We start from the raw sequence: 72,089 nt of genomic DNA on the forward strand, positions 1-72,089 counted from the left end.
TAGCGGTAGCTTGACAACTACCGAGCGCGTGAGCTGGGAAAGTACATAAGGTATTTCACCTTGTAAAAAAAAACACACACACACTAATATCGTTTGGTTGACGTATATCGGAATGAAGACAGTGCTACTAGATTTACCACAGGTTGATTAGTATTTAACATGATCTTTCTGGTAATATTCGAAGCCGAATCGATTTATCGATACATAAATATCAACAATATAATAAAACTAATGTGACGGATACCAAAAAAAGTACGGGAGTGTAATGTCAAAGACATAACTGGAAGTCGTGAATACGAATATAACTGAAACGCTTAGTTCTTACTTTCGTATATCAATTAGTTGATCAGCTTTCCCCTTCTTCACTACTAGAATTTGAAACGATGCACCTAAACTGAGTCGGTGCTACACATTTTAGCAGAAAGTTCTTACAACTACGAACTCTAACCGATTGAAAAATAGGACCGCTTCGAAGAATTCAGGGGTTAGGGACAGAACCTGAGTTCAAGAACTAAATTCAGAATTTGGAACAGGCGCAGCATTCAACTTTAATTTAGTTTTTGAACTAGTTCGAAACTGACGTCAGTTCCAGAATCCAGTTGCAACGTACACCTTTTATTTTCTAAACCTATATTCGTGAAACATAATTTTGAAACTAAATTCTCCTCCCGACGATCGAAGTCCAAATGAAAGCATGCCTTGAGCGTTTCACGCTTTATACTTGGTTTGTTCTTACTAATGTTGTTGGGAGAATCTCACCTCAATATCCAGTTCCGTCTGAAGCACTAGAAGAAATTAACAGCGGCCCTTACACGATCATTAAAAGTGTCATTACAAAAAAGTAATGACACTTTTAATGATCGTGTAAGGTCTACGAGTTCAGTAATGACACAAGTAATGATGGAATTTCGGATTTTCCATCATTACCAACATTAGTTCTTATTTTTTTTGTGGAAGTGCTGAATATCTTTTGAACTATACGCGAAAAAATGACAAAGTGTAGATTTAAATTGTTAATATTTCATTAACCTTAACGTTTCAATTGAAAATCAAATTTATTTTCAGCTAAACGAAAATAAAAATATTGCTATTGCTGGAGTAGTTACAAATACTCATCATTAATAATGAACGTGTAATGCTAAAAAGTAATGATGTACAGTAATGCAGTAATGACGAGCGTTTGAGCAGAAGTGTCATTACTTAGTAATGACACTTTTAATGATCGTGTAAGGGCCGCTAACGATTTTCAATCAAAGTTTACCTTTCATACTCGTCTTGTAGATAATCAGAACTGATATGTGCATGATTACCTCAAAACCGTCGTCCGGGTGCGAAAAAGATAAGCAAGCCTGAAGTATTTTTCTCATTGTTTCCAAAAGTTTTAGAAAACTTTGTTTTTCAGTTATTTATTGTTATCTCACGTTGTTTAAAATTGAAGCACTAATTCCTGATCATATTTCCGATAGCTTGTAGAAAACATTATGTTGTTGGTTTAAGTACATCAAGATATATTCGCGATAAAGTTCTGCCCATTCTTGTACAGGGTAAGTTTTGAAAAGGCACTCCATAGTAAGGTAAGTCGTATTCACGCCAAAAATAAAAAAAACTTGTTGATGACAATTTGAAGAAGAAAAAAAACATTTCGGTTTTATAACATTAGGAGTAAACTTGGAAACCTTACGATACTAAATAAGATGAAAACAAAGCGCAATCAAGTGAATTAAGAGAAAAATTTTCATCTCATATTTTTGAAGACTTCTATTGAATGTCGGGTAATTTTAGAAGTTTTTAATCGTTAATTAAACAAGTGGCAAGTGAACATGACTATTTATGAAGTCATCTAACAATCAATAGCGGCCCTTACACGATCATTAAAAGTGTCATTACTAAAAAGTAATGACACTTTTAATGATCGTGTGAGGTCTACGAGTTCAGTAATGACACGAGTAATGATGGAATTCCGGATTTTCCATCATTACCAACATTATTTCTTCTTCTTATTTTTTGTTGAAGTGCTGAATATCTTTAGAACTATACGCGAAAAAATGACAAAGTGTAAATTTAAATTGTTAATATTTCATTAACCTTAACATTTCAATGGCAAATCAAATTTATTTTCATCTAAACGAAAATAAAAATATTGCTATTGCTATTGCTGAAGTAGTTACAAATACTCGTCATTAATAATGAACGTGTAATGCTAAAAAGTAATGATGTACAGTAATGCAGTAATGACGAACGTTTGAGCAGAAGTGTCATTACTTAGTAATGACACTTTTAATGATCGTGTAAGGGCCGCTAATAGTGGTGTAATTATGTGATATAGTGATCATGTTTTGAGACGAATCGATTAGTAAATATTTAGAAACGTGACGAACTGTAAAACTTGAAAAAAAAAATGCTTCGTAAATTGAAAAGTGAGTTTATTTTAAATGAAAAAACGATGCAAAATCAATCTTAAAGCCATTTGATCTTCGAACTTGATCAATTACCCAATAGTGCACACATATCAATACATATACTTGCACATACGTACACGCACAGACATATTCGAGCTGAGTCGAATGGTATATAAAGTTGCTGGTTTCTGATACAAAGTTGGATTTCCAAAAATTCTATATAAACATCATTTGTAATGCCCATCCTAGAATCATAGGATGTTTCTGATAGTGGAATCTCGATGAATTTATGAATTTTATGAATCTAGATACTATATCTAGGGTGTTAAATTTTCTTGTCAGAGTCACCAATTTTGCATTTTTTCGATTATCGCGAAACCAATGAACGTTTTTCTGCCAATTACCGTTCGATATTTTACATTTGAAATTTTCAATGAGAAATCGCAAATACAACTAAAAAAACTACGGAACAGAAGTTGGAAAAGGAGTTATGACGTAATGGCAAAAAGCTTCAATAATGACTAGTCTAGCTTCTCGACGATTTCATCTAAAGAGGAATGATGTGATAATGATGTCACCCAAGGTCATTATCGTTGTGTTTTTGTAAAGACATCGACACACGATGACTTGGCCCTCAGACACATGTCCGTTCATGACACCCCATTGATTGCTTAGGTTCATTCGCTGAGCATTTTACCTGATAAACGATGTCAACAAACCCGTAGGCGGTCTGCCAACATTTGTTTTCTCTTTCACTCATAAACCGCTCTACAGTATAGTGCAATATTGGTAGTAGATGTACCTGTTAAAATCATCTTCTTGTTGAAAACAAAGAATTCCGTTTCGAATCCATCGTTTCAATATTTCTCGTAGAAAGTAAGAGAAGAAGAGAGTTTTATTCATTCCATCGCTGTTACACACGCTTTGTTCTCATTCCATTTTATCTCTGTGAAGGTGTGCGTAGACTGTGTTGTGTAGTTATATTCTCAGTAGCTGCCGCGCGTCGTGGTTAAATCTGACGGCCAAGAAATGTGTGTAAACAAACGCGAATTTCAACATTACAACCATCATCGACATCAGCAGCGTCATCATCACCATTCGTTTGCGTTGGAACTCGCTACGTGTATAGTGTGTCTAACTCAGTCAACGTAGCGACATCGTGTAGTGTAGTTTGTGTTGTGTTCGATAAAAGTAAAACAATTTTTATTTCCACATTTACAGACTACCATCAAGCGAAGTAAGTCGGACGTGTTCAGATGAATGTGCTGAAAGTGCAACTGTTTACAACCAACTGGTCATTGCAGTTAAATACACAGAAAGGCAACAGCATCTGAAGGGAATAATCTTAAGTGTTTGCATTTTAGCAAAGTGTTAAGAGAAAACAGTGAGATTTCGAATTCCGCTACAAAAAAGACAGTGAAAATTAAACCGCTGCTTGCGAGAAGACGATGCTACTCATTTGCTCGAGTGAGGTTCAGAAGTATAGAATAATCAATAAGAACTTGACGACAAGGAAAGCACAGATGTTATTGACCGCGAACTCTACACCGCCTTGGACGTTGACCTCGGATAGTCACCGTCTGAAAGAGCAGTTATCCGAAGCCCTTCCGGTTATAGAAAAAGTAAACAGAAGGCAACTGTTACTGAATCCAAACTCTGTAAGCGACTTCCATGAAAGAAATCAGTCGACATCGAATCGAATGATTCAAAGTGCGCAAAAGAGCCGCCAAAACAGTGCTGACCTCAATTCATGTGAACAAAAAGTGAGAATGAACAAACACAGCAAAAAACCAAATAAATCCAGAGTTGAAATGATTTCATCGCATTCAGCGTCAGCGGGTAAATTAGGTGAGTTAATGATTCTTTTTTTTCACATTCAATGTTTCCATACCTCCTCTTAAACACGTACAATAAGTTGGTCAGAGAACGTACCGCCCGCATTTCCGTCTCGTAAAAGTGATGAAGCGTAGTATTTCGTTCATTTGATTTCTCGAAAGTTGAATATGAGTCAACAGTAGTAAAGACCATCATCGCAAGGCAAATACGATGACGAAACAATGTGGATGCCCCATGAAATAAAACTCGCCCAGACGTCAGTGATGATGGCGCGCGAACATGTCTGCCAGCGAAACTCACACTTACGGCTGCTATCGAAATCGTAGTGTTCGTAAGATGGCACAGAGATTTTGTGGAAGTATAGCCATAACAGAACATGACTAATCAAGTTTAGGAAAAAACAACTCGCTGGAGCGATAAGTTGCATCGTTTGTTGATGACACATATTCGTAGTAAAAGAGCACAGCAGTGAAATTTTCAATTTTTGTTTTTGTTCAGACGGATATTAAATTTGTTGTGCTAGAATAGACCTTGTATAATGATCTATTTATTTTCCTCGTAAGAACCAATTGTATCCGAACTAGTGTTGATTGGCAGTGCTACTTATTACCACAGTCGACATTTTCAAATCTATCATTGGTGTAATTTCCGCTTGTAATTATAATCAATTATAATAATTTGTCCATTACTGGGTATCACATAAATATGTTTTCGTATGTTTCAAACAATGTACGTTATTTGCACAATTAGTCTCCGAAATGTACAACACACAATGAAATTGACAAAACACAATAGGTGCACTAATAACAGAAAAGTTAATACGAATTATTTTATGTAGATGTGTTTGTTATGCATTATTAATCATGAATTATTTCAGTAATTTGTTTCTATTTTTGCCACATGTTGAGCACACATAATAGATATTTTCTTCACACGCATCTATAATGAGCGGTTGGATTCCGAGTTCTACGCGTTTCGCCTTCGGCCCATCAAAGCTTAAAGTACACGCAGAGAAAAATGTAAAACTATCTAAGTTTGGGTTTCAAACAACGAATTATTTTATTGAAATAGTGACAAAGGAAAATCTGGTTGATATAGCAAACATTGCTGCTTGAAACTACAAAACATGAGAATTAATCAATCTCAGTACATTAGTTTTTTTCAATCAATATTTTGATAAAAATAAAAAATATTTTACTTGCGCTTTCCTGCCAGTTTCTTGACAAACAATATCATAGTAAATTCAATTTGAAAATTTTGTTTTAAATGAACTAACTTTAGATCATGTTAATAATAGTAGCGCTTTATATTTACAAACATTTTAGTTGAAATAAATGAAGTTGAATTGATTTATTTCCACTAACGCTTTTGTTTGTTACAATCATACAGTTTTGTTTGTTTTTACCTACAAAATTATTTTTTTCAAACTAATTTGTAAGGTAATTTTTGATACCACTTTTTTCAATTTTTATTCGTTTTGAATTTCTCACAACCCAGCTTTTAATTTATATTGCCAATTTTCAAGACATTTAGCCTTTGTGGGGAAACGATCCAAATATACGCATACCACAATCATTAGCGGACCTTACACTATCATTAAAAGTGTCATTACTAAAAAATAATGTCATTTTTATGAACGTGTAATGGTGCAGTAATGACGAGATTTCTATCAAATTTGAAATACATCATTACTTAGACATCATTAAAAATGACAATAATAATGCTCGTGTAAGGGCCGCTGTTGAATTCGAATCCAATGATTTGGTGCTTCATCAGTGCGGCCAAGTTAGTTTTCAAAAAAAATTTATCATCAATTCATACGCTTGAATTATTGAATCTCCCATAGGAAATGGAAAAACTTATACAGGGTGATTTTTTAAGAGCTTGAGAACTTTTTTAAACAATAAAACGCATAAAATTTGCAAAATCTCATCGGTTCTTTATTTTAAACGTTAGATTGGTACATGACATTTACTTTTTGAAGATAATTTCATTTAAATGTTGACCGCGGCTGCGTCTTAGGTGGTCCATTCGGAAAGTCCGCTTTTTTATCGACAAATTTTGTTCAGCGATGAGGCTCATTTCTGGTTGAATGGCTACGTAAATAAGCAAAATTGCCGCATTTGGAGTGAAGAGCAACCAGAAGCCGTTCAAGAACTGCCCATGCATCCCGAAAAATGCACTGTTTGGTGTGGTTTGTACGCTGGTGGAATCATTGGACCGTATTTTTTCAAAGATGCTGTTGGACGCAACGTTACAGTGAATGGCGATCGCTATCGTTCGATGCTAACAAACTTTTTGTTGCCAAAAATGGAAGAACTGAACTTGGTTGACATGTGGTTTCAACAAGATGGCGCTACATGCCACACAGCTCGCGATTTTATGGCCATTTTGAGGGAAAACTTCGGAGAACAATTCATCTCAAGAAATGGACCGGTAAGTTGGCCACCAAGATCATGCGATTTGACGCCTTTAGACTATTTTTTGTGGGGCTACGTCAAGTCTAAAGTCTACAGAAATAAGCCAGTAACTATTCCAGCTTTGGAAGACAACATTTCCGAAGAAATTCGGGCTATTCCGGCCGAAATGCTCGAAAAAGTTGCCCAAAATTGGACTTTCCGAATGGACCACCTAAGACGCAGCCGCGGTCAACATTTAAATGAAATTATATTCAAAAAGTAAATGTCATGTACCAATCTAACGTTTAAAATAAAGAACCGATGAGATTTTGCAAATTTTATGCGTTTTATTGTTTAAAAAAGTTCTCAAGCTCTTAAAAAATCACCCTGTACTTTTAAAACGCGCAAACACTTTATCTGCTGGGAAGAAATGCTCTGGTTTATTCGCGCGGTAAAAAATTGCTCTAGTTTATATAAAATAAAACTAATACGGTTCATTTCAAAAGTAAACTTAGTTGTACATATCATTACACAAAAAATATCATTCAGCAATAAAATCAGCCGGAACAAACATTTTTTTCGTTTGCCTAGATATAATTTTTGATTCAAAACAAACATTGTTTATTTTGAAGAGAGGAATTAGTTCAAAACAATGATATTCTAGCTAGAAATCATCATGAATCAAATTTAAAAATTTATTTACAGTTTTGTTATTTTAAACTTGCTGCATTTCTCTGCGTGTAGTTCAAATTAAATTGCCTTGGCCACGTAGCTCAACTTTAACCGCTAGGCAGACGTAAAGTTTACACTATATATTAGAGATGGTCGGGGTTCGGGTATTTTTACCCAAAACCCAACCCGAATCCAACAGGTATAAAGTTCATTCTCGGGTTCGGGTCGGGTATGTGAGTTTCTTTTCATTTTCGATCGGGTGTCGGGTAAGAAATTGCTTGCCCGACCATCTCTACTATTTATGTAACCCCCCAATAGAGATGGTCGGGTATAGAAATTCTTATACCCGAACCCGACCCGTACCCGAGTGATCAGCAAAAAAATTACCCGTACCCGACCCGTACCCGATTAAAAATTTAAAAAATTACCCGTACCCGACCCGTACCCGATCAATAATAAAAAAAATTACCCGTACCCGACCCGTACCCGATAAAAAATAAAAAATTTTACCCTTACCCGACCCGTACCGATTAAAAATTACCTGTACCCGTACCCGACCCGAATGAGTAGTAAAAAGTTTACCAAAATTCAGGATGGAAAAAATAAAGTGTTTTAGATAGCGAGCTAGATAGAGCTAGTATCAGGCTCTAGTTTGTAAGTAAAATACATTAAAATGCTTGTTTACATTTAAACATATAAATACACTGTGAAGCATGAATAGATTTCCAATGTCTTTGGTACTTTATACTCATTTACAAATGTCAACAAAAGGGAATAATATCTACTCAAATTTTTCGAGAAGCATATTTATCCAAAATGTCGTAATACCCGTTGTATTCAATTTTGGGTATATATGGTTTTTACGAAACAGTGCGAATTTTGATCCAATTCTTTAGAACAACAAGTAAGCGTGCTCATTATCTTGACACACAAATAAAAATTCACATTAGAATCACTTGAAAAATCACGAACATCCCCTAAAATTAATAGAGTATAATCGGTTCGTTTACGTGAATTGACCAAACATCAAATAATTCACGTGTATTCCCGATGTGAAAAATTCAATTTTGAAAATGGTGAACTGTGAGTCCTTCAAGTGTAAGTAGTTTGAACATTTGTGAGAAATTTTTTTTGGTTACATTTTTTTTACTACAAAGCAAAATGAATTATGATTTTGATTTAAATTAATCTGTCAAATATGCCCGTTTTGTAAGCCTCACAAACCCACACCAACGATGTTAACGAGAGCTGGTGGTTTTTACAGCCATTGAACTTCTGTTCCACCTCCTTTGGAACCCTCAACGAGTGAACACGGTGATAATTTGAGCATTTCGCGTGAAAAGATTTTCACCCGTACTTTTGCGACTGTCACGCATCGAGATTTTCAGTGAAAAGAAACGTAAACTAACTCGACGTCAACATTTCAAAAGGGCATAAAAACAATTGACAGATTTTCTTTGTTTACTTTCTCTTTCGACTATATCTGCGTTATTATACAAACGTTCGTTACATATTTGGTAATGTTGGAAACATGGAGATATTATCTTTCATTCTACACGAATACTTTGTAAGTACACGTGAAAATTAAAGAGATATTCACAAAAGAAAAGTAAACAAAGAGAAACTCTCATTGGTTTATGTGCCCTTATGAAATGTTGACATCGAACTGGCAATATAGCTCAACTTGCTGTGCCATCAATCGGTGTCATTTCAAGTGAGGTGACATCACCCAGAAGTGAAGAATAAGAAGAACTTCTATGCAGATTTTCTGAAATAAATGTTCATGTTTTTATGGGTAGAATCCTAATGATTTATATGTAAATTTTGAAAATCTCCAACCAATAATTAAAATAACAGTTTTCTGTTATCTGAATGTGATATGAGTACTACACTACATTTTATATATTAATCAAATAATGTTTACTGGATTGTGCATTAAACAGCTTTAAAATGGCAGTCCATTAAAACCTACGTGAAAAGTAGGGTCTGGCCGCAACGTCTTAGAGCTAAGGCAGTGTGTCTTATTAAATATGTTATAAAAAAGTAGGGTGGAAAATATTCACATAACTTTTCACGTAACTATGATTGATCGTTTGTTTTTAATGAAGAAAAGAAATGTTTTTTTCTGGAAAAAGATGCCAGTTTTCAGGTCTAGTTCTAGGTGCGAATGTCAAAACCCCTTGAATCAAATTGTTTATTTTTCGGAACAACTGTTTTGCAAAAAAAAATTCTCGTCAACGTGTAAACATATTTATGTAAAGTACAAATGGTCGGTTAATCGATCAGAAAAAAAAATTTACCCGTACCCGACCCGTACCCGAGTGAGTAGTAAATTTTTTTACCCGACCCGACCCGTACCCGAGTAAGCAGTAAATTTTTTTTACCCGTACCCGACCCGTACCCGATTGAAAATAAAATTTTTTACCCGTACCCGACCAAAAACCCGTCGGGTACGGGTACGGGTCGAGTTTTGGGTAAAATACCCGATACCCGACCATCTCTACCCCCCAAAGATATTGCATCAAGATTTTTTCACATTGATGCTTTTCAAAATTTGATTAGAGTCAGAATCGTTTTAGAACATAATCATTCGAATGATCGAACCAAAAAAAAAAACCTATACTCTATTCATCTAGTGGTGCTATAAGGCATTTCTTTTGTCAATTTCCTTAAGATTGAAATATCTATAATCGAAACAAAAGAAAAAAAAATAGTGCGTATTCCGAAACTTGAAGTTGTAGAAATATGATTCTCGAACTCGATTAGGTTGCTGTAATATTAGTTTCGAATGATCTCAAAATTTATGAAATCGGTTCATCCATTTCCCAGAAAATTGAGCTGTAATGAGTTTTGTCGTCTACATCACTTCTACCATTAAATCACCGGACAGCCATTAGAACTTCAAACCTATTTAATTATTGTAAAAGTCCAATAGTAGCTTCCAAACGAGACTAAGCTTGTTTAGATCGGTTTAACCATTTACAACAAAATTGAGCGGGGAGACAAAATTTCGCGTTTTGTTGGGTATGTCACTTATACGATTATATCTTCGGAACAAGAAGTGACAGTCATTTGATCTTCGAACTGGATAAACGACTCAGTAGTAGCTTCTGAAAAAGCTCAAGCTCGTTGAAATCGGCTCAGCCATCTCAAACTTGATCAATTACCCAACAGTAATTTTTAAACGAGTCTAAGCTTGTTGAAATCGGTTTAGCCATTTTCGAAAAAATTGAGTGGTAAAAAAGTGTTTTTCGTCGTTTACGTCACTTATACCGTTATATTTTCGGAACCAGAAGTGAGAACAATTTGAACTTGATCAATGACACAACAGTAGCCACGGCAAGAACATATTTTTAAAGGTACACACACAGACATATACACACCTAACCAATATTAATTATACACACCTTAACACACACCCACACACATAGATTTTCCAATCTCGTTGAACTGAGTCGAATGGTATATAACACTAGGGATTATCGGATGTTCGATCAACAAACGATTTTTCCGGCAAATGTATTAGCTTTCTCAAGAGAATGGCAAAAAAAGATTTATGCGAGCTTTTATTCAATTAGAATGGTTCGTCCTATACACGAAAACGCTAGCTTAATTTATCAACTTATATGGAACTTACGGATTGAACGCGTACAGAAAAGACTTGTTTGTTTTGCTTCACTGGCAGAACCCGTTTGAGCTTCCAGCGTATCCCGATTGATGTAGACTGACCAGACTCGACTCAGTGGAACGACGCAGGAAAATTCAGCAAGCTAAGTTAACCCACATTATCAGATACGAATCAATTCCGAATCGGCGAGAAATTTTCATTCGGAATTCCATGTGGAAATCATGTGGAATTACAAATAAATTCCACCTCCAGTGCAACAACCGATTCCGAATGAATTTCGCCTCCAACCGGTTGGTTCGAGAATCTATCGGAATTGTGTGAGAAGATGCGGATTGAATTGTCAATTCGTTTTATTCTCATTCTTTCCCGATATCGAATATATACCTTATGATAAAAAAAGAACCGGAATTTTCATTTTAAAATTCCCGCGCTTGTCCAATCGGTAAACTTTTATTGTCTCAACGTTGGCAACACTTTTATACACATTCTGTCAAATTTTGAAGCATATCGTACGATTAGTTTTTGTTTGGCGTCTATACAAAGAAAAAACGTTGTTCTCAAATTTCATCCATTATAAAAATCGCCACACGAAATTTTTTAACTTCTTTGTATAGGCGCCAAACAAAAACTAATCGTACGATATGCGTCAAAATTTGACAGAATGTGTATAAAAGTATAGCCAACGTTGAGAGAAAAAAGTTTACCGATTGGACAAGCGCGGGAATTTTAAAATGAAAATTCCGGTTCTTTTTTGATCATAAGGTATAACTGAATATATAAATTTAAATCTTCAAGTTTTTCGGATATGCAGAACTAGTGAATAACCAGTTCTTCTTAGAATTTCAGCATAAACTGTTGAAATTCTCTGGAAATTAACAAAAAGGCCTACCTTAGTCAGCATCATCCATTCCTCTAACTGGAGTGTAAAAAAATGGCGTAAGTCGTCTATTTTTCACACTAACACATTCATAAAATGAGCGAAAATTCAATGACATTTATTATGTCACTGTCAGTCGGGTTAATCGAGCATCCAGAAACGAGCAGTCGATTAAGAATTCATTGCTTATTCCGTAATTTCGAAAATGTGGGAAATAGCTAGCTGAAATTTCCTGCGTCGTGGCAAAGCTGATCAATGGTGATATCGACTCTCCGAAGATATTGTCTCAACTCAATTTACTTCAACCGAGATTTCATCGAACGACGTTCGGGAATTACGAATCGATAACATCATTCTTAGCACTGTTGAAAGTACTGCAAAGTACCACCAGAATTCAAAAGATTAAAATTGGTATGACAATCGAACAAACTGAGATGAACATGGGTACCATTACCCTAGTAGTAATTACTAAACTTTTACACCATCTCTAGTCAACACTGACAGGGATTTTCGGTATAAATATAAACGACACTAAAATATCATATCTATTTATCTGTGACAAATACTATCACCTCGATTCTGTATTTCGTTCGAATCGGATTGTTTCGATCGAATACGAAATTTTGCATTCTGTAGCTCGATCGAATTCGAGTTTTCCATACAAAAGCATCACTCGATCGAATTAGAGAATGCAAATTTTTACATTCGTTTGATAAATTCCGACTCGATCGAAATACAGAATAAGGGTGCATATTTACATGTCAAAGAACGCTCGTGGAACAAACTGATTAATTTCAAACTTCCCAAAGCATTCAAGGCATAATTTCGCAGTATGTTACTTCAATTGTATACTTGATATGATATGGACACTTCATTGGAGTCTGTTGACAGCCAAATTCTCTCCGTTGCGTAACGACAACTGCAATTGCACCTGTTTCCAAACAAGCTACTCGTTAGCCAACTTTAACACGTGCGAAACAAGAACTCCGAAACTGGATCCGACAAAAGCCTTGAAACTTTTGTTTGCCCATTGACATATCTGCTACTGAAATCATCAGCTGAAACCAACCTTTCCCAAATTAATATTAAGTTTTGCCAAAATTCACACCTGTCGCAGGTGACAGATTTGATAGCAGCAGTTTCTTTCATTTAGCAAGTTTTGCTCCGGTTGTTCATTTTTTTTTCAGAAAAGAGAAGGAAAAGGATCATGTGGCTTTCTGGTTCGACCATTCCGTGGCAAACAGTGATGTAACCTACCTTTTTTTATCTCGTAACCAGTCGGACGTCGATGGTCTACTTTCACCATCGACACTTTGCGCTCCAAGTTGGCAATGTCAGCTCCAGCAACTGTATGATGACTGGCTAACTTTTTCCTCTGCACACCGGTAGTCTGAACAGTTACCAATCCGTGATCTGTCTTGGCGCCAACGAGTCAAACGTTAGGTGGCTATACTAAAACTTGTTTTGTTTTATCGTATGACTTTTGCTTCAAACCAACGCGAGGTCAAGTTGAATTAAGATTTTATAATACAATTCGCTATTCCAAATGCAAAGCTAAAAGGAGTAAGAAGGCCGCCTTTCACGTAACTTAGTTGGATTAGATTACCTATCCCGGTATATTGGGACGGATAGTTATGTAAAAAGTCGAATTTCGGTTGTAAATTATGTAAAGGTCGATTGTAATGTGGTGAAAGACTTGGGTAAAGATTCGAAATTTATAAAAAAAACTTGTTGATGAATATGTGTTGATAAATAAACTACAAGCAAAGTGATAATTTTGATTCATTATAGAAATTTACTGTCTCATTAAGATATAGAAGGCGATTTCAATAATTATAATAATAATACTAATAATATGCTTCATGGCTAAGTACAATGTTACCAAAAAGTATATCAGGCTATCTCATTGTTCCTAGCCTCGAATGTATTTCTTCGAAGTTCATCATCTTCTATATTTTCAGGGGAAACCTTCACTTTTAACGCGTTCACTGCTATACATAGAGGGATCATTATTACCATGGACCAGTGTGTCCGCTGGTTCACATTTAATCTTGAAAAGGTTTTCGAATATTGATGTGCCTATTTGTTGTAATGAACAACATTCACCTCGATTGGAATATGTGGTGCACAGAGTATGCATGGCAGTTCAGTTATATGAAATCTTCACCGACATCGCAGACAGTCACAGACAAAAACTGGTTAAATTGTGCAATTTTGCTGATGCCAGCCACCAAAAGACGATCATATGAGATACCTACCGTTCGCTGAAACCCTCTCTAAATGCGCAAGTTACATAATCTCGTAGTATAGGCGCGGATCGTCACCGTTCAACGACTGGACAGCAGTGTGCGATCGAGTGACATTTTCTAGTAGTTAGTAGTTTCGAGAGACAAGGCAAAGGTAAACGGATAAAAATCCATTTGCCGGGACCATGATTAAGAAATTATGAAAATCATAAAAATTTTTATGGAATTCTGAAATCATAAAATTTTTTATGGAATTTGCTCACAAAATCATCAGTAGATTATGGTAGGGATGTCCGAAGCCGAGTCGATACTTTGAGGTTTTGATACTTTCTTTCAAGAATCGGGTATTTTTGGTATCGATATCACATCAGAGCGATACTGCTAGTATCGATACATCTCGTCTCGATACTAACAGTATGACAACGGATTAAAGTCAAATCCCATTACGACGGAATTTTGTTGTTGTTTCAATTATTGAGGCTTTAAACTTAAGCTCATTCGCCTCTTCTGGTCAGAAAAACTTTCTAAGGCTATGTGCGGGGTTGGGAATCGAACCCTGGCAGGTTGTGTGAAAGACATCGACTAACCGATCCCGCTATACCCGTCCCCAATGGAACATTTTGTTTCTTCGGATTCGACGAAGCACCAAGCTCGTGCATGGATTGGTATGACGTGGACTAGCCGTCGTTGAAATTTGTTCTCGACAATCTCGCTCCGTCCCACAAGTGCACTGAAAGAGAATGAAATAAGCGAAAATCATCAACAAAACAGGCACATAAAGGCCATACTCCCAGAGGATTCAATCATTTCAATTTATCTCACTCATTGTACTCTCTCTCAGTGCGCCTGTGGGACGACGCGAGATTTTTTTTCCATAAATACGTTTATTTCATAGGCAATATACATAAGTTTTTCTTCGCCGTGGCATCCACAATACATAGTACTTTAAACCTAATACATTTCGAATATCATATTAGTATGTTGGTATTCATTAGTTAATCTAAACACTGTTTTTATCAAACGAGTTGCTATTATAAATTACATTAAATGAAATACATTTATTTTGTACATAATCTTATAACTATTTAAGGTTTGTTTGTATCAGTTCATCACTTTTATTTAATATAAGATAGCTGGCTATTGGTTGAACTCATGGAAGAGATAACAGTCTAACATAAAATAAAATTTAAATTGGAACTCCAATGGACTTAATGAAATAATAAAGAAGTTTTATGTAAGGAACGTCACGACAAGCAAGAATGTCGCGAACTGGGACATTGGATAGTCTACCTTGGGTACGCAAGGAATTTATTAGTTGAGATCTGACATCACGATACTCCACGCATGTCCAAACGACATGGTCAATATCGCGGTAACCTTCGCCACAAGCACAATGATTAGTCTCGGAAAGTCCAATTCGAAGGAGATGTGCATCTAACGTGTAGTGATTGGACATGAGTCTTGACATCACACGAATGAAATCCTTACTCACATCCAGTCCCTTGAACCATGCCTTTGTCGATATTTTAGGAATAATTGTGTGCATCCACCGACCCAGATCTTCTTTATCCCAAGAAGCTTGCCAGCTGGTAAGTGTTCTTTGGCGAGACGCGCTATAGAATTCGTTGAAAGCAATCGGTCTCTCATAAATTTCACCCTCAATAGTCCCACGTTTGGCTTAAATATCGGCTCTTTCATTGCCTGGAATTGAGCAATGAGCCGGGACCCAAACTATTGTGATTTGAAAATTATTATTCAATATGACGTTCAGGCACTGTTTAAAATAAAACAGTGCCTGAACGTCATATTGAATAATAATTTTCAAATCACAATAGTTATTATATTATAGCAAAATAGGCCAAGAAAAAAGGTTCATTTTTGCCAGCAGCGTTTGAGCGAATGGCTTCAATTGCACTCAGACTATCTGTGAAGAGAAAATAATGGTTTGAAGATAATGTGACGATTACACTCAAACTATAATGTACTGCTGCTAACTCTGTTATATAAACAGATGCAGGTTCTTGAAGCCTAAATGAACCCGAAACATTATTGTTGAATATACCAAACCCAGTAGCCTCTTCAATTCGTGATCCGTCCGTGTAAAATATTTTCTAAGAGTCAATATGCCTGAACTTATTTGTAAATATTTTTGGGATTTCCAACGAGCGTAGGTGTTCCGGGATTCCACGCACTTCGCGCTGCATGGATGTGTCGAAAAATAAAGTTGAGTCAGGGACATTTAGGAGGCTGACACGGATAGGAATATATCTTGAAGGTTTGATTTCCTGTGACATATGGTAAAAATGTACTGTCATGAATCTTGTTTGAGATTGAAGCTAAACTAGCCTTTCGAAGTTATTAATAACCAGGGGATTCAGTACTTCACATCTTATTAGCAGTCGCGATGAAAGCTCCCAAAAATGGTCTTTCAATGAAAGAACTCCCACCAGAACTTCAAGACACATTGTATGCGTCGAATGCATGCAGCTTAAAGCAATTCGCAAACAACGACATTGAATTCGCTCTAATTTGATAATATGAGAGTTTGCAGCGGAACGAAAGCAAACGCATCCATATTCCATCATTGAAAGTATCGTTGACTGATACAATTTTATTAGCTCTTCCGGATGAGCACCCCACCAAGATCCTGTTATTGTTCGAAGAAAATTTACTCAAACCGTTCGTCTCGACCCAAGTGTCGAGACGTCGTAGAATAATTTTTTCGAACAATTTTCTGATGCAGGACAACATCGCAATGGGTCTATATGAGTTGTGATTGGAAGCTGGTTTCCCCGGTTTTTGAATGGCGATAACTTTCACTGGCCTCCAGTCAGGTGGAACAATATTTTGCTCAAGAAACTCGTTGAACAATTCCAACAAACGTCTTTTTGCGAGGTCGGGCAGATTCTTCACCAAGTTGGATTTAATTCTGTCCAACCCAGGAGCGTTATTGTTACAAGACATGAGTGCTATGGAAAATTCCATAATTGAAAAGGGGCTATCAGTGGAATCATCATTTGGAGAAGACTCTCTAATAATGCTATGCGTAGGAACAGAATCTGGACAAACTTTCCTCGCAAAATCAAATATCCATAGATTCGAGTATTCCTCACTCTCATTTCCTACGTTACGATTCCTCATTCGTCTGTCCGTATTGCAAAGAGTGCTCATTGAGGTTTCTCTTGACAAACCTTTGACAAAATGTCTCCAATAGCTACATTTCTTGGCCCGAAGTATGCTCTTGTACTTGGTTTCTAAAGTCAAAAATTTTTCAAAATTCTGAGGAGTTCCTTCTCTTCGTTTTAAAAACGTCTTGAAAGCATTTTGTTTCGCGTGCTTAGCATCTGAGCACTCTTCCTTCTGTTAGACGATGGACCAAGAAGTTTGGTTTGGGTTTGTTCTGCGGCCTCCAGAATCGAACAAACGAGGAAGTCATATTCTTCAAGTGGGGGGAGCTCTTCCATTGAAGTTAAGACACTTGAAATATTACTTTGGTATTTAATCCAGTCAATATATTTTGTCAAATCATATGGAATATTAACTGAATTAGCAATGCCTTTGTTACTGCTAATTGAGATGATGATTGGTAAATGATCGCTACCGTGTAAATCAGGAGATATTTTCCAGGTGCAATCTAGTCGAATTGAAGTCGAGCAAAGAGATAAATCTAATGCACTTGGACGTGCAGGAGGATCCTTGTCATGCTACCCATATTTAGTACCGTCATGCTAAAATTGTCGCAAATATTATATATTAGAGATGATCTGCTATCATTGTAAACGGAACCCCACATCATTCCGTGCGAATTGAAATCTCCTAAAATCAAACGTGGAGCAAGAAGGGACGACGCGAGATTGTACGAATTTCAACGACGGCTAGTCCGGCTAGTTCACGTCATACCAATACATGCGTGAACCTGATGCTTCCGTTCCGGCTGTCCCAGGTCCCGTGGTAATAGCAATAGGAATTGCTTCTATTTCTTCGCGTTTTGTCATCGGCTCATCAGTGCTTAAAACAGTTCAAATTGAACTGCGAAATGTTCAATAGGAATTGGCTTTTAGTGTAGTATCCGTGACATAAAGGTTATGACATGAAAATTTTTGAAAAAATAAGTGAAATGTGAAACACAAAGTGGCTTTCGGAAATTCTTTGACGTGGACCAAAAGTCACGAAAGGCGTAGTGCAATCTATGTGGCAAGAAATATGCGTATATTTACATTCCGATTACCATCCCTACACAGAAAAACATTATTAATTTTACAGGTGACAGAATTCTACAACCGATACAATTCACAACTACTTGATTTTCCAAATGACGCAATATTCCACTCGAACAGAATTTTACACGCTCTGAATGTTATTTGCACTCGGCTACCAAGAGCCGCTGTATGGATTTATTTGAATCAATTATTCAATTAACAGATAAGAGCTCTGTGGTTCAGTCGAGTAACCGATGTGCTTGCGATGTAATGTTTCTCGGTTCAAGTCGCGATGCTGCTAACGATCTTTTGTTTATTATTTCGTTCGAAATCAAGCCATGTAATTTTTAAAATCACACAATTTTACATTTTCCTCAATAAAAATTTGGATGAAATACGACGCTACATTTATGTGCATCTTATAAGATGTAAAATAACAAGATTTTTTCGAACTGTGTAGATAATAGGTCATGAGAAGTAATGTTTCATGATTTCAATGGTAACGGCGATGGTCTCGTTAGGATGAAATTATCATCTAGAGTATTGGTACTATATTTCAAATTGACGGTTATTTGATCTTTTAGTTTAAGTTTCTCGATATTTACGAAATTTATCTAAAGGTTAAAGTTACGATGGAAATCGCAGTTATAATCATGTTTTACACAGTTTCTCGCGTTTGCAACGTCAATATCACCAATATAGCTATTCATTTCATTTTTGTGTATAATTGACAAGCAACATTTAAATATGAACATATGAACAAACGATACACAAGTAACACATCGATTTCAGTTAGATCGGATATTCCCCGTTGGGGAGTGTATGACTCATCTTCTGAGCGTCACTCAGCTGCAACGGAGTGGAACGAACTACCGTAAAGCTAGCTCCGAAGAATCGCCATCTAACATTTCAAACCTTTTGCGAATGAGACGTTAGCACGTGTAGTTAAAAAAACTGCACAATTAATAAGATAGCCTTATAGAACAAAATAAGAGCGGCCGATCAGCAGCACAAATCTCCAAGCCACGGTACATTGCACACCGTTATTACTTATAAATTCACAGGATTTGTACGGCATCTTCTGCATTAATGCGACCATGGCTTTCAGTTACACAACCGGCTTTTTCAGGACAATGAATCCGCTTTGGCTTAAGTTAATAGGTAATCTGTGCTTAACAGATTTGTTAATTTATTTTTTTCTGTGCTCATTATAACGGATTTTCTACACAACCAGCCTGCATCAGATTATATTTTTGATTTGATTTTACTTTAAACTTCTCACACTTTTGTTCACTTATTGTCTTAAAAAAAGTAAAAAAAAAAGTTTGTATCAACATGTATTGGATTTACCTTATGCATTAAACTTTCGATGAAGGTTCTTGTGTATGGGTAGCACTGACAGATTTACCTATTCATATCGAAACGCCTTGAATAAGACGGTAACATTCGGTTACCTGTATCCTCCCCGTTAGTATTTAGCAAGCTTAGTACTCAGACAACCACCAGTAGGAATCACATTGAATTAATTACTAATTCATCTACAAAGACTCTGCCGGTGTTGATTGCTCATTGGTAAATCAAGTGGCCAGACAAAATAACAGAATCGCTTGCAGCCACTCGATGCTAGAGGTAGCACAATGAATTGTTGGTATTGAATGTTATTCATCTTAACTGTACGGATTTGAAAGCCCCATTCACCTCTGACGATTGTGACGATTGCACAATTCCAAAAAAAGAACGTAGTAGCTTTTCGCATATACTGACAAAAACAGTACTTTAAGTGGTAACAATCAACACTGAAATATTCACTGCCAAATCGTTAAGTTATTGTGTACGGTGAAAGAAGGCTTATTTACACTTCTGTTACCTTTCATGGGATCAGCATATTTGATTTAATTAATGAAGTGATTTGAAATTTTGTTGATGTATATTATATAATATATAACAAAACAATTACAAACAAACACTGCAAAACAGAAACATTTTCAAATATTACTATATACTGAACAAAAGAGAACAAAATTTGAAATGTAATGAGAATGCACAGAAACGATCTCTCAGGTAGATTGCCTGAAAGGTATACTTTTGACTTTAGAAACCAAGTACAAGAGCATACTTCGGGCCAAGAAATGTAGCTATTGGAGACATTTTTTCGAAGGTTCGTCAAGAGAAACCTCAATGAACACTCTTTGGAATACGGATAGACGAATGAGGAATTGTAACGTAGGAAATGAAAGTGAGGAATACTCGAACCGATGGATATTTGATTTTGCGAGGAAAGTTGTCTAGATTCTGTTTGTCTAGATTCTGTTCCTACGTCATCGCCATTCAAAAGCCGGGGAAACCAGCTCCCAATCACAACTCATATAGACCCATTGCGATGTTGTCCTGCATCAGAAAATTGTTCGAAAAAATTATTCTACGACGTCTTGACACTTGGGTCAAGACGAACGGTTTGTTGGCAGATACTCAGTTTAGCTTCCGTAGAAATAAAGGGACGAATGATTGCCTTGCATTACCCATACCCACCTAAATATTTTGATAAAAGGTCTAACTTGGAAGATGCCTTTTATGTTCGATTTGTGTTGATTCAGATTCGATAATCCTACTATGAAATAGATACAAAATACGTTGTGTTTAGTGGTGTCGAAAATCAATTGAACGATTTATTTCAAAAATCGCATAAGTGCAACTTAGTATGAATACCCCGTTTGAGAATTTTGGATTGCCAAAATTAGATTGAGTGCAAAAAACGAGCATGAACTTTAAACTGAACTGAAGTAGATCGCCCGAAGTTGCACTTCGTGATTGATCGAATGAGTGGAAATGTATAATGAACCAAGAAAATGAAGCTTGAGAGAAGCAATTCACTTTCACTGTACATACCCACTCACTCCTAACTTTTCATGAAATGATCAATAACGACGCCGGCTACGACCAAAGGCTGTGCTACTGAGGAAAAGAAAGGAATGTTAGTCCGATACTCATTGTTTCTAGAGACCATGGGTACCATTATATCTCCACGAGCATCATGGGATAGAGGATTTGTTAGTAGGGAGGGAAAGAGATCCGGATATGTTTTGGTAAACAATATGATCTTAACAAAAGCTAATTTTCGATGCTCAGGAGAAATATAAGGCATTGTAAGTAAGAAAAATATAAAACATCTCTAAGAAACGATCTCACCAGTATCCTTTTTCTTCTGTTGGCATTTCTGGTAAGAACGCGAGATGGAACACGACTACTGAAAAAATAGAATAAAACAAATACTCGCGAATGGGTTTGCTGCAGACCAATTTTAGATTCAAAACTGCCCATTTTTGCTACATTCACGTTACCTTAGCAATTATAATCTGAATGACATGTCCAACGGCTCAAAATTTAGATAACTGTTTCCATAAATGCTTTCACATGTGTTTCAAACAAAATAAATAATTTAAAATACTTTTTAAGCCGATATCCCTCAAAGGGGTGGGTTTCGAACCACGCAACCCAATTTTTGTTTTGCACATATCACTGTATTTCCGGAACCGTGTGTGTATGTATGTATGTATGTAACATTTTTGTGCACTCAATTTTCACAGAAATGGCTAAACCGATTTTAACAATGATTGTTTTACGTTTCGCATTCAGCTAATCAGTGCATTAGCAGATTATGTTGACTGCTAATGCCACCTCGCTGATCAACATAATCCGCTAAGCAGACGTAAAGTCATTGCTATGCTAAACCTAAATGACTAAAATATCAACTTTCTTTGCGTTTCGCCTTCGGCTCGTCAGTGCTTAAAGCAGTTCAAGTAGAACTGCCATCTCCGCCTAACAGTCCAACTTGAACCGCTAAGCAGACGCAAAGTCCACACTACTTATGTGACCCTTTAAGGATATAACACTAGGTGCCATATCCTATCTGACGTCTCGGGCATAAACGAATGACGACTGGCTACTGGTCGCCGCAGAGTTTGAACATTTAGGGGTTTTTTGTTTTGGGCGAAACGCAAAGAAAGTTGAAACAAAATATGTGCTTTTTTGCACAAAACAAAAAACCCCTAAATGGACTAAAATATGTTTACGGCCATAAAGTCGTAAATTAACATAGCACTTCGGTGTAAATAAGTGCATTGTAAATAGCAATGACTTTACGTCTGCTTAGCGGATTATGTTTATGTGTATAAATTATGAACTATGCAGGGTGATATATGCAAAAAAAAATGCCTAAATGCAAGTGAAAGGTCATGTAGTTCCGCACAGAGTTTTACAATTTTTTTTTAAATCCGTTTCCGGAATTACAGGGGGATTAGTGAAAAAATCAATTTTAAAGTACTTAGTGAAAACAGGTTTTTACAGGTGCGCAACAGATTTTTACAAACTGAGGTTCAATTGAACGTTCTTGTCGCATGTAAAACTCCTGAAATAAATCCGGATCCGACTTAATCCGAATTACAGGGTGGAGAGTGATAAAAATTGTATACTGTCGCTAAGTCGTCCTTCATGGAATATGAATTGTGTACATCCGGTGAAAAACCACAAAAGGTTAAAGCTGAGGTTTAATAAACGATAATAATAGTAATACAAATTTGGTACATGTACGACACGAACAACGAATTCTTGATCATAAACGTTAAAATCAGTATCGTCATCAATGGATTAGGATCCTTGTAGCAACAGATCATAAAGTCAAAAGAAATCCGGCTAGTTATGCTGAATCAGCAGATTACCCGGAAATAAAATGACACGAATGTTTATATGTGGTGTTACAATGAAAAGCTTAGGCGCCGTACTGTAGAAAAACGATTAGCATCTTATCAGCACGACGTAGTACTGCAAACTTTGTTTCTATTATACTTAGGTACCAACAAAGCAAAAATGGTGCGCTTTGCCGGAAGCCTTCACGTGAAGATAGGATCGATGCTGATAAGAAGACATTACACCTTTTGTTTGATTCCTATTAGAATTTGACTCGAATTCAATCCATCGGCATCGACAGTTTTAAAATCAACTTCATATTGTTTTGATGTTTGCTTCTATAGAAAGCTTCCGCATTTAATACGTTGTATGTTGTAGATTAGTTTATGTGTATAAATTTTGAACCATAGTAGTTCAAAAGGTGAAAGTGGTCGAATGGGATTAACTGAGTATTATGAATAACACAGTAATATATTTTTTTGCAGTTCAACTTATTTATAATGCATATATTTTTTCGCAAATAGAAATCACAATTCCAGCAATTAACATCCATTTGGGGCTTTCCATACTGTAACCACGCATTGGCATTCCTTTTTTCACCTGAGTACACTGGGTAAGCTAGAACTGAGCCTGTCTGCCTGTTTGAATCTTCCTTCTCTCACAGAAATCCCACATCCGTTGAAAGTGTTTTCCAGCTTATCTCATATTTCCCACTCGTGAGTACAATTGCTTCACATGCTACCCAGGTTAGGAAACTTGCCGAAAGGTAGTTAAATAGGTATGTCGCGTTTGCAAGACTGTCCATGTGCTTGGTATTTTGCTCTTTTGAGAGCGAATAACATGAACAGAGCATTTCTTTCTCTCTCTCTGTAACATTTCAAAAGCAGAGTTACCATATTCACAGATTTCACAGTAAAACCTCAGATTTTGTACCTATTTTGTTAAACAGTTTCTGTGTCACAGATCACAGATTTTATCCAAATCCACAGACTCCTACTGATTTTTATCATTTTTTGTCCAGATGGCAGATTTTCAAAATGTTTCTCACAGATTATTTTCGAAAATATGTAACACAAATGGTATCAAGTTAAAACACAGATTGTAATATGGCAACTCTGTTCAAAGGCTCACGCGGCAACTATATATGCGATTTCTCTCGCATGCTGTCTACATTTGTAGTGTTCTGTGCTCTCCGCTTGGTTAGCAAAAGAGCGCGCGTTTGAAGAATATGATAGAATCGTCGCAGCGGGAAGTATATGGGTGATGCTTTGCGCAACGAGCGTGCTCAGTTTGTCAGCAGCGTTCGTCAGATGTAGAGGTGATAATTTAATGTTCGAAACAAATTTCATCGGCCGCGATAGATAAACTTTCGGTTCAAGAGCGCGCGGTTTTGTATTTCTTCCGCCACTGCTAAAGCGGTTGTCGATTTTTGTCGAAACAAGCAGTAGTTTCAAATATTCACATTCGAACTACAATGTGGTAAGCCTGATTACAAATAGCCGCTCTATAGTTTGCTTGAAACCATTTTTATTTGATGGAGAAATGAAACAAGAATCCCGTTTTCCACGGGAAAGTGTATGCGAGCTGTAAACCGGAGCCTGGAATAAAGGTCGAAAAACTGTTCGTGCCAAGAGAAAACAAACGTGATGATAAATATAGATTTTTCGTCTGTGGACTTCACTGAAGCGTAAAAAAAATCTATCGATTTTTATAGCTATGTACGAGTAGTTAAGGAGCCAACGGATTTAAGATGGAATTGAAACAGTGCTTAGAAGAGATTTGATGAATTTCGTGAGGAAAGCGCTATTGCAGATCGAATGCAAAATACTTTCGTTGGACTAATTTTATATGCTCCCATTCAATTGTCGCGGGTGTTTCTGAATACTAAAGTGCATGTGAAAATGAAACTGTCTATTTTTATAGTAACCGCTACGATGTGATAGTGCATTTTACGAAACTAATTTGGTGCACATACAAAGTGTAAGAAATCGGATGCAAAATGCTCGAAATTGAGTACCCTTTGATTGGTTAGATAAAAGAAAAAAAAACTTACGTAGTGACAGGCTATTTGCTGGAGGAAAGAACATGCAGCCTCTATCCAGGAATCAGAACAGTCTACGTAAGGTATTAGTCAGATGCATAACGCGCAAACTCGTTTACTGAGAACTCGTCGAAGCGAAACACGCCACTGCCAATTTTAGTGAATCATTTTTTATTAAATTTTTCTAACCCTGCAATTACCCAGCAGAAAACCATTTTTCCTACCGTCATTTATGGACTGACTTCAGTGTAGTTGTACATACACGAATGGAGGCAACGAAATCTTGCATCTATCTCAGATACAAACAGAAAGTAGGTAGAACCAGCAATAACTAAAAGAAAAGATCAGAAACCAAGACAATCGTATAGAACTGGACGAGAGTTTGGATGCTAACAACTCTTGCTGTGGTTCGGCTAGCGGTGCAAAGTACATACTTAACGAAGGCGAAAACCACGTGGTTCTGCTCGTTGTTTATGCTAATTTTATACGCGGGCACTGTAAAATTAACAACAGTGAAAGAAAGTGAAATTGTAGTTTGTGATGTGAAAAAAACTTATAAAAAATAGGAAATAAATATTTTCTCTTTTTGAACAACCGTCTGCTGACAAATAATATTCCGAACAAAAGCCTCTATGCGAAGATGCTGACAGAAATATATATATACAAGCAAAAGTAAAACCTCATCGAGCAAACGGTGTCAGTAAAAGATAAGGAAAGCGAAGAAGCTATACGAGTGGATATATTGATTTTATGACCAATTGTGTGGTGAAAGTGAATTCCGAATAATGAAGTAAAGGTTATATTAAATGTGTTTAGCACATGGTTTATAAATTCAAGACCGGACACAACGAGCAGATATGACCCTGGAACTGTTATTAGTGACCGCTGCCATAGTGGCTGTGTTGGGCTATATTCTATTCGTTCGGACTCGGATGCGAGGAAAAAGTAAGTTTCTGAATAAATACATTCTTCTGAACGTTCACAATCAATGCACGCGATTCTTTTCTTTCGAAGTTAAAAATCAAAACCATGGGCTGTCTTGCTCAGGTTACCGCATCGTTCAATTGCGCTCGATTCAAAGTACGATGACAAAAAGTGACCAAGAGGACGGCAAATCAGTAGGAAATATTTGGTCGCGTGCTGTGTGCAGCTCAAATGATCGCTTTACTGGTTCAAGGTTCGAATTCATGAGGTTGACTACAAATGAAAAACACCAGTCAGGATATTGTGATTTATTATGGGTTGCGAAATTTTCAACATTTCCATTGAACATAATTCCGATTGCAGATTCTATGTTCATTGCAGTCAACACACAGAACCAACATTCTAATATTAAACAATATTCAACATAAGTTAGGTTCGATTTGAATTAGTAGATATAAGCTAGTCTGCTTTGGGTACAGCTCGGAGATTCATATTTGTGTGTACTCCTGGCGATTAGCCGTTATTTGAGAAATCACCTGATGTTGATGTTGACAATTCACACCGTTGTTTTGCATCACCAACGATTATCATAACATGCAATATTATATTCCCGCTAATATAATTTACAACCACAACGCATGACTGAGTAACGACGCTTCCTTCTATAGTGTGTACATTGGTAATGGTTGCTATCAATATTAGTTATCAAAAAGTTTTCGATTGTGTACATAATAATAATGCACATCAAACTATGTTCAATTCATTCTTATTTTCTTTATTAAGCTATTGCATTATTAACCTACCCACTACACAAAGATCAACGTGGAAGAAGCACTATTTTTGAAGTGCTAATTAATCCAATGTGTTCATATATTTTGAAAAAAAAAATATTCGAAAATTTCTGTTGTTTTTTTAAACCTACCGGTGTGACGCTAATTTTGGAAAATATATGTGAAATCGATGTAAGTTCCACTTTTTAAATATTTGACCGCTACTTCCGATGCAGGAAGGCCCATATAAACCAATCAGACCATAATAACTGTTATTCGAATCCAAGTTATTTGAATTGGAACCCGGTATACTTGATGTGAATTTGTTTGACCCAGATCTGATGTCTAGCAACATTGATGAAGGTTGAATAGCTTATGTCACTGGACAGCTATCAACCATATGTTCATTTCTCCTGTCACTGATTGGTTACGATGTGACGAACAGCATAAATATTGAAATATCGGTTAATTTTTCAAAAGGGCGTATAAGCAAGTGACAGTTTCTCTTTGTTTACTTTCTCTTCTATTAATTACCAAGCGGTTTCCACGTTTATCACTCAACTCTTTGCATGAAATGATACCCGAAGCTTTCGACTTTCAAACAGAATAGTGATATCAAAGAAAATCTTTTTAACAGGGTGGCAAGTGACCGGGAAAATCGGGAAAACCGGGAAAAAGTCGGGAATTTTAGTGAAAAACCGGGAAAAATATTACTAGCTCACCTATGTTTAACAGTTTTTAGCATAATGATTATTTTTTCAACAATTGAAAAGTAGGAGACAATACCCAATTTTGAACATTTTTAAGCCTTCATGTTTTTAAGTTTGCTAATGATTGCCCTAGTTTCATCATAATTTGTCTCAGTAATGTCATCTTGAGACAATACTTGTGTTATGTTTATATTTCTGTTAGATGTCAAAAGGACTCGCAAAATTGGAAGAGTTGTCGACTTTGATCTTATTCACCGTTTACAGAAAGTATTTCAGTTCCTTTTTTGCGAATTGAAACTGGTTTCTAAGGAACAGTATAGAATTCTTGAGGACCAGTATAGAAAGATTTAGAAAATGGATTGATTTGTTCAGTGAATCTATGTTTAATTTCCTTGTAAAGGTCCTCAGTTATTCCATAATAGGATCACAAGAACGTTGATGTAGATGAAGGTGAATTGAATTTAGTTTGAGCTTTTGAACCTTCAATAAAGTAATAATACACGCTATATCTATATTCCCCAAAACAATTTCAGGGTTTACATTCGATAGTGTTCTAGTCGATTAGTTCTAAGCTGGTCGATTAGTTCTATATAACTAATTGAACTAATCATTGCTTAATTGGAAACCCTGAATGTAATTCATTGATCTGCTAGAATCAGATGAAAGATAAATTAGTTAAGCTATTGGAAATAAAACTGGTTTAAAACCAGCGGACCATGAAGAAAGCGTTCCTGATTATTTTTCATAGGAAAAAACAGATCGATATATTGTGCATTTTAACAGTTGTCATTTGATTTATTTGCCCATCAACGCATTGAAATCGTAAACATTGTTTATTGACTAGCAGATACATTAGAAAAAAATTTCGTTTTAAAAGAGCAAGTCGTGGCAGTCGAACGGTTTTGCGAAATCTTAGGTATACGTACACCTTTGATTTTAAATTCAATTCTATTACATGAAAATTTCAAGTTTGACAGGACTTTGTTGATAATTGATTTTATGGTTTTCATCACAATCACAGCATGATAATTCATCTGAGGGCATATTCAGTAGTGTTTTAGTTCTAGATGTATAGTTTATGTCAGTTACAAAATTTGAATCTGAATTTTATAACAAGAAAAAACTGGTAGCCCCAGCAGTGTTTCACTCGAGTTTCAAATATACAAAAAATAGAACGGCATCGTGGAAATAAATTTGACAAGAACTGGTCGAATAAATAAAACTAGAACGGCTTGCTGGGGATACGTTTGTTCCAGTTTCTGTTCTATTATAGATCTTCTATATAGAACTTCTAGCTGCTGAATTTGCTCTGAGGGTATCATTCATTGAACAGATATGCTTGCAAGCGACATAATTTAAACATTATATGTCCATATAACAATTTATTGTACCATGGCCGAAGCCCTGGCAATGACGATATTATGTTAGATTCGCTGTGCCATCATCAGTGTTGATGATTGCCGATAATTTGGCAGAAAGCGGCTCGATATTTCTCTACATTGTATACAACATTTTCAATCTGGTAGAAGAATCTACAAGAACTCGCTGTCTCTCAATGCGTGAACCGCGAGAGAATTTTTCTACATTTCTTCGCTCCACTTTATACTCTGAGTATTTCACAGCCCTTAACAAAATACAGTCCGGCAATGATCGGCGCTGTGCCGAATTTACCAAGAGAGAATCGCAAGTTGATAATTATCGCAGATAATTCGACTTGATGATTCTCATACTAGGTTGCAATATTACAGAACCTTGGTCTGGGGCATTCACAGCATTCACATTCACAATACCGCTTATACAAAGGTTTTATGCACATAGTTAGAATAATTATAAGAATTTTTAATTTTCCCGCCGAACTGAGATTTCCACTTTTAATTCCGGAAGGAGCGAAGAAAGCTCTGTGCAAAATGATTTGAAGTTGCCAGCATAGATTGTTGTTGTTTTTTCCGAGTAGCAAGCGTCCGTTTTTAGGATTGTTGTTCCTTATTGAGTTATTTTCAATCATGTATACCAAAAAAATAATAAAAACAGTCTTGTGCACTCGGAAGAATTCGGTAACGCGTAACCAAAACCCCTGAATGACTTGAAAAAGGCTTTATACCTTTCCTATATGCACATGTTATAATGAATATTTTTTATTTATACATCGAAATGTCTGGAAAGTAATTTAATCCTAAATTAGCGGGCCTATTACAATGATCCTTTTTGGACATGAGATATCAGCTTGAATTTAAATTAAAAAATATTTACAAAAAAAAAAAAACTAAACAGGGGCGATTTGAGCCTATTCCAAAAACCGGGAATTTAAGAGAGAGTGATTAAAGAGAAACTGTCACTTGCTTATACGCCCTTTTGAAAAATTAACCGAGAAATATATTCATTTACTCCAATAAACTTCATGTCTGTGAATAATAATGAACATTATCGATTTATGTTTATTTTAGTGCTCTCTTTTTTTTACTACAACAGAGAATAGGAGAATGAGAGAGAAAACAAAGAGCCTGTCTTTGACTGAGTATACTTCTATTTGGTCATAAAACTATTTCATTTGACAGTCACTTTCACTGTACTGATCGATGTGTCAATGTCAATCGATGTGACTGACAACTTGCAACTCTGGTTTGATCATCAATTAAAAAGACCTGCAAAGTGTTGAAGATTTGAGCTCAATTTGAAATCCATAAAAAATAATTGAATAGAATGGTTACTAAATAATCCTCCGAATTAAAAACTAACCGGAACCGATTTATCATATTACATTACTCATTACTATCTAGGGAGAATTGAGAGTAGTTGGTTCAACAATTGCATCGTCATTTTTTTGTGATCGTTGTTGCAATTGTCATTGTTGTTGATTTTTGGAAGTGTGAATAAACAGAAAACCTTTCAAATACACAGCATATGCTTCGCAGCGTTTATATTGAGCCAAATCAACGATGCACCAAGTGGTGTTGAGTGGTAATTCAAAAGAGAAACAACAATCCGACAGCTGCCTGCGATTGTAAGTAGAACCTTAAAGAATACTAAGGATCACAATCGAACGCTTTCGATAACCATATTCATATAACTCTAACAGAATTCAGGATTTGATGAAAGAATGCGGTAACATAACATCGGCGACACGAACAAATATTATCTGGAAACTTCGTACAGTGAAAATTTAAAGAAACTATATGAAAAGATAAGCTTGTGGTCTTCAAGTTCAAGATTTGATTCACTTCACGACGAATAATCAAACGTACCATAGTAAAAAAGAATCGTCTGTGGTTTTGAATGAATGAAATAAATGAAACCAAAAAATAATTAATATGAAAAGGGAGTGTGCCCATATAAATAATAAAATGTCTCACATTCAGTTGACTACATCCGGCATGAGTTTTCTCATGGGTATATGAACCTCAATAAATAGAGCTTGACGTAATTACGTCAAATGCACTTTAGAGCGTATGTTATAGTAATTTTTCGACTCAGTTCAGCTAGTCTGATGCAACCCAATATACAATATATTTCACGTTGTAGCCGTCGAATCTATTCAGTTTATGATGCACAACAAACATATTACTTTGCGCTCACAATGGAAGTTACAATTTGGAAAACAAACAATAAATTGCGTGAGTTGCGCTTGCAAACTTGACAGCCCACTGCGCACCTTGCTCGTATAAGGTGTGTTTTTATGTTCAATTACGTTGCCTAAGTATTCTACTTTAGCCCACACTTGCTTCCGATTATTTTTAAGTTCCTGTCTGTAACAATCCTATCACATGTAACGCATACAAGCAAATTCGGTTGAAAAAAAGGACAGTTGAGCCACTCCAAGCAAAACAGGCATGTGTTTTCGCGCCATAAAGAAGGCTCCTAAAGACGGAAGAATGAAGCATAATATTTTTTTTCCATCACACTGAAACGTGATCTGTCGGATTCGTGTCAGACTACAAAGCAACGTACACCGGAGGCAAGTAGTTTGATGATGCGCACATGGTTTGCTGGAATACCATGCTTCCAGTGGTCAGGAAACTCGTTCTCATCGAACAAGACGAGGGTTCGACGCACTCATTCTTTATCGGCCGCTTCCACGCATACATTCTAAAGTAGATTACTCACCATCTGCTTTCCGTGCCTGAATGGCAACTTCCCAATCATTAACGTGGTTTTTGCTCACACGTGTTTATATGTTCTTTGTGAATATGAACCCGTACAGTATCATTCTAAACTGGAAGTGGTTGGTCCGTGTTCTTTTGCGATTTACCTTATCTACGCAGCGGTTGAGCGAACGGCGGATGAGCGAATACGACCACGTGGTGTACGAATCGTTTGAGTGTTTTCGCCTTGCGCGCCAAAGCTTATGCTTTCGATTGCGCCTCATTCTACATCAATGGCGGTCAATGTCGACGAATCGTTACGTGCAAAGAAGTGCGAACCTTGAACAAATCTAGCAAAATAGCAAACATACTTTCATCGTTTTGGTTGGTTTCCGATACGAGCAGGGGCAATGTTGAAGTTAGGATACGAGGTTTGTTAGAGTTTGATTCTGATGGTAAAGCCGATTGTTGTAGAGTATTGTTTTTGTCGGATTGGCGTGATCCATGACTATGAAGTGGACCAGTCTTTTTGCGATTTAATTTGTCGATTATTCCAATTCGGATTAAATACTTCGATACATTTTCATTCACAAGATCTGCTATCTCTGTTCGATCCATTGACTCTAAGGGGAAAATATTGTATTCGATTTTATAATAATTCATTGGCTGAAAGTCAAGAGATACAAAAGATAACATGGCTACTCTACTAATACTCATCTTATTAATAGAGTGGTGTAATAGCCTTAGTACAAATTTGTTATCAACTACACACATGTATTATTAATATGTTATTAATATTCAATCTTCATCTACATCGGACTTTCCCCTGCTTCCATATGAAAACATAAATTAAAAATATGTAATGTCCTGACATTACATAGCTATGATAGCTATTTAAATCAGATCCTGATCAGCTCGCTAACAAAAAAGGCGGGTGGGTAATGTCAGAGACACACAGATAAAAATATTTTGTGAATTTACATTTATTTTCATGCACATATTTGGAGCAGGCAATTAAATGGAAATTTACATTACAAAACGAAGCGGTTTGTAAATATACAGTCTTGTTCAATGAAAAACTAAATCAATTTTAATGTAATTTTACATCAATCATGGTTTTAAATCTGATTTTCGTTTCAACTGATGTCTTTTTCATAGTACTATCGGTTTACATGTCGTGTAAGTTTCATCTTTTCTTTCTGTGCATAACTGGATGTCGTGAATACGAAAACAACTGACATGTTCCTTAACACTTCCGAATATCAATTAGTTGATCAATTGTATGAAATTGTATGTAGAATTTGAAACGATGCACCTGAACTAAAGTACAGATTAGTTAGATTTAACATTCTGAAACACAAATATTATTAAATAACCACACGGAACCACCCGCGATCCCATTTCAACCAGAATATTAGTTGATTTTATGAATTCAATTGGTTAAAATTTGGTACAACTAATCGATTGTTGTTTCAACTAAACTGTCATTTTTGTTTTTCGATTAGCAGAAACGATGGTTGAAACAACTAATTTAACTGTTTGAAAAAAAAAAATGCTGTCAATTAGTGAGGACACATACCTTTCAATTTCAACAATTGTTATTGAAACAAAATTCTGTTAGTTGAAAAATAAATCGGTTTTATTTGTTCTAAACATTGCAAATAGTTGAATCAACTCGAACGATGTTATTGATTTGCCTAATACCTGACCTAAAATGAGTATTGAAAGATGATGCCTTCAAACGGGTGCACTGATAATCAATTTATATGAGCTTGGGTGCAGCAACCGCTGGGAATTGGAACGGCGACGGCAATTCAAACGCGTCATTCAAACGCAGTGCGTTTTGTGTCTTTGAAACCCTTCGTTCCTGTTACTTTTATAAATTAAATTGATGTCAAATGCGTTTTATTGCTAATGCATGAACATCATCTTCAGTATCAAACAGCTGGAAGTAAAACAGTCTGCTGGAAGTAAATCAATGATCGAATTTAAAGCATAAAATTTTTGCGCATACCTGAAAGATTACGAGATGATCATTCTTTAACATTTTCTAATTTGTCACCAAATCTTTTTCATCTTAAACAAGGTTAACTCTATCACAACACCGCTATTAGATATACACTTGTTATGGAATTATAAATTTCTCAAATCAAATGAAAACAATTTCACCAAACGCTTTAACTATCGATGTTGTTTTTATTGACATTTTGGAGCGACGCGAACAGATTTCAACTAAAAAAGTTGTTGCGCATTGCGATTATTGTTTTGCTTTCAATTGTCTCCGGCATTTGACAGCATTCAAAACAACATATTTTTCAACTACTTGAATATATGCAAATCAAAAACCATATTGGTTGAATCAAAAAGAAATTAGTTAAATCAACTATCGTAAATATCAAAAACTGTGATATCGCAATTTTATGATCAAAGGGTTCTCCGTGCAGTATAGTTCTTTATAATAAAATAATGGTGGCTCTGAAAAGAACCTTTTATGAAAGCGTTTGTGATGGAGAGTGATGAGTTGAATTCGAATTCCGATTGATGCCGCTGACTTCCGTCATCTAATTCCAGGCTGAACTGTTGTACGTGGGTGCGATACTGATATGGTTGGTGTAGGTGTAGCGTTTACAACCGATTATAATCTTCCAATAAAGAAAACATTAATTCGCTAGGTTGATCAATGATACAATAGGCATAATTTATTGAACGAAACTATCAATATTCTATAGGGATTCGTTTCTAGCATTCAGGAGGATCAAATTGCGTAATTCTCTACGACATTAAACTCTGGAACATTTTTCGCAAACACAAATAAGGCTTCACTTGATCTCGATTACTGTGAATTTCACACAGCGAAAAGTGCACAAATCTAACCAAGCTATTCTAGATTTTCACTAAATTGAGGATATTTACCTTTGATTTGCGAACAACAAATCCTAATAGTTCTTTAGAAAACTTTTGAGCCATTAGAACGGCTGATTTTGTGTAATGCTCTCCACCGTTGTTTTTTCATCAATGCAAATGACTGGCAGCTGTGACGTAATCGCTCTTGTCGGAGACGAAACAAGCTTTGCAAATGACACAAAATAAATCTGCTCGCAGTGGCGATAGAATCCAAATTGATCCAATTTTTGTTAGGAGCTTTCTTTTTACGTGATTTCGTTTGTAGCTTTTTCACTAATGGGCGGTCCTAACGGCTATAAAAATAGCCGCATACAGAATTTTAATGTCGATTATTTCATTTCGGATTTGCATAATTGCATATTGAAAGAAAATATCAATATGCTGTAGGGATTCGTTTCTAGCATTCAGAAGGACCAAATTGAGGAACTCACTACGATATTCACCACTTTTCGGAACATTTTTCTCGAACGATTTGTTGTACAGCAGCAGATATTTTGTTCTCTTCCTCAGAACGCGTTCTGAGTACTTCAATGCTTTTGCTATACACGTTTAAGTTGAAAAATTTCGATTCTATTGGTAGTTCGATTATATAAATCCTTTCACAGATCACTGAGCTATGAGCTTTAAAAATACAAGAAAGGCAAACGCGCCTTATGAATTATCCTCTTTGATACTCGTTTATACCAAACATTTCAGAAAAGTTTAATTTTGAATTATTTGAGATTATGTCACACAACTGATAATTTTATCATAAAATTGTGATCATATTTCCAATGGCGTGTAGCAAAAATTATGTTGATTCGTTAGATACAACAAGTGATATTCACGATCAAAAACTTATCACTCTCTCAGAGGTTAAATTTTGAAAAGGCACCCCATAGTAAAGTAAGTCGTATTCACGACAAAAGGCATAAAGTCATATAAATAATACGCATTACTGTAGCGAAAAGAAGGAAAAAAGGTTGAACAAATAGATATTCTAGTGAAACGGTTATTCTCAAAGAATTTGGTACCTGAAATTTACCAGAAAGAAGAATTCCCTGTAATTGTCGGCTTTTACAACATGAAAATAGGAAGCTAGTTGTTCTATTCCTTTCTTAATTTTTCACCGAAAGATATCACACGACTTCTAGGCTGGTTCGGGCCTTTAAACATAATATAAATTGGCATAAAAAATTTGAAATTTTATTGAAATTTCACAAGTTTAAACTAAAAGGTTTCAAATTCTCACCGAGAAATCCCTCGGGGAAACACGGTAACGGAAACTATATTTTAAAGGACTTTGGGCAGTAAATTCAGTAGGGTATGTGCTTCCGACTGTTTCAAGCATTTCTACACTAATGAATGATAGACGAATATTTGTCGCGCGATGTTATGCAAGCGATTCCCATACGGATAAAAATCCATTGCCGGCACCATGATTTAGATATTATGAAAATCATGAAACATGTCTTCTCATGAGATCATGCCTATTACTGATGATTTTATGAACAAAATGATTCATATCATGAGTATAACTCATCTTCCATAAAAATTTTCATGATTTAAATCATGTTGCTCATAATATTTTTAATAATAAGCGTGATCTCATGAGATGACATATTTTATGATTTTGATAATTTCTTAATCATGGTACCGGTAATGAATTTTTATCCGTGCATGGTTTTAAAATCTAGACAAACGGCTTCTACATCAATCGCTAGTATCAAATTGTAATTAATCGGAAACGCAACTCACGTAGTATATATTTTTTTTTCTTCCTCAAAAGACAAAGAACAGGCTACATGATAGCAGATACGCTTCAAGAAACACATACATTGATTAGCCTTGGCACAGACCATAGGCATCCTGCCAAACCGAAATAATCGATTATAAACCTAATCTGTAGCAAATGTGTAGACGAGGTGCTGCTACAATCGCTCATACATCGACAACTACTCCGAGGTGCGTCAATCGTTCCAACATCTATCTATCTACAACTTTACAGGCATGATAAGCGGTAAATCAAGCAAGTAGTGTGTAAACATTGAGCGACAACAAGACCAACCACTAGTTCGGAAATTGACCAACCAAAAGAATGGGCTCGTCGTCGCCCCTCATTCGACACTGAAAAGTTTAGTCAACTTTACTTTTCGTTGTTTTGCTAGAGGAGTTGAATTCGATCGAGCTGATAACAGCACCATTTGTGGTGTGATCTTATTTCCGCATTGAAGAATTTTTCAAATTATCACGGTTTCTCGCGGGAAACTGTGTGCTGAATCTGTATCTTGAACATGGTGAAATTCAAGTAAAAGAAGACCAACTCTATTCAATACCACTCGGGAGTAACCCTGGTGTATTTATGTAAACAGGTTTTGCATCGGTAGCAGCAAATACAGTTATTCACCGGAGAACTGGTTTATCATTGATTGTCTGCACCATGCCGGCCATATCAAGCTCGGCAGCTGTAGGCGAGGTATGGTAATCGATTTTAAAGAAAATTTTGCAATTTGATCTGTTTATGTATGCAAAAATAGAAACGATCGTAAATTAAGCGGTCCGGTGTGGGAAGCACTGCAAACGAAAATGAAATAAAAGTTGGTCACCCATGAGAAAGTCTATACGTTCATTGGAAACCCGATTGATGCATATGAGAAAAGCATATAAACAATGTAAGTAATGAAAACAGTTGCGCCGAGTACTGTCACAAGCCAAAATCTGAGACGAAATACGTTGCGAAAATATATGCTAATGGCACAAGCTGCACGTTGGAAAACAAGCGAAACTGAAACCACATACTTGCTGCAAAGGATGAGCGAACACACAATGCATCAAGTTTCGCTGATGAAATAGATTATTGTGGGAAGCAGGTTTGAATTTGTTTCATGTCAAGAGAAACTAACACCCTGAAGATGGTATGACAAAAGCTTAATATCGTAGTATTCACAAAGCATATGTATTTAAAAGATCTTTGAATTGATTGATTTGGTTTCTAAAATTTACCCGCACTGAGGATCGGTAAACTATAACAAGTTAAATTCGAACCTGTAATCAACACGCTCTTAGAAAAAAGCAAGTTCAGCAAATGTACAACCAAGAGCCGAAACTTTCAATTTTGGTATTATTTCACGTGCAATACAATACATCTTGTGATTTCACATTGACTTATGAAAATAATGTTCATATTTCGAGAGAAATTCGTCATACTATCCCACGAAGTATGAATAATAATGTGATACCCGGTAAAGAAATCGCAGTTGTTTGTCGTATGTTTCATAAAGCACAACTGCCATGGTGTTTTATCCCACGAAACAATTCGTGAGAGACCATCTGTAAACCGTCTGCCAAGAAGAGTGAATCAACTTTTTTTATTGCAGCTTGCCAACTATTGATAAAGCCACGTGAGAAACATAACTGGACCATCAATTGCCAAGATAGAGAAGCAAGCAAGCATTTTAAATGAAATGAACAGCTGCGAGATAACCTAACGCAATTTTGTTATATTTTTTAATTGTTTTCCAACTTTGATTTTCAATAGATCTTATGTACAATGCCACGAGATTCTACCCCAATAACACAATGACAATGTAAAGATATGGGCAAAAAAAACATATATATAAATGGCAAAAAAAACATATATATGAAATGTCAAAACTAATTGAGCATGATGTCCGCTTAGAGGTGGGAACTTTTGTATATTTCAAGTGCTCTTTTTTCTGGTGAAATTGTATATTGCCTATAAACAATGCGACAATCAAAATAACAAATCTTTCAAAGTTCTGTGCAGAATTGGAATTAAACTTATCGTCTTCGTATTCAATTGATGAAGTGGTGTTCAACTTTTCTGAAAAAAGAACCACCTGATATTTTATATTTATACCACTGGACTCGAAAATCATCATCATCCTAAATCTGAATAGAAGTCGATTGATTTATAAAATCAAGAAATTGTAATATTTTCTCCGGAAATATTGGCGAAATTCTGGAATTACGATGAATTGGTTACGTTCTCCGGTCTTCTTTTTCGATGGAAAGAATCTCTCCGTACTGGGGCATGCGTTTATAACACGGCTCGTTTTATTCAAGTGAAGCAACACCAACTTGTTGTACAGAAGGTCGAAAATGTACCAGTTTAAGGGGGGAGTAGGGTATAATATGTATAAAAAAACAATTATTTTTTACGGAGAAACAGCTTAAGCAAATTTATTCAAACTTTTTTCACATTATAAAGCTTTTTTAAACAATATTTAGTTAAATTTCCATATAGTAATATTGAAAAATAAAGCGGTAACAGAGCATTCCCAAAAACCTCTTTTGAGAATCACGTTGTGCGGTGAACACAATGGGTCGTATGAATAAAATGTAGTAAAGTCTGTTGTTTGTAGTATCTTCTCAAAAGCATTTACTGCGTGCTGTATTACCACGGAGCCGAAAAAGCTGGAATAAGCTTGTACAAAGCAAGAATCGTAGTTACTACTGCAAAAATACCACTTTGTTTAAATTTTTCTACTTCACTTTATCAGCAAACATACGAGTAGCAACCTCTAGAGCTACCAATCGAAAAATTGTAGTAAACACTAACAGATCGACTGAAAAGTTCGTATCGTTTCTATGAGAGGGCGCCACTAGAATTAAATCCATACCATTTTCAGTTAGTACCAACCTTCAAAAGATACGTGTATAAATTTGACAGCTGTTTGATTATTAGTTTGTGAGATATTGCATTTTGAGTGAAGCTACTTTTGTTATTGTGAAAAAAATGTAAAAAAAGGAATTTCGTGTGTTGATGAAACCCTCTTTTTTGATGAAAAAAAGTGCCGCCAATACCAAAAAATGGCTTGATGAGTGTTATCAAGACTCTGCACCAGGCGAAGCAACAATTCGTAAGTGGTTTGCAAAATTTCGTACTGGTCATATGAGCACCGAAGACGATGAACGCAGTGGACGTCCAAAAGAGGCTGTTACCGATGAAAACGTGAAGAAAATCCACAAAATGATTTTCAATGACCGTAAAGTGAAGTTGATCGAGATAGCTGACACCCTAAAGATATCAAAGGAACGTGTTGGACATATTATTCACGAATATTTGGATATGAGAAAGCTTTGTGCAAAATGGGTGCCGCGTGAGCTCATAATCGCGGATTGATGATTCTGAGCAGTGTTTGGAGCTGTTATATCGAAATAAAACCGATTTTTTCGTCGATATATAACAATGGACGAAACATGGCTCCATCACTTCACTCCGGAGTCCAATCGACAGTCAGCTGAGTGGACTGCACGCGATGAACCGAACCCAAAGCGTGGAAAGACTCAACAATCGGCCGGTAAGGTTATGGCGTCTGTATTTTGGGATTCGCATGGTATAATTTTCATCGACTACCTTGAAAAGGGAAAAACCATCAACAGTGACTATTATATAGCGTTTGAAGGACGAAATTTCAAAAAAACGGCCTCATTTGATGAAGAAAAGTTTTTTTTCATCTAGACAATGCACCGTGTCACAAGTCGATGAAAACCATTTCGTGTGGCGATTTTTATAATGGATCAAAATTTAGAACAACGTGCGTGCATCAAATTTTGTGTTGCAAATGGTGAATCGTGTCTAGGAAAAACACAGGCATACGAGTGGTATAAATGCTACAAGCTTGGATCATGATGGGATCCCTGGCTGCCCAACAACATCTGTTACTGAAGAAAACATTGAATCAACGAAGCAAATCGTGTTGCAAAATCGTTCTGTACCGATTAGAGAGATTGCTGTGTTGTTGGGCCGAACACATTTTAACTGATGTTTTGGGTTTGAAACGCGTCGCTTCTCGGCTGGTGCCAAAAAAGCTGAATTTCAGCGTTGGTTGTGTCACAGTTTTTGGCCAAAAATTCAACCAATATCATCAACCAAGCACCGTACTCTCCAGATATGGCCCCGTGTGACTTTTTACTCTTCCTCAGACTTAAATTGCCATTGCGGGGAACGCGTTTTGAGACCATAGAGACTATAAAAGAGAATTCGCTGCGTGAACTAAAGGCCATACCTTCGGTGGCCTATAAAACTTGTATGGAAAATTGGATCAAGTGTTGGCATTCATGTATTGCCGCAGGAGGAGAGTACTTTGAGGGCGATAATAAAGAAATTTATAAAAAAAAGAAATTTTGCGTTTTACCTTTTTTTATAAATATAAAAAATAGGTATAGAATTCGCTCAAACTTTAAAAAAAATTTGCGAGGCCCGGAGGGCCGAATGTCATATACCAATCGATTCAGCTCGACGAACTGAGCAAATGTCCGTGTGTGTGTTTGTGTGTATATCTCAGAGATGGCTGGACCGATTTTGATCAAACTAGTCGCAAATGCAAGGTCTTTCCGTCACCCTGAACGCTATTGAATGGTTTTGAGATCGGATGTTCACTTTTTGAGTTATACGAAATTTTATGTCAAAATTTTCAGTTTTCTGCCAATATCTGTCACAATTGATCTTGAAAACAGAATATGTTTGTGGACTTAGATTCCGCATGGTAATACCAATCCAACAAGCCATAGATTGTTAAAATCCGTCAATTTTTAACGGAGATATCGATATTTTTGTGTAAGCGACTTTTCCCCTTATTCCAGTAGTAGAAATTTTGAGCGCTATATGATAATTCAATGCTTGGAAACAACGGAAAACACGATTTTTTATACTGTTACATACGATTGTTTTTAAGTACCACTAAGACTGTGTACATCATCCTTTTTCATCACATTTTGCCTCGGACAGATTTTAGCACGGCTTGTTTTTGGCAACATAATCGTTCGAATATGACATATGCAAACCAGATGATGGCAAAGATGGCAATACTTTCGAATTGAAAACAATCCCATAATTATATTGATTTAAACTAATTACTGCAATAAATGCTGGACGAACATAACAGCCATATACCATTCGAATCAGTTTGTCGAGATCAGCAAATGCGTGTGTGACAAATAATTTCACTCAATTTTTTTCGGAGATGACTCAACCGTTTTCTACAAACTCAGATTCACATGAAAAGTCGTATACTCCCAAACAAGGCTCCTGAATTATGTTTGGCTCCGACCTCTGGTTCCGGAACTACAGGATGATATGTGAAACGAAATTAAAACTGTGTAACTCATTTTTCTCGTAGATGGCTGAACCGATCTAAGATTCAAATGAAATCTAAGAATCATCTGAGATTCAGTCGATAACCAAATAAACTAATTTTATTTTTGGTTGTAATCAGTTCTCATTTCGGAAGGCACCCAAAAATTTAATTCACACTACGATTCCTCAAAGATGTCTACATTGATTTTCAAACACTTTGAAACAAATGTAAACTATACAGCTACTCAGGTTAATTTGTCTGACTTCGGCAACACCGAATTTCGAATTCCGGTTCCAGTTTCGAATCGATTCTCAAAGCTCTATCGTTTTTTCAAAAAAAGCCAAATCGAATTTCAGAAACAAAAGTTCAAATTAAAATAAATCTAATTTTATCCAATTCTGACTTCCGATTCTGGATTTGTAGGATGATGAATTTTTTAAATTCAAAGCGATATAGAAGATGATAATCCCGAAAAGCTTTAAAGTTGGACTCAAAAATATAGCAATTTATTCGTCATATGGCTTCCTGAATACCGGCACTGGAAGTACCTTAAATTACCCTAAACTCTAAGTGGAAATTTCTTCGACATATCATGGAATGTTTATTCGATTGTTACACTTTTAGATTCAAACTCGATTCGATTTGCAGTTTCGACATTACAGAGTAATGAGTGATTAAAATCTCAAATTGCCACTTAAAACGACAGACATTAGAATAATGTCATGAAAACTGAAACACCGAAGAATATGTATGCAAAAAACACATGCGGATGGATAAAAAAAGGTATCATCTCACTGCTAGGTGGATTAGGCACGTTTTTGTATAAAATTCCGGTTCTTTTTTGATCATAAGGTATGTTCCAAAATTTGAAAAGAATCGGATCAGTTTATTTTGCAAGATCGTGTTCACGAACTTTGGTTTTCAGAAACACGCGTTTAAATTTTTTTTTCTCAAAAAGCGAGCAAAAAATATTTTTGGTAACTTACACTGAATCATTCAATTGATTCTAAATTTTGACACAACATTTTTTTCTCAAAACTGTTTATCTCTTACCCCACTCCTGCGAAATACACATCACTCTTTTAATAAGAACAGTATTTCTTTATATATTTTGATATCTAATTTTGTTGAGTTGGCTATGTTCGAACGGGTTTCCAAAGTTCGAGTGGGTTAAATAGCAAAGTGATATGAAACGCCAATGAGGATCTTTCTTTGCCCAGTATTTTACGCAAGTCGTTACCCTGAACTTGCAGTTACTGGGTGTCTATCGATCTGATAGTTCGTCGCTGTGTTTGTTAATCTGGAAATGTTTGCTTATTGTGATTAAACAATTCGCAAAACCAGCAGTCTAATAAAAATTTTATTTACGTTTCCGCATGATTGAACTAAAGAACATTATCAATTTAAAAACATGTGATCAAATATTTGTATTTCAACATATGATCAATATTGCTTGAAAGAACAAAGAGAAGTTCTGTAAGCTTGAGGCTCCTACATAGCCCAGGTTGACGTTTCAAAGTATAAAGCGCGGCTCTTACAATCTGAATGTCGTATGATCGAGTTCTGACTTAGAAGGATGCATAGTCCGTAGGCTACGAAGTCTGTTGAAACAGAAGGTCAAGCTCCGCATCGGAATGTAGTATCCTGACTTTGATTTGCTTGCATAGCCGGCTGTCAACGTCAATTAGAACTGCGGAATCCAGCCGATATCTAGAAATTAATATTTTAGTTTTTGAATTTAATCATGACTCGTAGAAGGTGTAAAGAAGAATACCGTACTGTGTTCAAAAGACTTCAAAATGTCATCTTAAGGTTAGAGCCTCTAAAAACGAAACAAAAAAATGTATTCCTGCAGCCTTCATCATTTTTTTTCATGTCATATTTTCTTGGGTGTTGAGTTTGCTTATTGCTTTAAAATCCTTGTAAGTACGTAGGGAGCTAGATTCGATTTTGTTCTTTGATCGTCGCTTCGAGTATAAATGTATAGATAACAATATTGGAATCGCCAGCTAATACTTTGAAACTGTACGGCCGTGTATTCTTATATTCGTCTTTGTATTATCCTTCATTCTAGGTGACTCATCGAACCGGAACGATAAGAAAGCCGACGGGAAGCAACAGAAAAATCATGATCACGGCACGGTAGACAACGAGCCCAGCTCGGCAGCTGCTTCCGGTACTGCGATGAACAAGACCGGCAGAAAAGCTGCAGCTTCCGCCGTGGCAACGAATGTGAAGAAACAGCGCACAGCTGAAGCCAACTATCAGCATCCATGGCTGTACACGACACTCAAGGGCCACACCCGCCAGGTGCTCGATATGGACTTCTCCAGAAATGGGAAATTTCTAGCAACATGTGCGGAAGGTAAGCTACTTTATACTGGGGATGTTTATTTTTCATTCATATTTTCGCCAAGGTAAAACACGATTTTCCGTAGCCATCAATATTACCTAATTGTTTTTCGGATATATTTTCAAACAAATAACGATTGAAACGATTCCCCGGCGAACTTTGGTTAGAGCCGGGGTTCAAAAAAACGATATAAGAAAATGATTGAAATGACAAATTCTTAACGTTCAAATTTATTGTTTTTTTTATTATTCTGTCTTTTATGAAAAAAATGTGAATGTAGTTCATTTTCATTATTTTACTGAGCAGGAACCACAACCAGTGGCGTACCGAGAAAATTTGACGCCCGGGACAAAATAAGAGATTTGCCGCCCCCATCGTTGATTTAGTAAGCAAAAAAAAAAGCAAAACAAAGCTGAATTCTATCTCCGGAAAGATGATTTGGGCGAGAAAAAAAAGGTCCCAAGGATATTAGTTTGCCGCCCCCATAAACCCATAAAAATGTCGCGCCCGGGGCGAGTGCCCCTTCGCCCCCCTCTAGATACACCACTGACCACAACAATTTCACTGAACAGAAAGATTCCACGAAAATTTATGTTGGACCATCTGTAGATGTACGTTATGGGATATGAAAAGCAATTTTTCTTTATCAAAATTATTCAAAATGGCGAACATTTCGAGCATCTCCCAAGACAGGTTTTAGAAACGTAAACTTCCCGTTAACATGATATTTTGCGTAGTTTATCTCTGATAAATACAAATAATGCATTAAAACGATCAGGAGACTCGCCTCAAGTGCGTGAACCTCATGTAGTTGTGAATTTTCAATACTTAGCTACATATAAACATACATGCAAGAAAAACAAAGTGTTTTCTTGTTGTTTTTATTCAAAATAAAACACTAAACCTTAAGATTCATGTCGATCAAATCAGTGGTTTTATTTTTATCGTATGCACGGACGGTTTCGAGAAAACGCGCTTCAAAAGAAAAATTGGGCGCGAGTAAATTCGAAGAACAGTATCTCCGAAAATATTTAAAGTACGACTTCATAACTTTGAAAATATGTCCTCAGAAAACATATCTATCGATTGAAACAATAAATGAAAAATCGATTTCTCATAGAGGGCTCATTCATTAAGTAACCTATGAATATCGTTAAGGAATTATATAACTATGGAGGATTTATGGACTAAGCCTAAGACTAACAAGTGCACGAAAGGAATGGATCTTGGAAAGGGTTTCAGAAGCGTTCCGCAGTGTTATGCAATCATATATATTTCCGAATTCTTCCGCATTTGGAACTCCACATACCAACATTTTCCAGGAGTGGAGTTCGGTATACTCCCAAAAGGGTTTCCGCCGTCCCTCGTGCTACCCCTACGCCAAAACGCCTTTTACCATTTTTTACAAATACTTTATGATCAAAAAAGAACCGGAATTTACATTTTAAAATTCCCGCGCTTGTCCAATCGGTAAAGTTTTATACACATTCTGTCAAATTTTGACGCATATCGTACGATTAGTTTTTGTTTGGCGTCTATACAAAGAAGTTGAAAAATTTTCGTGTGGCGATTTTTATAATGGATGAAAATTCAGAACAACGTGCGTGCATAAAATTTTGTGTTGCAAATGGATTTAAGTATTCCGAAACGTTGAAAATGTTAGAAAAGGCCTTTGGTGAATCGTATCTAGGAAAAACACAGGCATACGAGTGGTATAAACGCTTCAAAGGTGGTCGTACAAGCTTGGATCATGATGAGATCCCTGGCCGCCCAACAACATCTGCTACTGAAGAAAACGTTGGATCGGCGAAGCAAATCGTGTTGCAAAATCGTTCTGTACCGACTAGAGAAATGGCTGTGTTGTTGGGCATCTCTTATGGATCAGCCGAACACATTTTAACTGATGTTTTGGGTTTGAAACGCGTCGCTTCTCGGCTGGTGCCAAAAAAGCTGAATTTCATTCAAAAACAGCGTCATGTTGATGTGGCCAAAGAGATGATTTCCAACGCAGATACTCAACCAAGCACCGTACTCTCCAGATATGGCCCCGTGTGACTTTTTCCTCTTCCCCAGACTCAAATTGCAATTGCGGGGAACGCGTTTTGAGACCATAGAGACCATAACAGAGAACGGGGTATCTTTAGATATAGATAATGCCAAATTTGCAGCTTTTTTTATATCTGTCACAATTAACCTTGAAAACTATATATGGTTCAAAATTTAGATACCTTATCGTAATATCACTCAAACAAGCCGTAGATTGTAAGAATTCGTGAACTATCCACGGAGATATCGATCTCCCAATGGTAGGGCTTTTGAACGGAACCCGATGGTATGACGCTTGCAATCAAAATTAGTATTGGAATTTTTCTACTTTTCGCATCACTCAAATAAATAAAAATGTATATTTATCGAAATTGTGATTATTAGAAAAAATATTTTGTCCTACTTATTTTGGTGAAGCAATCGATGAGTCCTTCTAGTAACTATTCTTGAGAGACAAACGAATATTGATGCAGAAAACATGATCGATGAAAAAGATATCATCTCACTGCTAGGTGGATTAGGTACGTTTTTGTAGTCATTTTCGGAGATAAAAATATATCACAAAAACCAATAAATCGATTTATTCGAAATTTCAAGGTGTTCTAAATTGCTATAACTAGCTCGTAAACGAAGGATGTTACAGAAAAGCAAATTAGTTTTCCCGAAAAAATCAATAGTTTTTTTCCGAAATAATCGATATTGGAATCTGCAATTTATCACATGTTACAATAAAATTTCAGAACCGTTTTAAAGGCAGGTGTACATGACTTGAGTTTGTCTCTTTTGCAAACAAATCTAACAACTCTCTGACAATCTTTTTCATTAACGAAGCTCTAGCAGTAATACATCAATTCTGTCATGAACGTATGCGTGAGTGTTGTTGGATATACCTAACGATACATGTACTGCAGAGTTCCTTCCCAGTTCGAAAACATCTTGTAATTTTTAATCTCATAAGATGTACATAAATTGAACGTCATATTTCACACAAACTTATGTTCAAAAACATGTAAAATTGTGTAATTTGAAAATTACAAAAATTGAGATTGAAATCGAGTAAAAACAAAAACAACCAAAGATCGATAGCAACAGCGCAACTTGAACCGAGAAACACTAGATCACAAAGCACGCCGGTAATCGACTGAGCCACAGAAGCACATTTCTTCTTAATGAATAATTGATACACATGAATCTATACAGAGGCACTTGGTAGCTGAGTGCAAATTACACTCGGAGCCAGTAAAATTCTATACGAATGGAATATTGTGTCACTTGACAAGTTAAGTAACTATGAATTGTATCGTTTGCAGAATTATGTTACCTTTAAAATTTATAGAGTGGTATGGTTCTGCTGTGACATTATGTTTTGGCAAATCGTTTTTATGACCAAATAGAACCAAACTGTCAATATTTGAACAAAAAATAAAAATGTTGATTTTTTTCAGGGAAATTTTGCGAATTCTGACTGAAACAATCTGTTCTGTTCCTATTGGATGATCGCATTCAATGTCTAATTGAAGTAGCTATCAAAGGCTACGACCATATGCGACCTGACCTGTGTAGTCATTTTGTGGCCATTAACACGCCTCTTTGAAGCTACTCTCTTGTGTGTACCGTCGTCACAAGGTCACGTACCGACGTAATGTTGATAATAAAAATCATCTTTTTCATTTAGTTTACATAACAATTACGTCGACACTCGTGCTCCACTCGCCAAAACACGCAGTCAATGCGAGTGTGTGGACTGGAACACCGTTGCCCGTACTGTTTTATTCGTTTCAGACACCAGAAAGGCGAGTAAACCCTTATTTGGTGGTCCTCTGAGTTACTTAGTGCCGTACTACAAGTGCGCGAGTGTACAGACCAAAGTCGTTCAGCGAGCAGCTACGTTCCCATTTCAATTTACACGTTGCTGCTAATCTATGCCGGATACCTATTTTAGGATGGTCGTGGTTTACGATATCTATAACCCTAGCAGATAGGATGCATATGTCGTAAATCAAGAGATAAAAAAATTATCACGTAACTCACCGAGCGATAACCAATTTGAAGGTATACTACTGGATGAGAAACATAACCTTCATTTCTTGTGTGATTTTTTGTACTACTCGTATAAACGACTGACATATTACATTAAATAGTCTTACTATCGGTTTAATCATGTTTTATCATACTATACATTTAAAATAAATCCATAATCTGCACATGATGTCAGCTATAGGTTCTACATTTCTAAGATGGATTTCTTTAATAAAATTCCTTAAATGACTTCAATGAGTTTCTGTTAGTGCAGTAACGTATGTCTACATTTTGAAAATTACACATTTAAAACCAATTCTCGAGCTCTCGGTAATGTAAAATGCCAAGATAGATCGACAACACACAGTCCTGCTTATTGCTTAGTAAGGAGTGTATCGAAAATAAGCTATCCACCAATTTTTTTTTTTCAAATTATGATAATAAACAATATTTTATTCAAACTAAAAATTGATCCTTTATTGTACGAGGTTAAACTTGAGTATAATGAAAACCGGATGTAAAGTTATTCCTTCACGAATTTTCGAACTTTTGATCGAACGCTCTTCATCAAGTTCCGGACAAGTGTTCCATCGCATGTTTTGGACGCTTGGTCCAAGTTTTTTTGAATTCCTGCATGTTTCTAGCTGCCTTAAAGACTGGTGGTAAGAACTTGAAGACCCTCTTCACGATTGCCCAGTAACGTTCGATGTGTCGAAGCTGAGGGTAAATTGGTAAATTAATATTTTTCTCAACGAAATTTATACCCTTTTCCGCACGCCAATTGAGTTTCTGCATTTATAGTTCCGGTAGTGTAAAAAATGGTTGACTTCAAACCACAGGAACATATTGTTTGCCATACCAGTACCATTCGACCGAATTTCTCCACTTGAATCGACCTGTCCGCATCGCTCACATCCTCTCCAACGACAACAGTTAAGTATTGTGAACCTGGAAGGGTTTTTGAGTCCTTCTTAACATAAACCTCATCGGCTATCATAACGCATGTATCCGGACACTGTAAAAGACGCGAATACAATTTCCGGGCCCTTGTTGCTGCTCGCTTCTTCTGTAGTAAAAAAATAAATGGAGCGTCATATTTCACCCAAACTTATATTCAAAAACATGTAAAATTGTGTGATTTGAAAATTCCAAATCACAACGATCCACATTTTTTTATCAAGTGTTTTAGTGACTCAGAGTTCCTATAAGAACAGTTGGATAATTTAACTAATTGGTGTAACATCTACATTATGGTTTTTGAGGGGCTACCACTTTCGGCATAATACCGTTTGGCATAACGCCGTTTGGCATAATGGTTATTTGACATAATGGTCATTTGGCATAACAGATGAACAAGCTGCTTAATAGAAATTGTTCTAATTTACTGCAATTTTGAAAGGTCTAATGCGGCTATGCAGAGTTTTAGATTATATTCAAGTGGATTTTCAAGTTCTGCGGAACGTAACAACTGTATTTTTATGGTGTAAACGCTTCGCTCGAAAATTTGATTTCGATTTTTTTCGTAACAACCCTGTAAATGGTAATGCTTGATGGGTTTGAAGTTATCTCGCTCACAAATATCGGTGGTGGCCGCATCTTTCGGTCCGTGTGGGACCGCGGGAAACACCCCCCGGGTCACGAGGACCCAGCGAGTGTCCCGCATGCTGGGAAGCATAAAAGAACTATCCCGACATAAAAAGAGAAGCATAAAAAAGCTATCCCGACTCGTTAACACATTCCGAGCCGGTCCCTGAGCGATTCCAATAGGTCCGTCGCGATACTCTGCGCATGACCACCCAACATAGTCGAAGTCCTGATAACCGTCACCACAGGTGCAGAGATCGCTCTCCGCGAGCCTAACACACCAGAATGAAATCGTGACTCATGTTCATCTCCATGAACCAAGATTTCGTCGATACCCTAGGAATGATAGAGTGTAGCCATTGTCCCAGTTCGCCATTGCTCCATTGAGGTTTGCCAACTTTCGAGAATTTTCTGACAAGATATACTGAAAATTTCAATGGAGCAGATTGATTTGCAGATAAAGCTCTCAACGTTTTTCCCCAGGAAATACGGGCGACACTTTCCTGACTTCATCGCCCGAAGAGCTTCTTTTGGAACTTAGACTGTCCATGACAATGATGTAATGATCTTTGTGCAAGGTTTCAATGATCTCAATGATCTGATTGAAGATGCCGAAGTCTGTGGACTCGTTGATTTTTTATCAATCAGTGTGCTATCAAGACACATGTGAGCACTGTTTGAGATGATAGTGTATTCTATGATTGACATGATAAAAAAATCCAGTTTTGTCTATGGGTATGTATACAGATTCGGTCGATTCTTCCGCTTTGAATCATCACTCAAAACTACGTTTTGTTAACGATTTTCCTTAATATTAAGATAAAATATGTAAACCTCTTAATCAATGGGAAATATCCTCATATCTTTATTTACACAGAAAGAAGATATTCGGCCTTCCATCGTTGAAAGGATCCTCAACGAGGAGTCAACTTTTCTTTTTTGACAAATTTACTTTGCAATTGATGTATAAACATTATGCCGAGCCAACTTGTGCTGATTTTGGAGCATTAGTCCAAAAGATTATTCGAACCAAAATTTACCTTCAAGTTTAACCGATGTTTCCTAAAACAGTAAACCATAGTCATTATTACTGCCCGGTTCTGAGTGGTTGCTTCTCCAGCTGGCTTACCTTTGCATTGAGAATTACAAGTAAAATAAAGACTTTGTCCGTTCACGATGCCTCGTGTGTTCACCTCATTACATTAGTCACACTTCCTTCGTTATGGCTATAAAAATACAATAAAAATAATACATATAAGAAGAATTGCATAGGCGTTATACGAGTGCTGCCGGTACTGAAACTACTGCTAAATTACCATTTGGTGGCGCCACTACCAATTCCATATTATATCATTCACGCATACCCATACGCCCATTTAGTACCTAAGTGCGAAAGCTGTAGCAAAACGCATAAGAAGTTCCGAATAATGGTGAAGTTTTTAGATCGGTGCTACATTTGAAGATTTCACACTGAACAAAAGGCGTGATCTTGCGGTTCATGCCAACTATCTAACCACCGATCTCAGAACGAGCCAATCGGAAGTTTGAACGTTGAGCAGCAATGTTCTAAATCGTGTTTTTCTTCTTTTTCTTCCATGTTAAAGATGCGCCTTCAGCTGGGTCGAGCGGCAGCAATCATTCAATTAATGGTAATATTAATGAAAATGATGAACAAAATGCTACCACGCGCTCGCTATCGCCTTCGTCATCGTCGTCATCATCGTCGTCTTCGGCCTTCAACAGTGTTAGCGATGGCAAAGTGACCAACGATGTTAGCAGTTGTTCAGGTGGTGGTAGTGGTGCCACCAGTGGCAGCACGAGTAGTAGCAGTTGTGGCAGTACTCATGGTGAAGACACGCCAAATACTCAAGGCAGGACTAAGAAACAGCGCAAATACACGAAAAAGAAACAATATAAAAAACATGCTAATAATAGCAACGCTAACAATGGTAACGTAAAAAAGCTGACATCGTCGTCGATCACTAGTGGCGACGTTGGCAACGCACTACAAGATGATCACATTACACACTCGAAATACTATTACAACTCGTCTGCATCATCTTCGAGCTCGTCGCTTGCAATTCATACATCGAAATCATGCTCACCGTCCAAAAGCATGAACATCAGTCAACGTGAAGCGATCAGTTCTGCAAACGCATTATGGCCATCATTGCCAACGCCAGCATCATTGGTAAAAACACCTCAATTATCCGCTTCTAACAAGATAGATAAAAACACTAGTTACCAGCAAGGTCGTACAGATTTGAGTGGTAACAATAATACTCGTGGGGTTGCAGTACAGCGATCAGATAGAAAATATTACAAAGGAAACACAGCTGACCATTTGAGTTCATCCGTAACTGGTGGTCCAGCAGCAAGTATAACGAAAACTTCACCATTACGTCAATATATCAAGTTGAATCTTCACGAGAACGATCTGGTCAAGTATCTTCGCAAATATATTCTTGACAAAGACGTGATGAAACAACTTGGATTCCCCATGGAATATGATCTGGACTCGAACAAAGCGATCATCTATAAGTTTCCACACGATTTTTTCCGTCCGGCACAACTTTACCCGACGTCTGCCGCCACTGTGGTGACTGAGGCAAAGAAGCGAATAATTGCTACCGAAGCAGACAAAAGTGACGACAATGACAGCGGGCAGGGAAGTGGAACTTCCTCGCCAACCAATATCGATGACAATGATGCACTGCTAATGTATCGGCTATCGAGTAAGTCAACGTCCCTGGACTCATCACTGAGTGCAGATATGCAACTACAACCGAGTGAGGAACGTGAATGTTGTCGATGCGGCAAAGGATTCTTCACCACCTGTGACGGAGAGTACCTAACACAAGAACATTGCATTTATCATTGGGGACGATTAACACGTGTTTTCACTGGTCTCGAATTCATAAAAGTATACTCATGCTGTAACGGAAACGTCGATGTGAAAGGATGCACAATCAACAAACTCCATGTTTGGACAGGGCTGCAGTCCGGCTTTAATGGACCTTTTGATGGATTTTTAAGAACACAGCCGTCACCAAGAAAGATGAAGAAGATGGAGGAATTGCTTCTCAATAAGTTCTTCTACAACAACTTTAACGAAGATTGTGTTGATTCGTTACATGAAAGTCTGGTGGACGATGACGAGAGCGACGGTATCTTCGCGCTCGATTGTGAAATGTCCTACACTGGTAGAGGTCTGGAGTTGACCAAGGTGACAGTTGTATCGACGGACGGTTCACTAGTGTACGAAAAAATTGTTAAACCAGATATTGAGATAGTCGATTACAACACTCGCTATTCGGGTGTCACAGAGGCGGACTTTGCCAAACCAGGCAACTATGTCACTTTAAAACGAGTACAAGAAGATCTCTTACGCTTTATCTATGATGATACAATCCTGATAGGTCATGCTATCGAGAATGATCTGAAAGTATTAAAACTCATCCATAAAACTGTGATCGACACATCCATCACGTTTCCGCACATGAATGGATTCCCTTTTCGACAGTCACTCAAGTCACTTACCAAAAACATTCTCAAGCGTGACATCCAGATGCAGGGGACATGTGGCCCGATATACTCGCGGTCGCATCATACTAATGCTGAACTAATATGTAGCGGCAGTAGTATCATTAAAAGTAGTAGTAGCAGTAGTAGTAATAGTAATAGTAACGATAGTAGTAATAATGCGAGCTGTGACAACAGCAAACGCATTAGTAGTAATAATAGTATTACCAATTTGCTCGGCCACTGTTCCCTGGAGGATAGCCGAGCTAGTTTAGAGCTCATGCTTTGGCGTGTACGCAAAGACAAATCAGTGCACGATAGTATCTGGAACGCCAATGGTTGTTATCGATTGCAAAATAATTAAAAGAAAATGCTGTGATTTTTTTTTAAATTAGGTATCTTTTTTTATTTTAGTCTAGTAAAACATCACAAGAGAGATCTGTGGTACATTACTTAGTAGTGGTAAATAAAACATACGGAGGTAGTCATTTTACTTCAACCATCGGAATATGTTTATTTTACTATTGTAGAATACTGCCAACCTAAAAACTTTCTGCAGTGTATATCTTGAACTAATTGGCAAAACAAATATAATGCCATGAAGCATCGCTGTGGGTTTGCTGTCAGTAAAACTAAAAATCTCAGTTAACATATTCAAATTACTTATAAATAGAAAAAAAACGTTGTCCCAGAAGTGATTGAGACGTACGGCGTCTATGAGTCTACAAGAACGCACGTCGCGTCGTTTAAAAACATTAAAGCAACATTGAATTATTTTAAAAAAATCGGTGTTGTAACAATGCACACAAAATACAACTTTTCGTCGATTCTCGACCAGCGAAATCATACTCAAAAAGAAACGCGCTATACAAGAAACAAATTCCGTCCTTTCGGCCAATACTTTATAAACAGAGAATCACATCAACATCATTGTCGCGATTTTTTTCGAATTCATTCATCAGTATAATTCTCACAACTTTCGAGTCAAGGTCACTATTTGGTTCCTAGAAGTAAATATATATTTTTATATAAACCACAAAAATTTGAATAAATCCGTCGTTTGTTGTGTTTTCATTCAGACGACACACATGCACATACCTATATGCGAAATGTGTTTTAGTTCAAATAAATATGAAAGACTGTATTCTTTTTACATAATGTTTAGCAGTGTCATTTTTATGTTAGCCTCATTTCACTAAGAAACTTAAAACGAGGCTTATACACCCACACAAACAAATGCAGTACTGAGCGGCTCCACAATTTAAAGTTTATTTATAAACATTCAAAACAGTTGGCTAGAAGGAAACCCCCTCTGTTCTGTTTTCACACATCATACCCAATTCCCATACAAACATAATAATATCTGATAAATTGCAACGCATCTTGCACGATGTAATTAGGTGACTTTTTTCATCTTTTCCACACAAGTAACCGATTTTCTTTTAATTATTTTGTATTCGAGAAAATAGTGCAACTGAAGAGCGTCATAATCGTGTAACGAAAATTTAATTTCAATTTGCTCTGGTCGTACGAATGCTTGCTGTCAAAAAACATAAATAAATCAGAAGCTGCTCTAAGCATTTTGTACCAAATGTTTTGAAATGGATTCAGTATCGTATGAGAAGAATGTTATCGGTTTTAAACGTTACAAGTTCATCAAAGTACAGAGCAAATTTTTAAATCTAGTGTAAATAAAGTTCATTGCAAGAGATCCACAAGCCCTAATCTGAATCCTTATCATATCAAATATTGGGTATAACAAAATAACGATGATAACAGATGGATGACACGTGTAGGACTAAGTTTCTAAGATGATGATTTAAATCATTTCACGACTTTCAATTTGTCATTATAAACACTCGCAAAAGAAAATCTATGTCTAAGAGTTTTTTGCGAAAAGTCAAAAAAGAAAATACTGAAAAAATAAATTTAATATTTTTAGCAGACGTGTATTTATTTAAGTAGACATAAAAGAATGGGATGGTCATCATGCTGAGGGGTTCAATGTAAATTAAACCGATAACATATTTCGTAAAATGTATGATTTATTTCATTCATATGGCAACTGTGCTTCATGTGATATTGAAACCCAAGAGTAATAATTATTCATTGGAAAATGCATTGATCATTTATTTCACATAGCACTCTACTAACAACGCCATCCGTTTCATTTGTTTCTTGTTTATTGTTTATTATTGTAAAATCAACAGACACATTGTAGTCCTAATGATAATTTCTAATGCTAAGTAAAATATTTGCTTGAATTGTTTTCCGTGAAAGGTTGAAGTCAAATCCAGATGATACACGATTAAACGATCTTTGCAAGCCTATAACGGCACCGTTTGTTCCATAGTTGGTGCGACGTAGAAGTAGTCGAAGAAAGGCGTTGTTACGGAGAGCACGGGGACGAACATTGATATTAACCTCACGGAGCAAAGCGGGGCAGTCAATCCTATCATTCAAAATATCAGCTATCATCAAAGCACGCGACAGCTCTCGTCGTACTTGTAGTGTGTCAAGACCAATCAGCAATCCGCGACTTTCATAGCCACATTTTTTCGACAGTTGATGTGGATTATTCCAAGGTAATCATCGAAGAACAAAACGTACGAATCTACGTTGTATAGATTCTATTCTATGAGCTCCATTGAGGTAAAGAGGGTTCCAGACTACTGAGCAATATTCCAAACTAGAACGAACGAGTGTACAGTATAGAGTCTTCAGGCAATAAATATCATTGAAGTGCTTAGTCATTTTACATATGAATCCCAAACAGCGAGAAGTTTTCGCAACAATGTAGTTAATGTGCTGTTTGAACGATGACTGCTCATCGAGAAAGACAGCAAGATCTTTGACTTTTTCCTTGTGAACGTAATGATTGAGCACTTTTTGGGATTCACTATCATATGATTGTTTTTGCACCAATTCGCAAAGATTTCTAATTGCCGTCGAAGGAATGCCGCATCTTCTGATCTGCGGATGGTATTATAGATCTTGAGGTCATCAGCGAAAGAAACTCGTGGTCCATCCAGACAAAGATTTACATCATTGAAGTACAGTAAGAAAATCAAAGGGCCAAGATGACTCCCCTGTGGAATTCCGGACGTTGCGACAAATTCTTCGGAAACACTATCATCAATTTTGATAGTAAGACGTCGATTGCTGAGATATGATTGTATCCATTGAATGACGTTTGCACCAAATCCGAGTCGATTTAATTTTGCTATTGTGATGCCATGATTGATTTGATCGAAAACAGAAGAGAGATCTGTATAGATAACGTCCGTCTGCAACCCGTCTGACATAGCGTTTGTTATGTAAGATGTGAAAGCTACGAGGTTAGTAGCTGTTGAACGCTTCAGCATAAACCCGTGTTGAGTATCATCAATGTACTGCTTGCAATGGTTAAAAATTTGAGTCAGAATGACTTTTTCGAACAATTTAGGAATTGCGCTAAGAGAAGTGATACCGCGGTAGTTGTTCATATCGCTTTTGTCGCCTTTCTTGTAAACCGGATACATAAACGAAGCTTTCCATAAATCCGGAAACACTGCTGTAGTTATTGAGGTTCTGAATAAACGATAAAGTGGTGATATTATTCCAGCCGAACATTTCTTCAAAATAACTGCCGGTATGCCATCTGGTCCTGAAGAACTCGAAGACTTCAATCCAGCGATAGCCATCTGTACCGAATTCACGTCTATGTCAATGGAGCTTGAGGGACCACCCCTGGTTGCTACTCCGTTACTGATCGGGATTAGCTGAAATTGTACAGGAAATTTCTAGATGATCCAACCTGGGACTGTTAAATCATCTTTCAATGCACATCTTCTGGTAACCCCAGAATTCATTGATCAGTACCGGTGCCGGCCAGACCCGAACGTAGATCGTCTAAGGAATGGGAAGGAATGTTAGTTCAACACTTGTTGTTACTAAAGGCCGTATATACTACTGCGCACTCCACAAGTGTCACGGGAGAAGGATATTTGTTAGTAAAAATTTCAGTATTGGTATTATTCGCGCGCGACTCAGTATGTTCCGGTTTCAAGGTGCTCGGATGCACCACTAAACTGACTTCCCGATTAAAGTCCCGGGAAGTCTTGATTCACAGCTTTCATTCTAGGAAACTGAAGAAAAATTTGCAATACAATCGCGTAAAGAATAAAAACTTCCCTATTTTTTATAAATGAAATTACGTGATACCAAATAAACGAGTGAATAGGATTTAAACAAAATAGTTGATTCATTGCATTGACATATTCTAAACAGTTGTTATAAAATCATTTTAAATCACCAAATAAAGGTCAACAGAATTCACGCACGTCTTGATTTTGTATTATTTCCGCTTTATTGTTTTAATTATTTATTAACATTATTAACACGTTGACTGCCACGACCATTCTCATACGACCAGAATATACGAGTTATCTCGTAGGTTGGCAGTCAACGTGTTAATTGGTTATATCGTTTGATCTGGGCAGCCGGCTACCGAGAAAAAAATCAATTTATTGTTTGAAATATTAATATCAAGTGTTTTTTTACTATGTATTCAATATACCGATATATGTTATCTTTGTTATCAACTTTGTTATATCAACGGATTTGCGCAATAGTTGATTTTTATCATTCAATTTATAATCCTGAAAGACAATCAATAACATGGAAGAAGAGAACATTACAAATAAAACTTTTCTCCAAAGCTAGACGGAAATTGATAGGGTGAATGAAGAGATAATTTAGTAAAATAGAGTAATCAGAAGTGAAACATTCAAAATATCTGATAACTGAAAGGAAAAAGAAACTCATGCAATTGTCGCCTTTTACGACATGGAAGCAGGAACCCAGTGGATTTATTCTTGGTTCATTTTTTTCCGCCGGATTCCACACGGCATCTATGCTGGTTCTGTCCGGAGAGAGCTAATAGGTACTATCAATCTCCTAGTGGACCCCAGCCCCTCGAATTCACGTCTATGTCAATGGAGTGCAAAAAGCAATTAGATACCGGAACGTTGATTGCCGCTCGTTCGATTTGCTGTGGGGATAATGCTTCAGTAGAGAAAACACGAGCGAATTGTTCCGGAAAGAGCTGGCAAATTTCTTGAGTACTCGAACCGGTACGCTTACCGAATCGCATTAACGATGGTAATCCAAATTTCTTCCTTTGCTCATTCACGTGCTTCCAGAAAGCTTTTGGGTTAGACTTCATCCTATGCTGTACCTTCTTTAAATAATTGGCATGGCAGCGCTTCACGGTTTTCTTGTATAACTTATTTATCTGAATATAATTATTGCGCAAAACGTAACCTCCATACTTGGAGTATCGTGTCAGAGCAGCTCTTTTGGATGTTTTCAGATGTTTCAATACAGCGGTTAGCCATGACTGATGTTTGGAATGTTGGACGCATCGTTTCGAAACAAAGTAATCAATCGCGTAGATTAATACATTGGAGAAGGTCTGTACAGCTGCGTTAACATCATCATTGTCGAGAATGTCATCCCAATCGATACTCATTAGGAAGGCAGTCATGCTATTATAGTCGGCTCTATTAAAATTATAGCTGATGATGCTGGAGGGGGCGCTGTCATAAGGTGAACTATTAGTCTCGTGTACGATGTGTAGCGGAGGATGATGTCGAACACATTTCACTAGAGGAGACGGCGCAACGCAAATGTTGGGTGCGATATCGGTTTTACTGGAGAAACAAAGGTCGAGCATTCGGCCATTCTCATTAACGATTTGGTTGAATTGCCGCAGCAAGTTGAGATTATAATCATCGAGCAAGGTAGTGATGCTAGCGTGAAATGCTGAAAGTGCGAGAAATCAGCCAGTTGAACACGAACCCACACCTGCTCGACACAACGTCCCGGTGTGCTCTCAACCAGGTGAGCTTTTAAACGACGGTGAACCGCGATGAGCACTCCGCTTCCTATGCTCTTCGAACTGTTATGGGAGCTGCGATCGGTACGGAAAATTTCATAATTTGACCCATATCCCAGAACGGATATCGTATTTTCGTTGAGCCACGTTTCCGAAAGAGCAATGATGACGTAACAATCATCCGCGCATGCCAATTGGTAATCGTCAATGCATGTATTAACGCCACCTACATTTTGGTAGTAAACATACAAATTGGAAGTACGACTGAAAACGGAAAGCGGGTCAGTGCTGGAAGCGTTCAAACCAGGCTCATACTTGCCGTCAAGAGTGGTTTGGAAGACCCCTTCCACGCTCCCACGCACAGGACCGGGACGACTGGTGAACGCAGGCTGCAGAGGCTCGACTGTGGAGGGCGTATCAGGGGCTTCCATGAAGCAGATTTCAGTGCATCCCAGTGCAACATCTATTTGTGCGGTACGCTCAACGCTAGAGCAAGACGGCAGCAGATTAAGTACCGGAGGATGACAACTGGAAATGCGAAGCAGGTCAACACTGGAAAGCGGCTCATCGTAACTATACTTGTCATGAAGTGATGTTCGGAAGATTCTCTCACCACACTCGCACACAGGACCGGGACGACTGGAGTACGCTGGCTGGAATAGCTCCACTGTGGCGAGGAGCTCGAGAACTTCCACAGTAGCAACTACATCGCGTCCCAGTAAACTCTCCTCATCGTACGATCACAAATCGTTTGTTATTCTAGGTGGTGTTCGCAACAACGACATCGATGGCGAAGAACCGGCACCATTTCTGCGGCTGTAGCATCGTCGGGAGTTGGCGGTTGTCCTCAAACTCGCGGAAAAGTACACCTTGAGGCCACGAATCTGGATCAAGTGCAGCGTCGCGAAATTTAGGAAGCAGCCCGACTTTGAAAGAAACGAAATTCAGGCTATTGACGTCGATTCCTTTTTTCACCAACGGTACAACCTTAATCTCGTCTTTACAATTGAGACCGTCTCAAGTGATCTGTTCTACCATTTCTTCGCTAACGCTAGGATGAAACCGGGAGAAATAAATCCACACTAACGGAGATGATGAAACCGTTTGAATGTTGCAGTTATCAACGTGTTTCCGCCCAGAAAATAAAGAATTGGCGGGTTCGTATCCGTCTTCGCGACGACGCTTAGCAGTGGGATGAGATAAATCACTGTTTGTAACACTCTTATCGTCCCGGTGTGGAAACAGATACTTTGCGGGTAAGACGAGATATTTGCTGGCTATTTTTCAAAATTTCGACCTTCAGCTCAGCACACACCGACTCCATTCTTTCGGAAATCGAATAGAAGATATAGACTCCCGGAAACGAGCGAGTTTCATCAATTTGCAGCACTGATCACACATCCAAAACAAATTGGGGTTTTCAGAAAGTACCTTCAAGAACGGTCTGTTGAATCCGGCACACTTGATGTGGACCACATGATTGCAGAAACCCGAGCACGAAATGAAATCCTCATCAGAAGTGACGGTTTTGGCACACCAATCACATGCATTGGTCATATCGCAATGATCTGAGACAGATGACATTGAAACACAGATGGCTCTGCAGTCACGTAAAAGCTCTGGGAACTGGATGTCTTACTGATGTGTTGAGTTATATTGTGCACTCAATGAATCACCAACGGCTGCAAAAAATTGATCGAAAAACACTCTCCAAGCACTGCACTCCAGAACCAGACAGAAGCCAACCAAATTAGAGACCGAGTAGGGCACCACAAACAGAATATAAACGTTCAATAACCAAAAAAGAAACAATAATTTACTAGAGCTCACTGCACAGCAACAACGACGGTAAGTTGTTTACAAACATTTCACTACACTTTAAAAAGTTGAATAGGCGCGTTCCAAATGCAAATAAAAACAGCATAGCATTTAGTAAAATTTTTAACATTTGATGCTATTTTGGGGATCTTAAACCATTGGAACATAGTATTTATATTCCACATGTTTTTGAAAACATGTAAACAAATCTAGAAAATTTGTTCAAGTCATTATACAGAATATTTTCAGAGGTACAGGAACAGATATAAAAGAAAAAAAGTGGTCTCCTGCTACCATGTTTCCGATTTTCCTGATTATCTCAAATAAAAAAACGCCAGTTTTTTCGCGATACTACTCACTACTGATTTCAGCACTAGTGATCGCAGCCAAGGAAGAATTTATCATTGCGTAATCACAACTGTTCTGATCTCCAAGTGATTATGATTCTTGTATGATAATGTCAAGTCGAGATGTACATTTCAAAGAAGTCTGATACGATCCGAAGTGATTGATGTAGAAAATCGTATCCGGTGATGATCAGCCAAAAATGTGCGGAGGGGCGAGTAAATAAGCGAAATTCAAAAATTCGGCATACTATGAGTATAATGCACTTTCGGGTATCTCATGAAGGGTGGTGCAGTTAAGAATGAAGAGAGCACAGAACCATATTTAAGAACGATGCTCACAGCGTGCGTGCGGAGTTCGATTTCGTACACGCGTTATAGAAAACGAAACCCGATACCGGAAGCTTGGATTTGAAAACATCACTGAGTCCATCGGCACCAAGCACATATACACACATGTGCACAAGTTTTTAATCGTGTTGAAGAAACCGTACCGGTAGTGCAGGTACGAGTGTCTGTTATCAGTGTTTGGTGTTTTATTGAAAACAGTGCTGCGATAGAGAAAGATTTTAGCCACATTACGGGAAGTATGGCAGAAAGAATGAAAGACAGGCATAGGAATTCCATGCATCGTGATGTATTAGAATTTTACTCAGCAATACTGTGGTGGTGGCATAATATCGTTAATAAAAATAGCTTAAAATTTTAACATACATATAATAATAAAAGTCCATTATAATGATAATAGAAACATGATAAAATATGAAATGGCGTTGCAAAACCGGTACGATTCGACTCGTACTGGTAAGGAAGACATAAACAACACCGCCTTTACGAATGATGCACACAATATGCGGTGTTCGATATTGTACACACAGTAAAGAAAATGAAAACCAACACCAAAGTTCGAGTTTGAAAACAACATCGAGGTTCTGGGCACCGAACACACATGAGCATGTTGAAGAAACTAGAGCCGCAATGTTGATACGAATGTCGGTGCTCGGTTTTGGTTGAACATGGTTCAATACCATTCGATTCCGCTCGACGAATTGAACGGGTATGCGTGTGTGATAAATATTGTCACTCAATCTTCTCAGACATGGCTGAACCGATTTTCACAAACTTAGATTCTAATGGAAAAACCTACGGTCTCATACAAATTTTCTAAATTTCATTTGGATCCGACTTCCGGTTCCGAAGATAGAGGGTAGTAAAGTCTTGGCATTACATTCCTTTTGTGGAATTTGGCCTTTCTGTGTCAACAGACTTCGCAGCCGATTCGTAGCGTTCAGAATCATTGCATGGCTAGTACTACGATCCTATTGACATCTTGAATCCTTCCAGGTCGAGTTAGAGGTTGCTATGCACCAAACAAAAAATGAAAATAATGTCAGTCACTTTTCTCGAAGATGCAGTGAAAGTTGTACAATTAACATTTCAAAAATATTGTGTCATGATTCAGTGTAAGTTACCAAAAATATTTTTTGCTCACTTTTTGAGAAAAAAAAATTGAATGCGTTTTTCTGAATACCAATTTTTGAAGTTCGTGAGCACGATCCGGCAAAATCTACTGAACCGATTCTTTTCAAACTTGGAACATACTTTCTTGGTATAAAATGGCTCCACTCTACGTTTTTGAAATTTTCTTTTTTAATACTATGGTAGTTTTTCATCTCAAAATTGGTGGAAATTTGAGCGTAAGATGGCGTTTTTTGCTTAATTAAGCGACGAACTGTTAAAAAAATCAGAATAACTTGAGAACGACAAAGGGAGAGAAATAATTCGTAGTTTAAGTAAATTTAAGAACATTTTTGATTTCAGATAATTATCGTATTCACCGTGCAACGTGATTTTTTAGAGAATGCTCTCTTACCGCCTTTTTTCAATATTTATATACGGAAATTTAACTGAAAATTCTTCAAATGATGCTTTATTATGTAAAAAAACTTAAACTTGATAAATTTGAATTTGGAGAAACGTAAAAAATTACAAACAAAGTATTTTTTAATTCAAATTATCCCTTACTCCCCCCTTAATTCTATTTTTTCCCAAGTACTCTGGACATATGTGTATTTCGTCTGCAACTTAACATTTCGCTGGGCTGTTTCCCTTAGATTGTACCAGAATGCACAGGATACCATCCGAAGTTAAAGTCCGATAGAGTAAAATGTTATAATATGCCGAAACGAAACATAAAAAAATCTATTTTCCTTCTTCCAATTCATATGTTTTCCAGCTTCACGAGTAATGGCGACGTAGTGCTTTGCAAAATCGAAAAGAGACATTAGATAACAAGTGTCTCACCGAGTTTCAGTAAGAACTATCTCACTGTTCGAAATCTCGGTAAACGGATTGACTGATTTCGGTATATTTGTAAGTTACTGACAAGTTCGCATAATATTATGCCAAATTTCGGCAAAAGTATGCGCTTTACTGAGATATCAGCATATTACTTCAACGAATTTCGTAAAAGAGCATTTGGATTACAGAACAATCAGAAAAAATGTCGTGTTCTTGATCTACTTCGGCATTTCAAAAATGCTGAGTTCGACAATCGGTTTCAAGTGTGTAGTCATTTGGCATTCGATTTCATCCAACAATCAGTTCAACTTATTTTCCTTCAGTTTACTTGTGTGATTTTCCATTTACGTACGATTACAGGTTATTGTTCTTCTAATTGGTGAAGCCTCCAGATTATTTTGCTGTTGACTTGGCCAACTATAAATAGATAAACATGTTTCAATTTTCGAAGTTTTGAAGCATCTTTCCAGTAAATGGATTGTTCTAAAGTATAGAACCCGAATCAAAAGATCCCATTTCTAAACAATATTCCATGAAATATGGTTTCTAATTTTCGTTTCAGATCGCATAATTTTCATCTGGAGCACGAAAGAGTTTTCCAATACTAGAGATCGTCGGTCATTCCGTATCAATGTGGACTACGATCATGCGGTGCGAGTACGTTGGAGTCCAGATAGTCGTGCGCTTGTCGCTTACAAGTACAACGAAGGCTGTATTGAGGTTTACAAGGTCGATAAAGTGGAAGGTTGGTTTCAAAACCCTACCAAAGGAATTACTTATCCAAGAGCATACATGGAAGACATAGTAGGTTATGGAATTGCGCCGGATGGAAAATATCTCATGACATGCTCAAATCGTACTGATCTCACCATCTGGGATGTGAGAGGGAATATTATCGAGAAATTGGACACATATTTGATGAATACGTATTCAGCCAAGATTTCACCTTGCGGTAAATTCATAGCAGCTTGTGGATTTGCAAGTGATGTACCAATTTGGGAAGTGAAGTTCAACAAATCCGATGAGTTTCAATGCATTCAGAAGGCATTTGATCTTACTGGTCACAGATCTGGTGTTTATGACGTGGCGTTTGATCAGAACACTTCCAAAACAGCAACAGTTTGTAAGGACGGAACCTGGAAAATATTTAATACCAGAAGTAAGTATAAAACTCTTTTTAGTAAATATTTGGATGAAAAAAAAATTAACATGCCAACTTTGGTTTTAGTTGAATACAATAATGGGGAAATACCACGTTGCCTTGTAACAGGAAGTTACGACGTAACAAGCAGTGCAGCTCTGTTGGCACTAAGTCCGTCAGGGGAAACAGTTGCCATTAGTACCGGAAAGTTAATAAATTTCTACTCGGCCATCACAGGCAAGCTGGAAGGTTCAATTGAAAATTTGTGTTCCGGTATGCTAATTTTGCTATAGATTATTCCGAAACGGTTCTAATATTTTTGCTTGTTTATAGAACAAATAACATCAATTCAATTCGACTCGATGGGGAAATATTTATTGGTGTGTGCAGATCGATATGTGCGCATATTTCACAACATCCCTGGTTATAAAGTGTCCTTAGAGATTTCTAGAATGAAGCTTAAACAAACGAAACTTTCAGCTGCTACACGTGAACGTATTCAGATGCAAATCGAGGAGAATGAAACATTTTTGAAGAAATTTGTATAATTCATTGTTCCAGAAAGACTGATATAATGAAACGGTTAAGTAATAAACAGTACACGGAGATTTTGTTTTCCAAAGCAGGTCGAATTGCGACGTTTTTAATGTTATACTAATAATAATATATTGTAGAATGTAATAGATAGTAATAGATGTAATGTATAATAAGCTGCCGAAAATATATAATAAACATAATATAAATTACAAAACAATAAAATAACAACTATTCATAAATCTACTTTTCATTTTTATATTTAAAGACTGTGTCATTATGGCCACGTGAATCTGACCGTCGAGAATACATGTGTATGAAAGGGCGTGAAGACATTGCACTGCTCTTTGGGTCGATCTACTTTTGAGCACAGAGAACAGACATCCAATAAGTGATTTCAATGTGCGTGAGAAATCTGACGGTTGTTTGACAAAGTCATCACCATCTAGCAACTCGCCTATAGAGGTGTTTTGAGAATCCCAGCAATAGCTTATGGGCCCTTGTGTTTTTTCCTGCACCCAAATTATATATTTTCCAGCTTCACGAGAAATCGCGTCCTAGTGTTATTACTATGCCAAGCTCGAGAATCGGTTTTAAGTGTGTACGATTCGTTCGGTCATGTTCCGAAGACGGGGAATATCTGGGTAGCCGACTGTCGAGAATTTTGAATAATTCATTTCGTACATATACGTACGTATATACGTGGCGATATACGTTCCGGGTTGGCGGTTCAATGCATAGGGCGCTGGTCTTACAAACCAGTTGTCGTATGTTCGAGCCCCGACCTTGAAGGATTCGTAGTGTCAGTAGAATCGTAGCACCAGCCATGCACTGGTTCTGTACACTCTGAATCGGCTGCGAAGTCTGTTGAAACAGAAGGTCAAATTCCACTACAGGAATGTAATACCAAGGCTTTGTTTTACATATACGTAGTGTGAAAAAAGCACTACATTTTGTACATTTTGAATTAATTTTGTTAATCGAAATCCTGAAAGGTGAGAAATAACATAAGGAAAGAAAACTAATAGTGCCGCAAAGAGCAAAGTTATAATATAAAAACGTTTCGCATTCAGCTCATCAGAGCATTAGCAGATATGTTGAACTACTAATGTCACCTCACGGATCAACATAATCCGCTAACGCATTTGTTTTACACTGAAAGTGCAATGTCTATTCTGACGTGCCGAAAGTAACGAAACCAATTGACTGCAATGTTGACCGCCAACAGTTAGTAGTCATTTGCGGGTTTCAGTGTCAAACAAGAGCGTTTCAAATAGCAATGGCTTTACGTGTTTTTTCATAAATATGTTTATTTCATAGGCAATATACATAAGTTTTACTTCGCCGTGGGATCCACAATACATAGTACTTTAAACCTAATACATTTCAAATATCATATTAGTATCAAGAGTAACAATTTTTTTTACGCTAGCTTGTTTGTGACTAGTTTGCAACCAGATATTTCAGTGATTGTTACGAATATCTAACCACTTGCAGGACTCAAAAAGCGCAGTTTCTTCTAGTTGTTAAGTCGACTAAAAATAAGTTGTCGTTACGTTGTAATGCCATACTGAAATATCTTATCTTTTCTTAACTTAAAATAACCTGTTTTCAAGTAAACTAGTTGAAACTTAGTCACCATCGACATTATAAACATTGAATGAATCCAGAATACTTTTCTATCATCAATAAAAAAGCAGAAGAGTACTTTAAATCACAAACTAATACATTTGTCATATAATAAATAAATCCGCATGCAGCATGTAACTTTGAGAAACCCCATGAAAACGATTTCATTTTTATTCATCTTTTTCGATGTCCTTAGATTATTTATACTGTTAAATTAAAAATATATTTGCTTACAATTGTGGTTTTGGAAGAAGTTAAACTGATTTCAGACATTTTTTTTTGCTTCAACATCTTCTTGTTCGGCAATCTTTTCCTTCTCGGTAAGAAAAATTTTACGGTAGATCACATCAGGATGATCTGAATTACTCTTTTTAATTTCAGTTTCAATTATTTTCTGCCTCTTGATTAGCTTTTGTTTTCGGATTTTTCTCTGAATCTCTTTTTTTTCCTCCTCATCTTTTATTCTTTTATTAGGAGCAGGGAAAAACCCACTGCAGTTAGTTTCTGTCAAACTTGCTCCAGTAGGCATAAAACCTCCTCATCTTTTGCATCAACAGATTGCAATCATCCAAATGATACATTTCCTTCAATCTAGTGCTTATATAGTAACTAAATCTAATGGGACAATTACATGAGGAACGAATTCTTGATAACATTACGTGATAAATGAAAGCCGAAAGAATGGAAACATTTGTTGAATATGCCACACATGCTAGTAATGGACTCGTGATAACCATAGTTAGTTCTAGCGTATGGAATACGAAGAAAAAATAGGATCAAAGATTACGACGTCGAATGTCTAATTATAACAATTGCAATATCTCGGAGCAATCGATTCGCGACTGAAGTAGGTCTATCACAAAACTAGCCTTACAAACATCGTGAAAGAACATATAACAAACCGAGATCAATCAGTTCGCAGCGGTCATGATAACTCGGTAAGTGTAAGGGATATCTCCATGGAAGACGTCGGAGAGCGAATTAGACACATTTGCGTTGAATCGTTCTAACGCGTTGAATATCGTTTTGGTAATAAGGTAGCAATATAACAGCAGCATATTCGAGAGTTGAGCGAACTAAGTGGCAATACAGAGCCTTCAAGCAATGTACATCAAAGAATTCTTTAGTAACACGAAAAATAAATCCTAATAGCTTAGAGGCTTTGGAAATAGTAAACTCTATGTGCTCCTTAAAATTTACCCTGGAATCCAAAAGAACACCCATGCCCTTAACAGACGATGTGCGTTCGAGAACAGTTTGTGAAATTTTATAGTCGAACTTGAATACAGACTTTTTGCGACTGATTGAGATGACGGAACATTTAGTGGCATTTAAAACCATTTTGTTAATGTTACACGAATTAGTTAAATTATCCCACTGTTATTGTAGGAACTCTGAGTCAGCTGTAGATCTGATTATATGAAATATTTTAAAGTCATCGGCGAACAATAGTTTCATACACTTGATCGAAAAATTTAGATCGTTGAGATACAATAAAAAAAAAGCGGTCCAAGGTGATTTCCTTAAGGAACTCCAGAGGTAACAGTGAATGGTGAAGTTGGACAGTATCCTGTGTTCACTATCATTTCACAATGATATGATCGAAGCCATTTTCAAAATTATCCGTTAAATCCCAGACTACTTAACTCGGAGATCGTTATGTAATGATTGATTTAGTCTAACGCAGCAGAGAATTCGGTGAATATAGAATCTACTTGTAGTCGTGTTTGTAAAGAACGTATGATGAAGGAAGTGTAGGTTACTAAATTAGGGGAAGTGGAACGCTTTGACAGCAACTATGATTTTTAAAATCCATAACTATAATTCCAAACAGCTTCGATACAGCGCACAAAGCTGCAATTCCATGTTAGTTGGATACTATACCCTTGTCCACATAGGATTTCTTCCATATTTTAGGACAAATTTCATAACGCAAAGAACAATTGCAAATGTTTGATAGTAGAATTAACAAACTATTAGAACAATTTCTTTTCACCACGAATGGAATCCCGTCGGGTCCAACACTAGATGAACGTTTTAATTTCTTCTTCTGCTTTTTTAAGAATGCGATTTTTATCACATACAAAATTTGTGACCATAAAATCGAATAATACATCATCCATCAGACATCAATATTTTTGAGTGCGGAAAAAATCTTTCGATTTCCGCATTAGAATGAGGAAACCCAATCACATACATCGAAATGATTATGTAATTCCTGGAAACAGCTCTGCTGAAGTGTGGTACTATTTGTACCACTCGAGATCGGAAGAAACAAATCGAAATTTTGTCCACTCCAGGAAAGCATTTACTAGAATCGCGTTCTCGCGCCATCGCATCAAAATCTGATCAGATAACGCGCCAAATCCGCAAAAATCGCGAAATTCGCGAAATCCGCGCGACCGTAACAACCCTGATGGTACAAATTCCACAACGATTTTAAAACTGTCGAGCGAAATTCAATTTTACTCACCTGGTTTTTAGGCGCCTTCAATCAAAATCTGTTTATAAAGATATAAAAAATAAACAACAAAATAACCCTATGTTCAGAATGCTCAAAATTATTCCAATTAGAGTGATTTCTCATCATTTTAAATCCATATATCATGAGAATTATAATATTATCACAATCGATGTTCAATCCTTATATTATTTTCTTCGTGTTTATGACAGTGCATATAACAAAAAAGACTATTCTGCCTTTCACTATTTTCGCACAAAGTAGTTTTGAAAAAAGTAATATGCTGGTTTTATTTATGTTTCATACACTTCTTGAGACTCCATACTGTGTTCGCCATTTTCAAGCCAACAAAGGTTGTTTCGTTTGCATTTCCGTTATCATAACGTTGGGAAAACCTACCGATAACTATCTGAATCAATAAAAAAAATTATATGTTATAATCTTGTAATTTCTAAGTTATTGCTATATCAATTCACAGTAACGATTCACATATACGTTAACGTATTTATAATGGTTTCGCAACGGAAAATAAACCCTTTTTCAACTAGTTGCTAAAAACATAGCTGTGATTGAAAATATGTTAAAATCAAGTAACGATAACTCACAAATGATAGTTAGTTCAATGTTTACCTTATAAAGAAACACTGCTGTCACCTTGTTTTAACCAGTATAACATAGAAAAAACATATTCGTGCTCTTGTTGCAACATAGTTTGGACTTTGTCGTATCAGAACTAGTTGCGGAATGCTACTTGGGATGTTGGTATCCATTAGTTAATCTAAACATTGTTTTTATCAATCGGTTTGCTATTATAAATTACATCAAATAAAATACATTTATTTTGTACATGATCTTATAACTATTTCAGGTTTGTTTGTATCAGTTCATTACTGTTATTCAGTATAATATAGCAGGCTATTCGTTGAACTCATGGAAGAGGAAGGGGTCTAACATAAATAAAAAATCAAATTGGAACTCAAATGGTTTTAATGAAATGATAAAGAAGTTTCATGTTAGGAAACGCCTCAATCACAATTATTTCTTAATTTTCGCCACGCTTAATCGCCACAATCACAATTATTTCTTAATTTTCACTTGCCTCCAGTCAGGTGGAACAATATTTTGCTCAAGAATCTTGTTGAACAATTCCAACAGACAACAATTCCAATTCCAAGTCTTTTTGCGAGGTCGGGCAAATTCTTCGCCAAGTTGAATTTAATTTTGTCCAACCCAGGAGCGTTATTGTTACAAGACATGAGTGCTATGGAAAATTCCATCATTGAAAAGGGACTATAAATGGAATCATTATTTGGCGAAGACTGCCAAATAATGCTCTGCGTAGGAGCAGAATCTGGACAAACTTTCCTCGCAAAATCAAATATCCATCGGTTCGATTATTCCTCACTCTCATTTCCCACGTTACGATTCCTCATTCGTCTGGCCGTGTTCCAAAGAGTGCTCGTTGAGGTTTCTCTTACAAACCTTCGACAAAATGTCTGCAATAGCTACATTTCTTGGCTCTTGTATGCTCTTGTACTTGGTTTCTTAAATCAAGAATTTTTCAAAATTCTGAGGAGTTCCTCCTCCTCGTTTTAAAAACGTCTTGAAAGCATTTTGTTTCGCGTGTTTAGCACTCTTTGTCTCACCAAGGGTTTGGAGGGCTTTTGTTAGACGATGGTCCAAGAAATCATTTGGTTTGGGCTTGTTCAGCGGCCTCCAGAATCGAACAAACGAGGAAGTCATATTCTTCAAGTGGGGGAAGCTCTTCCATTGAGTTTAAGGTACTTGAGATACTACTCTGGTAATTCAGTCAACATTTTTTGTCAAATCATCTGCAATATTTACTGAATTAGCAATGCCTTTGTTACTGCTAATTGAGATTATGATTAGTAAACCATCGCTACCGTGTAAATCAGGAAATACTTTCCTGGTGTAATCTAGTCGAATTGAAGTCGAGCAAAGAGATAAATCTAAATCACTTAGACGTGCAGAAGGTCTTGGAATCCGTGTCATGCTTCCCATATTTAATACCGTCATGCTAAAATTGTCGCAAATATTATATATTAAAGATGATCTGCTATCATTGTAAACGGAACCCCACATCATTCCGTGCGAATCGAAATCTCCTAAAATCAAACGTGAAGCACAAAGGGATTCGACAATTTCATTAAGCTGTCGCTGTCTAACTTAAGCTCTTGGAGGAATATATACCGAAGCAATGCCCTTTCCTCTAATGTTTATTTGACAAGCAGCAACTTCTATACTAGAAGTCGAAGGAATGTTTAATCTATAAAAAGAATAACATTTCTTAATTCCTAAAAGCACACCGCCATACGGAGAGTCGCACAAAGCAAATATATCACATTTTTGACTATGCAATAAAACTTTAAATGAATCAAGTTTTGGTGTGGTACTTCGACAATTCCACTGCAGGACAGTGATCCATCAAATGATACAAAACCTGAGGAAATTGGTTATTGAGCTGATAACTGCCTTAAAAAAGTTCTAGCTATAGGAAGGAATGCCATCATGATGGTCTTTAGAGGTTCAGAAATATTTAATGCTGCGAAAATCCATTCTACAATTTCTGATAACTTCAGTTCGGCACTAACATGTGCTTAGGGCATATCGTGCGATATGCCCCTTTGAAAGTTACGAAAAATAATGCTCTTTACTCAAGTTTTAAACATGGAATTGAAGCATATTGCGCAAAGTTTCGTAGATTGGGCTTCTATCTACAAGATTATATCGATTATTGTGTAAATGAAGGTTGTAGAGCCGAAAAATGAGCATTATATTTTGTAACATTCGCAAGGGCCTATCGTGCGATATGCTCTAATCACATGTTACTACCGAGTTATCCTGTTGGTGAATGTGAAACGGAGCCCACTGGATTATTGTCTTTTCTTGTGCGTGTGTCTTTTTTCCTGGATTGGTTTGTGAATTTGACAAACCAAGAGGGACAGTTTTTATTTTTAAATTTGGCTTTTTAGATTTAACACTGGGATCT

At 36.8% G+C, this 72,089-nt stretch overlaps 1 protein-coding gene across 2 annotated transcripts; it reads left to right on the plus strand.

Moving 5' to 3' along the window:
* The first annotated feature begins 3,531 nt into the window (after positions 1–3,531).
* LOC131425121 (serine-rich adhesin for platelets) lies at positions 3,532–54,914 on the plus strand. Of its 2 annotated transcripts, none has more exons than XM_058586727.1 (3): positions 3,532–4,247; positions 43,524–43,814; positions 51,056–54,914. In XM_058586727.1, exons 1-3 carry the CDS (start codon positions 3,848–3,850, stop codon positions 53,335–53,337), a joined length of 2,973 nt encoding a protein of 990 aa, XP_058442710.1. In that variant the 5' UTR covers positions 3,532–3,847; the 3' UTR covers positions 53,338–54,914. The 2 variants fall into 2 exon arrangements, with proteins under 2 accessions (XP_058442710.1, XP_058442711.1); XM_058586728.1 differs by lacking the exon at positions 3,532–4,247 and adding an exon at positions 24,180–25,925.
* Positions 54,915–72,089: the final 17,175 nt, after the last annotated feature.

The sequence above is a fragment of the Malaya genurostris genome, chromosome 1 (genome assembly GCF_030247185.1).
Source record: "Malaya genurostris strain Urasoe2022 chromosome 1, Malgen_1.1, whole genome shotgun sequence".
NCBI lineage: Eukaryota > Metazoa > Arthropoda > Insecta > Diptera > Culicidae > Malaya > Malaya genurostris.

What these genes read in the sequence shown, in the direction of transcription:
- LOC131425121 (XM_058586727.1), top strand. Translation starts at nt 3,848, where the DNA reads ATGCTACTCATTTGCTCGAGTGAGGTTCAGAAGTATAGAATAATCAAT. An exon ending in AGCGTCAGCGGGTAAATTAG is followed by an intron (nt 4,248 to 43,523) that starts GTGAGTTAATGA and finishes CCTTCATTCTAG; the next exon opens with GTGACTCATCGAACCGGAAC. An exon ending in TCTAGCAACATGTGCGGAAG is followed by an intron (nt 43,815 to 51,055) that starts GTAAGCTACTTT and finishes TCCATGTTAAAG; the next exon opens with ATGCGCCTTCAGCTGGGTCG.